This window comes from Mercenaria mercenaria, chromosome 8, assembly GCF_021730395.1.
Source record: "Mercenaria mercenaria strain notata chromosome 8, MADL_Memer_1, whole genome shotgun sequence".
NCBI classification, from domain to species: Eukaryota; Metazoa; Mollusca; class Bivalvia; order Venerida; family Veneridae; genus Mercenaria; species Mercenaria mercenaria.
This window is the reverse complement of record NC_069368.1, coordinates 16,788,894-16,844,009: the sequence shown is the minus strand read 5'-3', so window position 1 is coordinate 16,844,009 and position 55,116 is coordinate 16,788,894. Positions and strand designations below refer to the sequence as shown.

Genomic DNA, 55,116 nt, shown 5'->3' with positions numbered 1-55,116 from the left:
GGTCGACTTATGACGTCAATATGGCGGATTTTTTTATTTAGAATTTATAACCGTCTTTGAATGATTGGTCGGAACTGTTTTTTGTGTATAAGTGGATTTTTGTATTTCGAATTGTATTATATACATACTTTTCTGGTACTATGCTACTTGAATAAAAGGAAATTAATTTATCAAATGTTAAAGATATCCAAATATTAATACACGCCAAAATTGTCAAGTTGTGGTTAAATAAATGAGGCTAATGCATACAAATTTAATAAATAAGGAGGTCGTTTAACAACAAAATATAAACAGTTGGTGCACAAGCATCCCTGTGTTTTCAGGTAAAATTAACACAAACTAAGATCTGAATGAATATTCTGTAATTAACGCTACCGTGGCTAGCGCTTAACAGTTTCGTGTAAAAAGTTTGATAAAAATGAAGATGAAAATCTGAATTTGAAACATTAATGAGAAAGTTACTAAAATTAAATCTTAACGCAAGTGTAAAAATTTGTTTGCACACCAATAAACATTTAGCGTGAGTCACGCGATCTTCTAATGAGATTACATAGTACAACATACAGATATAAGTCAGAAAACATATTTGGTGAGGATTTTCTAGACCAATATGTGAGCCGCGTCATGAGAAAACCAACATAGTGGGTTTGCGACTAGCATGGATCCAGACCAACCTGCGCATCCGCGCAGTCTGGTCAGGATCCATGTTGTTCGCTTTCAAAGCCTAAAGCAATTAGAGAAACTGTTAGCGAACAGCATGGATCCTGACCAGACTGCGCGGATGTGCAGGCTGGTCAGGATCCATGCTGGTCGCAAAGCAGCTATGTTGGTTTTCTCATGGCGCGGCTCATGTTATGATCAAATCCTTAAGGGAAACATGAACATAGTACATCTTTAAAAGAAAATGGAAAATTGCTTTCGTCAAGTCATGTCTATGCTGCAAAATCAAATATAACCGTATACAGTATGAACAAATTTATTGAAATTAAAACAAGTGAATGGAGTATTGCTTCCCTACTGTACGCTGACTAATTATCTCAACTGCAGCATAACCTAATGGTCTGATATTGATCATTATTATACCTCACATTAATGCCTAATGCAAATTTCCCATTAGTTTAACTTGAATAATATATCATATTCCCCAGTGATTTTATATCTCATGCGCAAAATAGTTATTTTCAATTTCTGCGCATGTGATACGATCCATAATTTCATATCACATGCGCAATAGCATCCAGCAAAAAAAAAAATTCAAAAAATACTAACAAAATATAAAAAACAAAATGTAATAAATTATTGCCAATAATTGATGTCATAAATAAGAATTGATCGCACTTTAAGTCGAAAATATATATATGGCAGTAGATTTGTGTCTATGTTCGATTTTTATATTATGTTCAATAATCGGACACATACTGCGTTTAGTTGTTTATATTTCTGTTCGATTATCGCATACAAATAATTAGTTTCATGTTACGTTTGTTCGATGATAAAAACAAAATGTATTTGATTATCGCACATACTTTGTTTTTAACTGTATTTATATGTCCAATAATCGAAGAGATATTTGATACATTACTGTATATATGCGTTTCAATAATCGAATACGTATTTGGTACAAACTTCTAAATGTGTGTCCAATAATCTATTATTTAATGCATGCTACTATATGTGTTCGATAATCGAAGACATATTTAAAACATACTGCTACATGTGTTCGATAATCGAAGACATATTTAGTAACAAACTACTAAATATGTGTTCAATAATCGAATACTTATTTAATACATACTGCTATATGGGTTCGATAATCGAAGACATTTAATACATACCGCTATATCTGTTTGATAATCGAAGACATATTTGAAAGACACTAATAAACATAATATAAAAATGGAACATAGACACAAACCTACTGCCACAGCTACATGTATTCGATAATCGAAGACATAACCATCTTTCATAAAAATTGTTCTTTTGGTTTAGTCTATGCTTCCCACCAGGATTTCACGTAGTCAGCCATTTTAATTGTTTACGTAGGCATAACACGTGTTGTGGTTCAACCAATCATTATCGAACATAAATTATCGGACGCATATTTTATTAGTGTCTTTCAAATATGTCTTCGATTATCGAACACATATAGCGGTATGTATTGAATAAGTCTTCGATTATTGAAAACATATTTAATATTTCACTTTAAAATCAGTGTTTTAAGGCAGTCTTTATTCCCTGATCAACAGTGGTGTTTATCCTTATGGAAATATTATAGTTTGCCGCAAACACTTGTTGCGATCGTGCCGCGAATATCTGGCGAACATGCCGCGAACACTTTTGATACAATTGATATAATGTTCACGGGATGTTTGTTTGGTGTTCACTTTTCATATGCAAATTAGTTTTGCCGCGAACAAGTTGCTGCGAACTTCCCGCGAACAAAAGTAGCTGTGAGCTTCCCGCGAACAAATTGTCGCGATCATCCCGCGAACTAATTGCTGCGAACATCCCGTGAACTAGTTGCTGTGAACATGCCGCGAACTAGCTGAAAACCATGACTACGAAGCAAAACCTGGCCAGAAATTGTGCACAGAAAAAGTGCAAAAACAAATAAATTAATAGGAATCAGCGATATAAATTTATTGCATGAACTTGAGCACTGAGGCTGTAACAAATTCAAATTGTCTGTGTCTGAACATTTTCATATCCTTTTTGGTGCATTTTGAACTTTAATGAAATATACTTGAATTTTAACTGTTAATTGTATTTATTCAATAACAACTAGTGGCTCAGTGCATGTATTCATTTCATTCCAATGTTTTTTCTTCACACTGCTTATAAGTTGTTTGTATGACTACAAATCTGTCATAGTTTTACATGTTAATTATCAAACTTACGAAGCTTAGACATTGTCATAATTAGTTCTATATTATTTTTTAGATAATCTGTTTCAGCTCTGCAAAAGATTAAGCATTTATTTCATTTTCAAATATAGATATTACCATAAATAAGAATATATTCCTATAATCCTTTAAGAATCATCATTCACTTATAAATGAAAAAGGTCTGTAATGCAAACAGATCTCCCTCTAAACCTGTCCAAAATATACTGTAATTAACTTAACAGACTCATACTGTGACCTTACAGATATTGTTACAAATTAATTGATCTACAGTTACCTGCGCTTATCAAAGCCCTTCAATAACAGTTTACCAAAAGGTTATAATCTTCTAAGTTCTTGTCGCGAACATGCCGCGATCATTGGTCTTCCTGCGAATATCCCGCGAACTAGTATCAAATCAACTGCGGCGTGATCGCGGGCAGCAGCGAATATCCTACGAACACTTCATGCGAATAGGTATGTCCTTTTTAATTGCAATATGTTTATGCTCATTGATGAGCCATTAAAAAATAAATCAATATGCAGTCAGAACCATAAAGGGAGGTAATAAAAACAAAAGAAATGAATAACACATTTTATAATATTAATCAGTATTAAAACTTTGAAAAAAATATCGGGGATGGTATTTAGCAAACAAAAAGAAAACTGCGGGAGTCATATTATAGAAAAAGAACATCATCGCCCTTAAAAATTTATCTATATGTGGCAGACAAAACGTCTGAGTTTGAAAAAGGTGTACTGGCACAGCTAGATTATAGCTGCTTTTTAGTTTTAATTTATACTCTATTTACCGTCGTATACATGTACTTGAATGACAATATTGTCGGCGGCGTTTAGATCAAAGGTTTAAACAGTAGAAATGTAATTCTAATATGCTTGACTCTGTTAAAACACACTTACGTTAGAATGACGTCACGTTAACGTGCGGTGACTTCATGATTTTGTTGCGACCAAGACAGAGTGCTACTATACTTTATCTACTGTTTCATATTAAGGACATATTAGAATCGAAATAATTTATAGCAAACTCGTGTTTTAACACTATTTATACACTCGGGCGGTAATACGTCGTACAAATAATTTAACTCGGGCTGCGCCCTCGTAGAATTAAAACGTCCGACGTATGACCGCCCATCGTGCATAAATAGTGTTAAAGCACACTTTTGCTATAAATTATTTCTTAAATAAATTTCGTTACGTCAGCATGCAAAAACTTGCCTTGTCTGGCTGTTCAAGACTTTCTGTCATTGGTAACAGTTAACACCTGTATATAAGCGTTCAAGAAGTTCATTTTCTATTTTTCTTTTCTGCAAACCAGGAAACTCTAGATGACAAATTTAGTACAGCATTAATTGTGAAGTTTATTTAAGACATAAATGAAATGATCTTTTTATAAATAAAAAATCAGATTTTATTAGATGTAGAGAAACTTTAATTACAAAATTGACAGAAGCGTTTATATGTCGCTTTATTACCTTAAATGTTAAGAAATTTGTACCGACATTATTTCATATACCTATTTAAAATGCACCTTTCTTGCTATGGGATTTTATTGGCGAAATAAAATTATCTTCTGTGCGGTCATATATTGATACAACGCTAGAGCCAGCCAAGATCTATCGAAAGGTCTGCACCTAACCCTGCATGTTGCAGTGAAACAGAATGCCAAGATCTATCGGAAGGTCTGCACCTAACCCTGCATGCTGCAGTGAAACAGAATGCCAAGATCTATCGAAAGGTCTTTACACAGCTTGAGAATTACCCTGCTTGGTATAGAGATAGAACCTGCAAAAATCTTTCGAAATGTCTTCACCAAACCTGAGAATTACCCTGCTTGGTACAGAGATAGAACCTGCAAAGATCTTTCGAAATGTCTTCACCAAACCTGAGAATTGCCCTGCTTGGTACAGAGATAGAACCTGCAAAGATCTTTCGAAATGTCTCCACCAAACCTGAGAATTACCCTGCTTGGTACAGAGATAGAACCTGCAAAGATCTTTCGAAATGTCTTCACCAAACCTGAGAATTACCCTACTTGGTACAGAGATAGAACCTGCAAAGATCTTTCGAAATGTCTTCACCTAAACCGAAAATAACTCTGCTTGATACAGTAACAGAATCGAAAGATCTTCAGCCTACCTGAGAATAGCACTGCTCGCGATCTATCCCGTACTAAAACAATATAGTTTTATCAAATATGTTCAATACCCTCTAAAAATTTTGTCTTGTAAGAATTTTGTCTCTAACATAATTGTTTTATGGTGTATTCACCAACACACCAAATTATTTACTGACGAGTTATCTCGTATTCTAACTTCATTGTGTATACGTTATCAACATGCTCGCTGTAGGTTCGAGCCTTCTTTCATTTGAACAAGCCGTCTAGCTGTTTTGATGCAGGTTAGTACATCTATAAAATCAACGTGTGTCTGTAATCATGTTTGAAAGAGAAATCTGCCGATATTGTATATCCTGACAATACCATCTCTGCTTTACGTAAAGTAGATCTATAGCGCTTTATTGAAATTTTACCAAGACAGCGAAGCTGATTGGTGTGACACTATCGATTATAGCCTTGGAATTACCGATGTGCGTCACTCGCACAAAGCAGAAATCGATTTGTTTCCTTCCATTCACACACTCCTGAGATTTTATATCCATAATTGGAACCTGTTTACATATACAGACCGATATTTCGTATGGAACAACTGATAAGAAATCTTTGAAGAAATAGTGAGAGTTAGTAGACAAGGGGTCAGTGTATCGTAGCGTGTATCATGTGGAACTATGGTGGTTTGTTTTTGTTCTGTTGGTGGTTAGGATTAGTTTACAGTAAATCAGTGATAGATCCGGAACTGTACAACAACGAGTTTTGGGAGCAAGTGCCGCCAGGGTTTCTAGAAAGACTTCAGCAGGTAAACTGATCAATTCTCGCATGATTTTCATATACTTAACTGTGATATCATAGATTCATCATAACTGAGATGTGTCGCCTGCTCTTAAAGTGTTGTCTTCTCATATATGTCGTCTGCTCAATAATATTATCATAATATATAGTGTGTTGTCGGACAAACTTCCTCTGTGTTGCCTTGGTCACTACGTATACGTAACCTCATGAAGGATTCGGTGAAGCCAACATTTATGAAAATGGCTTAATGTTTTTCTGGTTGCTTTCTATCATTGCTTATGCTAGTGTTGTCATTTTTCTTCTCTTCTGGTTATAGTACAACTTTGAAGGCGTTCATCTGTCAGTTGTTTGACGCTGTTTCTTAACCCTTACCCTGCTAAATTTCTATAATGAACATGTCCATCTTTCATTTTGGACAGAACCATTAACTGTTAAAAGGGGGTGAAAACTAAAATATACTAACTGAATGGCGGACAGTGCAGATCATGATCAGACTGCACTGATGTGCAGGCTGATCATGATCTACACTGGTCGCAAAGGCAGACTCTCATGCCGCCAGCAGGCTAGGGGTTAAAATGTACGACTGGGAAGCACGACAAACAAACGATGTGTAGAACTGCTTAATAAACTTCTAAAAGCGTCCTTCATGTCGTATTTCTTGAATATTGTTTGACTATACTAAGATTACAAACATATGCACCGAAGATGTATGCAATGCACGTTGTGGCAACGTTAAATGTCGCAACGCCGCTAAATGTCGCAACCACCGTTAAATGTCGCAAGGTTGACGTTAAATGTCGCAACCACCGCTAAATGTCGCAAAATCGTCTGCCACTAAATGTCGCACCTTTAACATTAAATGTCGCAAAAATTTGCCCACCGTTATATGTCGCAACACCAACGCTAAATGTCGCACTTCCAATTTGACACTATGATTATCAATTCTTTGTGTATATTTACTTTTTTGAGGGAAGAAAAATTAACAGTTTCATGTAATACAAATATAGTGTTGTTTGTTTGTGGGGGTTAGGTATGGGTGGGGAACGGGGTGAATAACGACACAGCAATCGAAGATACAACATTATGGACAGAATGGCTAAAATGCAGTTTTAGCCGTTTTTAAATGCAAATGGAAGCAAGATGCCATTGAATTACTTTAAATATTTTTGTATAATCATTTGTTTTTTTGTTTGTTATAATTTCACGTCATAACAGTGATAAAATTTGTTTCAGAGGAGAAACAGTATTAAATGTCCTTTAAAGTTTAGCGAAAAACATGTTTTTGCTTGCATTTCATATACTAGGTTACATAGGGAAATACTATGGCTGATTTCAAATGAAATTGGAAGCAAGAAGAAATAGTGTTACATTAATAAAAATACACCAGTGGAAAGATAAGAAAATGAATTTTATGATGGGAACAGTGATAAAATTAGATATATAAACTGAAAATAAGAATGGTCGAAACAAAATTTAATCCTTCTATATTTCAATGTAAATCATAGGTCTGTCTCGACATTTAACGGTGGTTGCGACATTTAGCGGCGTTGCGACATTTAACGTTGCCACACATGTCTCCCGACTTATTTTCAGAAACACAACAATGATCCAAGTCAACTTAAATTAATTAGTTAAAAACTAAAAGCTGATAAGAAACGAAATGAGGAAATTAACAATTAAACAGTGGATGTTTTACGGCACATTATTCATTTTTGCATGTTGAAGTGAGTTATCAACCAGGTGGTATAAAGTTAAGAAACAAATAGATCTAAATTGAGTTGTTTTTTTTTGTTTTTACTTAAAATCAATTTTCTTTAAATTATGGGTTTTGTAGCCAAGTGCCTGATTTGGATCGCTGCTGTAGAAAATTTGAAATATATTTCCGTATACAGAACATATTTAATAATAACCTATATTACTCATGTAGCGGCAATGTTCTGTATTTTATCAGTTTAATTGTTACAATTGGTCTCTTTTTATGTAATTTTGGCAGTATTTGCATCATACATCAGTATTTATAACATTAAAAAGAGCATAAAATAAACAGCAACATGACATTGCATGACAGAAAACTATTGCAGTTGGTCGGATGAATAGTTTAATGTACCAAATTATCATAGCCGTTGCCTCCATAAAGCATTATTGATTCATGGCTGAGAAACAAGATATCTGTTGTTGCCATTCCACTATATCAATAATATAATCGATAAATAAATTCTCTGCCACCCACGCTTCAGCATATCGGCCTCGTTTCCTAGCATTATTCCAATGTTAATTAAAAAAAACTCAATTCATTGTATAGGAGGCTTATGGTCACAGAGTTATATTATGAAACTGGAGGGCGTGTCGCCTTCGCACAATGATGCAAATGTCCTTCAAGAATAAAATCTGGAAAGTAGATCCCTCGGAAGCACCGAGAACAAGGCAAACAGTAAAAACCACGATACTACGATTTATATAGACATTTAATTACACTCGTGCAGCATATTGCTATCTATATGCCATATTTATTTCACCACAGAAACTTGATTTAAACATATAATGTTTAAAAGACTAACGTATTCTTAAAGGTATACTAGACCATAATTTCAAATTTGACATGAAACTTTAGATAAACAATTTTAAGTGTATTAGGACTGAAAGTTTTTCTAACAAACGACCGTTACCTTTGACATTTGATTACGCATGTAGCTCTACATAATACAATCAATGTATAAGTTTAATAAAATTAAAAACTTTGATAAGGATTTTCTACACTGAATTAAAAATGTATTTCAGTGAAAGATTGCCACAGGATTGCCACAGAAAGGTTATTTTATTCATACATTTTCAATGTTAGGGGAGCGGTGGTCTAGTGTTCAAGGTGTCCGCCGCTCCGAACCCCACTAGGGTTACGAACACACCTCATATTATAACAGTTCAGTTCTTTTCCAGGAAGCGGATCAGACAATTTTCAAGCTATTATCACAGTTGAGATGAAATAAATTATTAAACACTAGAAATATATAATACATCAAATTGAAGTTTTATATCTGGACAGCATACTTAGGAAATCTTAGCGGATTGTTAAAACCAAAGTAAGATACCATATCTGGGTAAGGTGTCTACACAACTACACTAAACCATCCCCATACCACTGCGCGTGTCACCGTCAATATCTGGTAAACCATCCCCATACCACTGCGCGTGTCACTGTCAATATCTGGTAAACCATCCCCATAACACTGCACGTGTCACTATCAATATCTGGTAAACCATCCCCATACCACTGCACGTGTCACTATCAATATCTGGTAAAGTTAAAACTATCCCCATACCACTGCGCGTGTCACTATCAATATCTGGTAAACCATCCCCATACCACTGCACGTGTCACTATCAGTATCTGGTAAACCATCCCCATAACACTGCACGTGTCACTATCAATATCTGGTAAACCATCCCCATACCAGCTGCACGTGTCACTATTAATACCTGGTAAACCATCCCCATACCACTTCACGTGTCACTATCAATATCCGGTTAACCACAAACATTTACATTACAGACACTGTACGGTTCAAACTACGACGATTATCCGGAGTACAAAGATGAGGCTGATACAAGCGGAAAACTCCTAGAAGTTCCGAATTGGCCAACAAGTAAGACGAACGGTTTGATTGGTCAGGTGGGAGGTATTGCACTAGATTCCAAAGGAAATCTTGTTGTGTTTCATAGAGCAGACAGACGATGGGACGGATGGTGTGTAATTTTGTATTTGCATTTAATATTTCATAATAGTACTAGTAAATAGAAAACGGGGTTCTACGGGGCTCGTTGCCTAAAGTCATTTATTTCAACTAGTCCCGTCAACTGACTTAAATAAAAAGGTTATGCTCCAGGCTTGAGGAAGGTCAGCATGTTCAACAAGGTGTGCGCCCTTGTCTATGATAACGTCCATGGTTCCGTGCACGTTAAAGCTGAAAAACGCGTTATTACGACATTACTTGTCATGAAAGTAGTTCCTTTAAAACAACTCGCATATATTGGAAGGAAGTTATAAAGCTTTAAAAGTAATCAGAATTTTAAAATGAAGACATGTTAAGTTGACGAGCTCATTAGAAAAGTTTGTGTCAATAGCCGATTGTAAAAAAAGCGACCATTTTGCTTCTTTAAGCAAGACAACTTCCCGTATTAGTCAGTTACCAGGAGGGACAAGCCCTACCAGTATCATCAACTTTTAAAATGTAGAAATTTGTAATTCATATGATTGTATATTGTCCTTTTTTTACAAAAGGTCGTTCGGTCCGTTGAACAGACTAGACCCAGCTCTTGGTCCAATCCAGAGAGACGTCCTGATGAGGATAAGTAACAAGACAGGGGAGATAATTACACAGTCTGGAGCCGGAGAGTAAGTCTTCATTCACATGTCATTTGTCTTACATGTCAAACATTTTTGTCTTTTCTGGTATATTGTGCTGCCTTTCATCGCGTAGGACGTTATTGCGGCTTCGGACTGAAACTTTAAGCGGTATTGTTTTAGTTTACGCTTCCATATAACGTATTCAATACTAGTATTACATGACACAAATATCTTGCAGGTCCATAGTTTCCATAGCTTGTGCTGTTGACTGGTTTATAGTGCAGCACTAATTTTCCCGTCCTTAAGTGAAAAGAAAAGAAAAAAAACATGAATATCGATATCTGATGATCTGAAATGAAACACGTATGTTGGATGACTTAGTTGAAAGTAGACATACAGATGATATTTGTTTTTTAAGCGTAAGTTCTAATATTCACTAGATGGAATATTTTCACGAATTACGTAATACTACGTAAAATGTGGAGAAAGATATCATGTTCTTAAAATGTAGAACACATTTTTCTTTTTCATAGCTTAATACATGTTATTCTGATATAATAAATCAGTGGTTGGTTCTTGAGCCATTGGATATGTTGTGAAATTCACCAGAAGAGACTATGTCACCGGCTATCGACTCGGTCAATATTGCCTTCATCCGTGGAATAAAATCATATCCCATGGACCAAAAGTCAACTATAATTATGTTCCATGTCATGGTATTAACTGGATATGTTGTGAAATTCACCAGAAGAGACTAAAGTCTCACCGGCTATCGACTCGGTCAATATTGCCTTCATCTGTGGAATAAAATCATATCCCATGGACCAAACGTCAACTATAATTATGTTCCATATAATGGTATTAATTTATAGACAATCTGTAATATACACCGTATACTGTTACTTTACACTTCTTCAGATCGTGCTACATTCCGCATTGTTCAATTTTACAGATGTTAAATGTCACGTTGTTTTATTTTACAAGTATTTTATTCCACACGGCTTTATTTTACAGAGGTTATATGTCATATGGTATTAATTTAAAAGTATCATATGCCACATGGTTTTATTGTACATGCATTACATGCATTTTGCAGGTAATATATGTCGTACACGGTTTTATTTTGCAGGTATGATATGCCACGTGGTTTAATTTTACATGCATTATATGACATATTGTTTTATTTTACATGCATTATATACCACACGGTTTTATTTTGCAGGGATTATATGCTACGTGGTTTTATTTTACAGGTATTATATGCCACACGGTTTTATCGTAAAGGTATTAATTGCCATGTGGTTTTATTTTACAGGTACCATATACCACCCGATTTTATTTTGCAGGGATTATATGCCACGTGGTTTTATTTAACAGGTAGTATATGCCACGTGACTTTATTTTGCATTTATTTTATGCCACACGGTTTTAATTTTACGGTATTATATGCCACGTAGTTTTATTTTGCAGGTATTATATGCCACGTGGTTTTATTTTGCAGGTATTATACACCACATGGTTTTAATTTAAAGGTATTATATGCCACGCGGTTTTATTTTACAGGTATTATATGTCTTATGGTTTTAATTTAAATGTATCATATGTCACATTGTTTTATTTTACATGCATTATATGTCACATGGTTTTATTTTACAGGTATTATATGCCACATGGTTTGACCATAGACAAAGATGACAATCTCTGGCTGACAGATGTTGGGCTGCATCAGGTAATATAAAACTTGACCTCGCTCAAAACTAGTTTTTTGAAGAAACCTGGCAATTTTATCATATTTTTCAGCGGAAATTAGCAAATTACCTTTAATCAAATTTCCATTTCATTATGCGAGAAAAATGGGTTAACAGCATATAACTCATTTTTATCACCATCTTAGCATTTACAAACCAGATACTTAGACTTAAAAACAAATAAAACCTTCATGACAGAAACATGTCATAAATTAAATAAATGTTTTGCTAATTTAAACAATGGAGAATTTTAGAAATTTCTCTATTTTTTTTTTTTTTTTTTTTTTTTTGTAAATAGGCTACCAAGAGGCTGAATACGTGAAACGTCAGCTAACTGAGAAAAAAACGCAATGGAATTGTCTACTTAATTGTTTCTGAACGAAAACAAGACATATGCCCGCATTTATATTATTAAATATATTGCGAGTAAAAAAGTGATAATGCTCATATTTATCTTTTTCAATATATTTTGTGTAAAAAAGAGAAAGAGTAAAGAACACACTGTCCGGATTCAATCTAGAATTTACATACATACACACACATTTCTTTTTAAATTACAATTTCATTTCTTTTCAAATTCATTTCAAGGTTATTAAAATTCCACAAGATCCGAACGCACCAGGACTTACTCTTGGAGAAAAACTTGTTCCAGGAAGTGACGACACACATTTCTGTAAACCGACAGATGTCGCTGTGGCATCTAATGGCGACTTCTTTGTCGCTGACGGGTAAGTCAGCTTCAGCTTCCAACTTTGAGTTCAATACTTAATGAACAGCTAAGCGTCACAGTAAAGGAAACATTTCAAGTGATCTCAATGTTGGTACATGTACATATCTCAGACAATGGCATCATAATTTATAAATACTACATACTATTAGCATTTGTTAGTAATACATGGTTGATGAAATTAATGTATTGTATTGTCACAGCACTGATTTACTTGACGTGTATGATCAGCTTATGAAAAGGCACAGAAAATGAATACCATTTCATTTTGATAAAAAAATTATACCGGCAGGGGACTTCTGTATTGCCACTGCGATACACGGTCACTTGTTATAGATGTTTTATCATGAAAATGCATTTTACATGTTGTTCATTATACACAAGTAGTATACGTGTGTGTATCTTGACTTTATATTGTATATAAGCCGTGATGATGGGTGCCTTTTTAGCTCATCTGAATTTTTGAGAAAAAAAATGATGAGTTATTGTCATCACTTGATCGGTGTCGGCGTCGGCGTTGCCTGGTTAGGTTTTATGTTTAGGTCAGCTTTTTTCCTAAACTATTAAAGCTATTGCTTTAAAACTTGCAACACTTGTTCACCATCAGTAGCGGACTCTGTACAGCAAGAAACATAACTCCATCCTGCTATTTGCAAGAATTATGGCCACTTTTGGACTTAGAAAATATCAGTTTTCTTGGTTAAGTTTTGTGTTTAGGTCAGTTTTTCTCCTAAACTGTCAAAGCTATTGCTTTAAAACTTGCAACACTTGACACTGTACAGCAAGACACATAACTCCATCTAGCTTTTTGCAAGAATTATGGCCCCTTTTGGACTTAAAAAATATCAGCTATCTTAGTTAAGTTTTGCGATTAGGTTAACTTTTCTCCTTTACAGTCAAATTTTAATTAAGCTATTGCTTTGAAACTTGGAGCAGTTATTTGCCATTAAAAGCTGACTCTGCATAGCAAGTCCCATAACTCTACATTGCTTTTTGCAAGAGTTATGACCCCTTTTGGACTTAGAAAATCATGAGCAGGACAATAATTCTTTTATACAGAGACAAAAATATCAGATGAGCGTCTGCACCCGCAAGGCAGTGCTCCTGTTTATTCTGTTTAATAACTAGTTATTATAATAAATAAATCCCTCTAGCCCTTTAAGTTAAAACTATTTGTAATCGCATTTAGTAGCGATTGTCAATGACGTTTTCATGGGCATAAGATTCAACTGTAGTCATAAAAAGCGATACTCACCGGACCAATTACGACAAAATGCCTAGCAGTACAAACGGACGTGCATATTCCGCAGCAAATCCACGCACGCACACACACACGCACGCACGCACATATATATGTCCTTACAATATTTCAGGTACTGCAATGGAAGAATAATGAAGTTTTCACCAGACGGAAATTTGACAACTCAGTGGGGTCACGTTTCTACAGGTTAGTATACAACACTTACTGAATGCCTTGTCTGTCAGTAATGATAACTATTGTCCGAGGTCCAAATGACAGAGGGCAAATAGTTTTGACTATAGACCCGCAAGTCATTCAGTAAGTGATTTATTACATAACAGAAATATGCTTTCGCAAACTATGGACCGGAAATTTATATTAAGAGTCGTGTAATAACGTTTTTTTTTGTTTTTTTTTGAAACAGCTATATTTATAACATTTATAGAATATTAACTCAGTCTATTATACCTTTTAGCATAAAATTCTGCAGCGCTGCTTTTGTAAGAGTGAAGCTGCATCGTCTACCAGATTAATACTTATGCTAGCTTATTCTATTTTGGAAATCGAACAACAGGTTTAGCTTTAAAGCATGCCGTAGCTAACTTGATGTCTTCGTGTAAAAATGTAAGGTAAAGGGGTTTGATGGTGGGAGAAATAAAAAGAGGAAATAGAGAGAGTATACAATAATGAAAAATAACAGACTCGATGTCTTGTAGACGAGACAATGAAAATTACCGTTGATAAACACGGCCAATCAGATTCTTGAATTTTATTACGTGTCTTAGACACAATTTTAACCCTTAGCCTGCTGGCGGCAAGTGATTCTGCCTTTGCGACCAGTGCAGACCAAGATCAGCCTGCACATCCGTGCAGTCTGATCATGGTCTGCACTGTTCGCTATTCAGTCAGTAAATTTTCAGTGAACACCCCTTCGAATGATAAATGGTATTGCCCAAATTGAATGATGGACCAGTCCATTTTAGATATTTAGCAGGCTAAGGGTTAAAGTACATTGGCCAGTTGTAATACCTACCGCTGCAAAGGTTTTCGTCATTAATTTCAAGGTTTGTCAAGTGTATCTTCAAACGTCACATTGACATCTTACTACAGTTCTGTACAATTAAAATTTATGTGTCGCAATCAAACAGATATTTGATGAACTGACATTTGTCTTGATAACATTTTGATTCTCCAAAGCCGACAGTTTTATATGAAGTCTTGTTCACCCTACGACCTACTATGTGTAAAATTGACATCAAGACATCCGACTAAGATGGTATAAAATCAATTACGAAATGTTCACTTAAATAAATAGATACTTAAAATTGTTCTAAGATGGAAATATTTAATGCTTGAAATATGAAATACAACCTACAACATTTATGCTGACAATAAATTACCGCTGGGATGATCAACCTTGGCAGTTTAATTGAACCACATGCCAGTCATTCTTTTGTTTCATAATGACATAATTATGGTGGACTCGATTGTAAATCCCGATTTCTCCCGGTACACCGATTTCGCCAGATTTGCATTCATTTGCGATAATTCGGTACACTGACGGGACATGCCGAATAACCGCTAGGTGTTGTATGAAGCAAGCCCACCTTATAGATACATGTCACTGATACGGTCATGGCGACGTGGGGTATAGTTGTCCATTTTGGGGCACACAAAGTCTGACCTTTTGAATAAAATATTGACAGGTGTTGTTTAACACTCGGTTGATAAACACAATCCCCAGTACATTAGAACATTTCTAGCTTACTTTTTGCTGAATCCCGTTCAAGTAGTATTTAACTGTACGAGGGTTGTCCTGAAAATTAGGATACTACCCTCATAACTCTGTTATAACTGATAATCTTTAAATCAACATCAAATGCAGGTATGCATCTCCATGTTGTACATGTTTTGTAGAAGTACAGAATAGACTGGCTTTTGCCACAGTACAGCTGTGAATACCACATATGTGGCTTTGCAATACTGGTATACTCGCGGCAGTTTTAATTTTTTGTCAATTTCCTCTGAAAATTTACATGCACTGCAATAAGATTATGCTTTTATTGAAAATAATAATTAGAATATTAAAATTTTAATTCTAGCCAATGAAAATTTATTCAAATGATGCACAACTTACAAGTAAAACACCTCGAACATATGTCAGAGATCCAAAGTATAGTAGTCCTCGCCGGTACTAAGTAATGTGATATTTTTCTTGCACCTTAATCTGTCATTGCACCTGCGCTGATAATCATCTTAATTACATTACAAAGTATGTATTATCATTATTTTTAAAAGCTTTGTTGTTAAATGGAAGATTATCGAACCCGTTTTTGTCGAGCCTCCGTACGTGCGTGCGTGCGTGCGTGCGTCCGGACCATAACTTTGACATGCATGGAGAAATCTTGTTTATATTTGGCATGAATGTTAACCTCAGTGAGACGGAGTGTCGTGCGCAAACCTCAGGTTTCTATCTCAAAGGTCAAGGTCACAGTTGGAGGTCAAATGTCATGTCAGATCTTGTCCGGCCCATAAAATTGACATGCATTGAGGAATCTTGTTTATAATTGGCAGGAATGTTTAACTCAATGAGACCGACTATCTCAAAGGTCAAGGTCACAGTTATATGCCAAAGGGCGGGCTCGACATGTTGCCCGTGGACATCTAGTTTATATTAGCAGTGTATTCGATTTATACAACATAGAGATATACCCCAAAATACGGTTCTTGAATTTCTATTGGCGTATCTTACACATCACTCTGGTCTGTTTAAATAATCGAAAGCCAACAACTGACCAAACATAGCTAGTTTCAGAAACTAAACGTTGTGAAAATTCTCTTTTGAATGTCGAATAAGCAACTGGTTACCTATTCTCTATTTGCTAGAAAAAGGCTGACGACCTGGCCCCGTGTTCATAAAACATTTTTCGGTCTCAGCTGAGTTTGATTTAAATATCAATTACATCCGAGAAACTTAAACCAACTTCGTCATGGTTTTATTATCGTAAATATGCACTTTCATTTGAGCCGCATCATGAGAAAACCAACATAGTGCGTTTGCGACCAGCATGGATCCAGACCAGCCTGCGCATCCGCGCAGTCTGGTCAGGGTCCATGCTGTTCGCTAACGGTTTCTCTAATTGAGACAGCGCGGATGCGCAGGCTGGTCTGGATCCACGCTGGTCGCAAAACACTATGTTGGTTTTCTCATGGTGCGGCTCAATTTTTATTCTTGAGCTGACGAATGCATACTAAGAGTAATATTTTACCAAAGCCGAAGCGAACTTCTTAATTTAAAAAGTTTTAACATTCTTATTCGATTTTTCAGAAAACAAAGCACCATTATGCTAATTCTTTATATTAAGAACAACCTCTCGTCAAGAGAATTTTTACTTGAATCGAGGTTATCAATCATCATACATGCAATTTAGAACAATACGTCCTAGAGTTTTACCTATCTAAGAAAAACGTTATTGGTCTCATAAAAACAATAAAACTACATATATTTTCATAAAACGGGCTGCCTGTCAAGTTTCTTACGCTCCGTGGTCATATCTATGGTCATATATATATGTGACAAGAGCGGCCCGCCTAGCTTGTTATACATCCTTGCGTAATTTATGAGGTATCGAACTGGAAAAAAAGCATGATTTCTTCTTGGCACATGGTAGTCTGAGTAACTGATTAGTTTAATATTTCATTTGAATTCACATATGATTTAAAATTCCAAACTGCACTTTGATGTGAAAAATCAACCTTTATATTGTAAGAATAGCTGCAAAACCTCCTGCACTACAGGTCAATATCTACATGGACGCAATGTACTAGTTGAAAGTACCATTTAAAATAGTGTTATAGGTGGCACTGAAATATCAAAACCAAGTTACTGTCAACCTCCTGGTAATATAGGACATTTACTGTAAATATGGGATCTTTATGGAATATTACTGGTTATTTTACAAATATTTTTGTGAGGTAAGCATGCCATAACTTTTCTTTCATAAGAAAAATGATATTTAAATGGAAAAATAGAAAAGTTAGACAAATTACCATCTTTAATGCCGAAAGTAAATCAACCCCTCTATTCACATATTGCAAATGCAATGAATAAGGAACCGCTATGTAGGAACTGGCAGTACAAAAATGATACAGATATACATTCAGCCGCCCGATTTTCTTTGACGTCATTGTCCGTATTGGGAGGGATTTGACTTCTTGTGGGTGGTGGAAGTGAAAAGCAAATGCTAAAAATATCATGTTAATGTTTAAATTAATTTATTGAAAAAGTATGCATCATCTTGATCATAATCCTCATCATCAGATAGTAGTGATGGGCCTGATATACGCAGTGCCAATACAGGTATTAACAGAAAAATCTACGAGTAAGTTTCCAAGACGTATCTATAGGCTGCCAAAATAATTTTGGAATATGGAATAAGTAACTGAGTTGACGTAGATTATAGCTGCATTTATGAAAAGAAATTTCATTGTGAAAAGATGTTTTGTGACTGTTTTGTTTTATTAACATTTTGGATTTTTATAAAAACAATAATTAGTGAAGCCCATAAAAATCGTACTGCAAGTTTAGTGTAATTCATTTAACATTATGACAACTTGCTTCTTTGAAGTTTACAAAAGCCAATATTAAAACAAAAGATGAAAAGAAAGTATTAAAACGCTTTTCTATTGAAAGTAAACACAAAAAATTGCTACCTTTCAATCATTATTTTATGGTTGTTTTAATTTTTATATTGTTGATTTATGTTTCAGTGTTTTACATATTTGAATCCTAATGATGCAAGTTGTATTAAAAAATTTACATATACAATTAAGATTGATTACCTCTTTAATGATTTAATATGGCAACTAATGAAATATTGCTGTTGTCATTTATTTAATTTATGAAGACCTTAGTTCAGTTCTTTATTATACGAGTGTTCATATAAGTTTTAAAATGTGCCACACGCACGTGACCTTAAATTGAATGAACTTGATACACGAACATTTGTCAAAACTTCCTGTAGAATATCAGACCATGGTGTTTATAAAAAGGGCATTTCGATTCTTGATATTTTATGTTTGGATTTATAAATTTAAGCATGGTAAATGAACATTAAGTTGCTTGAACTCGAAGGCTTAATATTCCTTATTCTCCAGTTCAGTTTTCAACTTTTTTTATTCATTTTAGGGTCCGTTTTACTGTTGAAATATCACTAGTCGCCATTTAAACCCAAATCTGGTTCTACAGACGACCTGGGTCATTTTGCACGCAGTATAAACAAATTCACTTATTCTTGCCTACATGTACATGGCTATTCGTGAATTATGAAATTGTTACTTACTGGCTTTTCAACTCGTCAGACAAGTTGTTAGTTATGCAAATTATACAAACTGATACATTAAAAGGAACAAACAGCGTAACGTATTTTCATTGACCTTCCAGTAGTCTTACTGAATAAATCTTGATGTTTTTGTTTTTTCTTATCAAGTCTTTGAAAATTTAGTTATAGTGGAATTTCTCTTAAATAAAAAATTGCCCATTATTTGATAAACCAGTGATGTATACTTATTATACTAGACCTTTTATTTTCGAGATGAATTTGTGACCAACAACTGTTTTAGAAATTAGGTAATCAATGAAGAAAAAAAACCCGAAAATCTCTTAGTTATTGTTTTAAAATATGCAAACGTGCATATGTACTGTTACACAGTAATGCTTTTTAGATTTTTTTTTTCTAATACAATTTTCTTCTTTTATAGGCATGATTCCTGGAAACTACGATTTTCACATACCTCATAGCCTCGCTTTGGATGAATCACGTGATCTCCTCTGCGTTGCCGACAGAGAAAATGGAAGGTAGGTCCTAAAGAGCCTTTCCTGGCATACAGACACTAAATAGGAAAATGGCGCGAAAAAATGGTGGATTTAAATAGTCCTCAGTTTTTCGCTCTGTAGAGCTAATTTTTTTTTTTATTTTGCTGAAATCACATGACAGATCAATGCTTGACATGTTGATAGCATTTTCATAATGCAATAATAACATGACAGAATGTGTCATGGATACTCATACACCACCACTACAGTTTGGGGTCTCAGTTTTTAGCTGAGCTTGCAGTTTGTATGTTTGACTGAAAATATTTTTCTTGCATCAAACATGATCCCCACTTTTCTTTTTATTCTTATTCAGCACTGACAATATTCTTCAAGAAAATGTAAGTTACAGACATTTAAAATTGGTTCTGATGTATGCTGCAGCCATAAGAAATATGTCAATTTGATATAGAATAGAGATAAACAGCTATTTAGTGTGTTGTAACCTCAAGCAGCACGCGCTTTATACAGCAGGACATGTCTTCCGGTGTTATTGCTAGTATTGCAAGCATCTAGATTGTTTTCTTCCCGGAGTGTGGCTGTCTGTAGTTGCTTTCTTGTCCGAACGTCCGCCTGTCCGATCTAGAGTCTTTATCCGGATAACTTATCCTACAATTTTCAAGGTTTTTGGTCCAAATTTACATTAAAGAGCACATTTTAAAGGACATGAATGTACCATGCCGGTGTAGGAGTTATGGCCCTTCGAAAATTTACAGAACGCTGTGTATTTCGCAATACTAAAATAAGCCGCGTCCTAATTACTTCTTCAACAGTTTTCAAATGATCTTGCCAAAACGTACAGCAAAACGTTTGACAAATATATAAGCAAACAGTTGTTGAAAATTAGACTGAACTAAAACTGAGTTTATGTTACATTCTTAACAAAAATGTGGCAGCCACAATTTAAGTACTTTGAAAGCTGTGTCAGTTTGTGTGGACTATGTCTCTTTGAGGTTTATTTGCATGACTATCGCAAAACCATCATAAAACAGATAAATCATAGATAATGTGATATTTCTGAATATGCATTACATGGTTGCTTAAGGATATAAATACAGTAATAAATATAAACAAAGAAAAAACCACATTTGTCACAAGTAGTGTTAAATGCTTTAAGCTATGTTTAGAAATATGAGGAAAGTGCGAAAAAATATGCCGCTTTATTAAGCACTGTAGGTGAAATGGACAGAAAATGTAGGTCAGTGTTACAACAAGGCAATTCATCTAGAGTAAAGACATTTTTTAACATTATAGCAATTATAAAGCAATATATCTAAAGACATTTTTTAAATAGTTATTATACAAGAATGAGTTAACTTAAGGACTATCTACATTCAAAACAATAAAATGAATAGGTTTTGAGCTAATGCAACTTCGTCATTTCGTAACTGCCTAGTGATTTTATGGCCAGAACTGTCATTATAACCAAATACAGGTGTGAACACCATGATTATCTCTGTAATATTGCTTGCCTTTGGGGGATACGGGCGGGAAGGGTGTATTGAACACCATGTTTCCTGTCATATTTCCCCACTTTGGAGGGGGGGGGGGGGGTACGGGCGGGAAGGGGGTTTTTGAACACCATGCTTATCCTTTTCAATTGCCCTGCTTTGGACGGGATACGGGGGGGAATGGTATGTGAACACCGCTTTTCTCTGTATATTGCCTGCCTTTGGGCGGGGGATGGGGGAAGGGGTATGTGAACACCCTGCTTATCTCTGTCATATGTCTGCCTTTGGACGGGGTACGGCGGGGAAGGGGGTAGGAACCCAGATTACTTGTCATATTTCCCTGACTTTGGACGGGGTCTGGGGGGGAAGGGATGTGAACACCATGATTACTCTGTCATATTGCTTGCCTTTGGGCGGGGGACGCGGGAAGGGGTATTTAAACCATTTACTTGTCATATTGCCCTGCCTTTGGACGGTACGGGGGGAAGGGGGTTGTGAACCCAGCTTAAACTTGCATATGCTCTGCCTTTGGACGGGATACGGGGGTGAAGTGTGTATTGGGAACACCCTGCTTATCCTGTCATATTCCCCGCCTTTTTACGGGATGGGGGGAAGGGGTAGTGAACACCATGCTTATCTCTGTCTATGCCCCGCCTTTTACGGGGGATGGGGGGAAGGGTGTATGTGAACACCATGTTACTTGTCAATTGCCCTGACTTTGGACGGATACGGGGGGGAAGGGGGTTTGAACACCCTGATTATCCTGTCATATTGCCCCCGCCCTTTTGGAGGGAAAAAGGGGGGGAAGGGGTATGTGAACAAACCCTGATTATCTCTGTCATATTGCCCCGCCTTTTGGCGGGATACGGGCGGGAAGGGGGTATGTGAACCCATGCTATCTCTGTCATATTCTTGCCTTTTGGACGGGGGACTGGCGGGGAAGGGGGTTTTGTGAACCCATGATTATCTCTTCTATTGCCCCACTTTGGACGGGATACGGGCGGGAAATGTGTATGTGAAAACCGCTTTTTCTCTGCAAATTTCTTGCCTTTGGCGGGGTACGGGGGGGAAGGGGGATTGGGAAACCTGCTTTTCCTGTCTATTTCTCGCCCTTTGGACGGGATAGGGCGGGAAGGGTGTTTTGTGAACACCATGCTTATCTCTGCATATTGCTCTGCCTTTGGGCGGGATACGGGGGGAATGTGTATGTGAACACCCTGCTTTTTCTCTGTCCTATTCCTCCCTTTGGGCGGGGGACGGGCGGGAAGGGTTTGAACCCATATTATCTCTGTATATTCAACTTCGCATTTGTACTGCTAGTGATTTATGGCCAGGACTGTCATTAGACCAAATACAGGTGTGAACACCATGCTTATCTCTGTCATATTGCCCTGCCTTTGGACGGGATACGGGCGGGAAGGGTGTATGTGAACACCATGCTTATCTCTGTCATATTGCCCTGCCTTTGGACGGGGTACTGGCGGGAAGGGTGTATGTGAACACCATGCTTATCTCTGTCATATTGCTCTGCCTTTGGACGGGATACGGGCGGGAAGGGTGTATGTGAACACCATGCTTATCTCTGTCATATTGCCCTGCCTTTGGACGGGATACGGGCGGGAAGTGTGTATGTGAACACCATGCTTATCTCTGTCATATTGCTCTGCCTTTAGACGGGGTACGGGCGGGAAGTGTGTATGTGAACACCATGCTTATCTCTGTCATCTTGTTCTGCCTTTGGACGGGGTAAGGGCGGAGATGTGTGTGTGCGTGTGTGTGTGTGTGTGTGTGTGTGTGTGTGTGAACACCACACTTATCTGTGTCATCTTGCTCTCCCTTTGGACGGGGTACGGGCGGGGATGTTTGTGTGTGAAACCACTCTTATCTATGGAATATTGCGCTGCTTTTGAACAGGGTATTTGTTGGATTGTGTCGGCTGCGAAAAACGATGCCGCTTCCCCAACCTAGGTCCAATTTCCGGCGCTGTGATGATTAATGGGAAATCTGGTTTAAGTGTTGGTACATTAAGGTTGTGTGTACCGGTTTGTTTAAGACATGCATTTTTTTATCAATAACACATACGGAAAGCGTGAAATATTGCATATAAAGACCAAAACACAATACAGCAGATCCAGTTTTGGAATGTAAATGCGGATTACATATCCTTTACTAGGTTTGAATAATCTATGAATAGTTGCATTTAAACTGTGAACTGTTAATAAGTTGACTTACAAGCCAGTGTGGCCGGGTGTTCTCGTTGTACATATCATTATACAAGTACATGAGTCACTATAATGAAAGATTATCTTATTAACAAAATGGCCAGTTATTGTTTACAATATTAACAGGAAAACAAACATGATTTATTTATTAAATTAAACATACCATATGTAAGTAAGATATACCGCGTAAAGAGGGAAAATGCTTTTAATTAATAGTTGGTACAAAGGTCATGTAGACAAATTGCTATTTAACAACCTGCCCATAGTAAGTGGACATATATTCATCATTAGACAGACAGTTACGACATATTCGCTCGTTATGGTGTCAAATTTGTGTGACAATATCGCTACATGTACATTTTAGTACGGGGTCACCACTTGTCGAATGTTAGGGTCGTGAACTTTTATTTTCCTTTCTGGGAGTCCGGTGCAGTTTCCTTGAAGTTTGTTTAATTAAGTAAATGTCAACATGTACAGATGCATGAGCAAAATTATTATATGAGCCGTGCCATGACAAAACCAACATAGTGGGTGTGCGACCAGCATGGATCCAGACCAGCCTGCGCATCCGCGCAGTCTGGTCAGGCTCCATGCTGTTCGCTTTTAAAACCTATTGGAATTGGAGAAACTGTTAGCGAACAGCATGGATCCTGACCAGACTGCGCGGATGCGCAGGCTGGTCTGGATCCATGCTGGTCGCAAAGCCACTATGTTGGTTTTCCCATGGCACGGCTCATATTATTGCTATACTTGACGAGAGCTATAGCATATTGATGTTGACCGCTTGAATGGATGCGGCTTCATGGGTTGTGATCAGACAATAACAACAGCTTTCACAATTTGCCAAGCTTAGAAAATAGTTAACTTTTCAAAAACAGTTTACTGGGGTCCTTAAACTAACAAAGCAAAAAATGAAAATAAAATAAATAAAGGGACGCATCTGATTTTGTTGCTTAGTTTAATGATAAATCATTACCAATAAAAAAAAATGTTACCGCCAAAACACTGACACTGTCCTTGTAGATATTGATCAAACGCATGTTTTTGCTCTAGAGAAAAAGAAAAAATATAATACGTGTTCGTTTATTAAAGAATCTTAAATAAAAAGCTACACCGTATATCATTGTTCATTGTTACCGATTTTACATCGTTAATTACAGGATACAGTGTTATTCTGCGGGCCTGAATGGAACAAAGGCTGGTGCCTTCAGAGATCGTTTTGAACCAGGCAGGGGGAGAATATACGCTATAGAATTTGATTCTACAGGTATGGTGTAATACTTTCAAAATCATCGATTGCTATATAGAACTCTTATTATTATTAATTTTTTTCCTGTGTTGTATAAGGTAAAATGGCACTGGTATATTTCAAATTTTCTTTCTTTACACTTAGACGATAACTTTGACAGGTGTCAGAGGTTGAAGATAAACGGTACATCATTTCGTTCATGTAAAATGCATGTCTCAGTTGAACAAGCGACTGATAATCTTATGCTTTTCCCGCAACGCAATGAAAATGAGAAAGGATGGTCTCGCCACATGCGTTAATATATAAGGCTATTTGTTTCAGGTGAACGCCTGTTTGCCGTCAATGGGCCTGGTATAGGTATTATAGAGGGATTCACCCTTGATAGATCAGGGAACATCTTAGAGACTTGGGGACCAGACGACCAGGTAAGAACACACTTTTTGTTCCTGGTTTCCCATTAAAGGCTTTAGCCGTTGAAAGATGTACTCAAAGCTCGGTTTCTAGCCAGAGCATCAGTGAAAAAAAGAAAGAACAAGTTTTGTTTTGCAAAATACATGCCGTTACATGTACGGCGTTTATATAAAGATTTGCCGTACGCATTTTCACGAATAACACTTCACTGAAATTTGTAAAAAGTAAAATTTAAGGTTAAAATACGTATACTGACGATACTGAAATACAAATAAATACAAGAAATAACGTAATAAACATCCCAAAATCAACAATTTCAAAAGAAGAAAAAATGTTTTAATGGGAACTAGATTAGAAAAGTATTAAATCATACAACACCTTAATTTTTAACAAAACATTTTTGTCCCTTTCAAAATGTCTAGTTACATTTATCGGGGCGGCCAACCCACGTGACTTTTGGATACCGTACACACGAAAAAAAAAATGTCCCGATTTAGGTAGCGTTCAGTCTGTATTTTCCTTGTTACTTGGCAGATTTTCATAAAAGAAAGAGCAAAATGAGTGCTTTCCTCCGCACAAAACTGCACTCAGTTCTCAGTACTTTTCTCAAACACTGTTCGCAACTGGGCTAAGTGTTTTAGAAAAGTACTGAGATCTGACTGCAGACGTTCTGAGCAGAGGAAAGCGCTCATTTTGCTGTCACATTTTCTCTGTGTGTACGGTATCCAAAAGTCACCTGGGTTGGCCACCATGTTTATATGTAACCGAAACTAGAGTTTACAAGAAATATCTTTAAAAATGATGGTCGGCGAATTGTAATAAGGAAAGAAGTTTATGAATTTTTCATCTAACATTCATCTTTCATCTAACATTTTTCAAATTGCAAAACTAAACACCGCACTTTAACAATTTAAATGGTTCTCTTTTAATTTTTCGCAAAGGTTTCTAAGGTTACAATTTTGTTTCGTTTATCCTTAGACGAATAATTACAGCAGTAGTTTGATGAAGATTCATGAAGCGGTTCATGAGAAGAGGTCATTAAACGTGTTTATATTTTTAGCTAAATTGGTCCCTATCCCCATTTGTAACATAACAGCAGAAGACCTTACGATATTGTTACACATCGAGTTTGATAAAAATCCATTACATTTTAGTGGTTAATGCTAAGAAAAGCATTTCTACTTTCAGCTATAGTGGTCCCTAATAGGGCCCAAGTTCCTATATAAATAAATTTGGAAGAGGAGATGCTCCAGACCAAGTATGACAAAGATCCACCAAGCTGTTCATGAGACGCTGTATAAAGGCATTTCTAGTTTTAGCTCTAGCAGCCCCTAAATTGGGTCAAATGTCCCAGCTGAACAAAGTTTGCTGCGGGCCTAATAAAGATGCTACAAATCAAGTTTGATTAGAATACATGAGAAAAAATCAATTAAAGGATTTTTTTATTTATTATTTTTGTTTATTTCTAAAATAGGCCAACTGATCCCGCTTTAACAAATGCATATTCGCTATTCATGAATCTTTGGACAATGACGTCACACCTATAAAAAAGTGAAGGTCAAGCAAAACACACAATTGTAATTCGATTTCAATATTTCTGTTTCATAAGCAAAGTTTGACCGTAGTCATATCACATAGATAAACTGTATGCAGCGTACCTTCATTTCAGTGTAATGAGATTCAGTCATTATATAGCATATATATAATGAAACAGATTTCAACTGAGTTCAATATTTGCATACCATACTAAAGGAAAATATTCATATATAATAAATCAGTTAAATAATTTATAACAAATATATCAAAGCAAACACGTACTCATTTTAATATGCAATCTGAATAAGTCACAAAAGCAAGAAACCTTTTCATATACAGACGACAACTGTAACAAGGAAAATCTTTTAAAAAGCACCTCTACATAAAAGACTCTTATCACAACCTTATTCATGTGATACGCACACCGTACTCAGCTCTTTCTTTAATTTGATATATGTTGGTATTTGAACAGGTTTTTATCTTATTTATTAAACTTACTTATCACTTTGAGATATATCAATATTCTTGCTAAATATACTGAGCCAAAGTTAGCTTTAAAACTGTGAACAGCGTCGTTTTGGATAAACGCCTTGTCTACATTTCACTCAGCGTAGCACAATCAACAGAGTGGAAGAAATTGACACTCTCGTCCAATCAGACAGAGTGTTGCATAAATCTTCCATTTTGATAAATTATCTATAATGCGTTATCAAGTAGTTTGATTTGCAAACTGAAGTCACGTGGCATAAGTAACGAAAACGAATTTAGACGGCGTCGCCGAAAAATGCTCCGTTTTTAGCGGAAGCACTGGGTAGTTGCTACGAGGAGACGAGAATTCATTTAGTTAAAATAAACAGGGTTTTACCCAGTTGCATTACATTTCGAACACACCTCGTATAAAGGTTTTGAATTATATTACCATATATTTAAATACTCTATAAAAACAATACAGACTAAATGTTAATCTATACTATTAAATGTATTTGATATGCTGTATTAGTTCACAACTCTGCAAATTTCAGGATTTCCCGAGCCAACCTCATGACGTCACAGTATCACGAGATGGCAGGGATGTTTTTGTAGGAGATATCGGACGTCCACCAAAAGTCTGGCGATTTTCGAGACGTGGAGTCCCAGGAGTAACAATTGGAAAATAAACCAAACAAAAATATTTACAGAAAGCTATGCTGTAAAGATATATCAAATTAGAAATTTACTAGAAGGAATCTTATATTTTTGTATATTCTACGCAGGGTTGCCATAATCAGAGAACAGTACGTCTGTAGGCTATTATAATATCATATATACCTATACCTAAGACTGTCTTATGAAGAAATGAAGTTTCATGGGCTTTTCTTGTTAAAGACAGAAAAGTTCTATCAAAGCAGTTATACCTCGACTTTTTGCCATAAGATTTATGCTTGTGAATTATACGCTTGTACAAGGTTTGTAATTAATTTTCATATCACTAAATTAATGAATAAGACGTTACCTGGTCATTCATTTCATATAATTATATTCTAATATAGAAAAATGCACATTTATAAAACACGGCAATATTGAAACACGTCTGTCGTCGTTTGACGCAATACAAGCGCCGAGAAAAAATGATACTAAATTTTATTTACTGTTTTGTATAAAAGACTTTTCAGAATCGAAATGATATAACATAATGGTGTTTCACTTAATTCAAACACACTCTGAATAGATCATTAGGCGCGTGTTTAAACATTCTTAAAACCCCGTCGCGTTGACATTACATTGACCAAGTATTTGGTGCCATACGTGCGCCTAGAAAGAGTGCTTCCCCTTTTCCTCCACTTTTTGGCATAAAAAGCATATTTTCATCTAAGTAATGTATAGAAGAACCATGCTTTAACATATTTAAGCACGACGAAGAGAGCATACGTCTGTGGAATAATTTAACGAGGCCGTAGTCTGGGTGAATCATTCTACGTGGCGGACAACCGATTCGTTTCAATATAATTATTAAAAGATTGTTCTTCTGTGTATTATTTCTTAAAGGAGGCATTAGCAAATGTTACTACGGCTAACCTAATATTTGACACTCTTTAATGCCTTGTTTTGCAAAAAGGACATAAATATAGGCCTATGGGGCTACCAAATATAAAGTTTAATATACAGTACAACCTCTCCAGAGCGGCCGTCTCTTAAACAAAAACCTCTCTACAACAACATCATCAAAATTTCCCTAAGCTGAAATATACTATCAAATTTACCTCTCCAGAACGACAACCCCTACATAACAGTCAGTTGTATCTCCCAAAGGGTGTTGCTTTACAGAGACTTCACTGTATAAAAAAACTTATTATGAAAATTAGTAAAGCCTTCATGCAGCTGTCTCTTGATATAAATTTATTAAACAATAATAAAAGTTGAATAATCTATGTATTCATTATTCTCTGTAGTTTTAAGCACGTCTTACAAAAAAATTCTAATTGTTAACTTTCATTTATAAACGTTAAGTTGATTTTCATTTGTTTAATGCTAATTAAAGTTTTGTTCATCCTCTCATTACCACTTTGTTGATAAATATCTCCATTTTGTCCAGATTGATAGAAGTAAGCTGTTGAAATATGCAGGTAATATCAAACTCCCAGCAGGGGTTACCTCCCCTAGCGATACATTTTTGCAAGTGAATTGGTGACATAAATTTTGCAGATACAGCAGAGTATTTACTTAAATACAGATGTGCAGACGATCAGTCATGCAATTATATAAACGAAATCATAGCACCTAAGGGAAAATAAGCCACAATATAGAGTGAAAACGAGAGTCAATGGAATGTAGCACTTGTGTTGACTCTAATGAGTATACATTGAGCTAGTGCCAGTGTCTTGAAAGAAGCAGTGGTACCAGTGTCTTGACGGAAGATAGTACACCTGTAGGCAGCAGTGGTACCAGTGTCTTGACGGAACACAGTAAACCGGAAGGCAGCAGTGATCCCAGCGTCTTGACTGTAGGAAGCAGTGGTACCAGTGTCTTGACGGAAGATAGTAGAAGATAGTTCACCTGTAGGCAGCAGTGGTACTAGCGTCTTGACGGAAGACAGTTCACCTGTAGGTAGCAGTGGCACCAGCGTCTTGACGGAAGATAGTTCACCTGTAGGCAGCAGTGGTACCAGCGTCTTGTGACTGTGTTGATCGACACTTTTAGACAAAATAGAGATATATGTAAACAAGGGAAGATGGTACACTAATGTTAAACTATGAAAAGTTTATTTATTTATCTCCCTTCGACTTGAACAGGTCAAATTGGGAAGCAGTGAGTCTACGGTTAGTCATTGAAAATGTTTATGAAAATTGAAATGGAAGAAAAACATAAACTTTGAAAACATCTTTATTGTGGTTTCAACTTTGTAGATTAAAGAAATGACCACGTTTGAACTTTACACATTCTGGTGTTAAATGACTAACTGGAATTAAGAAGTTTATTTTATCGTCTGTCCTGACCATTTAAAACCATCTCGTCGGGTAAACAACAAACCATTTTTATAATTTAAACTTGTAAATTTTACCATGGAACTAAATTTCACGATCGCTCCTTTGGAACAACTTATAAACAAAAATATAATGCGATATTTTGTCGATAAAATGTGGATTGCAAGTATTTTGCACGTGCATTAAAGTAGAGAAGTTACCAAAATCAAGTTGGGAAACTGGACCATGGAATAAAAAAAAATACTCATATAAACCAATATTTTATTACTTTTGAACGGGATATATTCGAAAGGGCTTTTCAAATAGGTCGGGCTTTATAGTGAAGGCATATTCAATAAGTAGGAGGCTAGTAATCTAGTGGTAACACGATCTAAGATAACATTGAGTGTCTCCCACCTAACTAACTTGGAGGCCAGTACTGGTTCTTCCCGGGAAAGGCGGCTTTGCGTGTATCGGTGCTATACACCTGGCACGTTAAAGGACCAGACTGTCTTTTGCAAAGCGCTAGGCTAGGTAAATTAATGTCTAAAGGATTTCTCTCTCTCTAACTCCCTGTTCTGGGGGCTTTCTCCCGCCCTGTCTCTCTTGTCAGATCGTTCAAGCAAAGGATGAATTTGAAGCCCTGAGCGGCTGCCTTTGTACTATGTAAATATCCTTTGAACGTTCTTGCCATGAAGAGGGCGCTATATAAATCTGGTTTACTTCTAATAATCAAGAGTAAGAAGTAAGAATGACCATTTGCTGCCACACTCTCGGGATGACAGTACACATGACCTAAAGTTACCAGTGTCAAAATATTCGCGTTTATTCGTGATTGTTTTGAAGTTTTCGAAGAATCGGTCACTTTTCATGCATTCTAGTTAACTTTAATTTTATTTCTGTGTATAGTTTTTGTTTAAGAGACATTTTCAATGGTACGAAACTCATGATGAAAAATATTGATTATGAAACTCAAAATAAAACCAGCAAGATCATTTTCTATAAATATTTATTAGAAAAAAAACATGTTGTGATTACAAATATAATGGAATTATGTACATACATGTATATATCAAAATGCACTTTGTTACTATTCGGGCCTACGTGTCCCCTGCTCGCAGGCAATGTACATGACTGTTCTTTCAGTAAGTTTAATGCAAGTCAGTAAGATAAGAAAGAAACCGTGAAACTTTGTCCTTGTTCTTTTAAGAGGTATAAACAAACATTCTAAACCATATATATATATATAAAGATGAGATAGAATTGAAATATGTTCCATATAATCTATATCGTTGCTTTTAATTATTGAATTAATAATTGATAATTAATAATTGAATTTGAATTCGTATGAATTCGCCTTGTACAGTGTCTGTACAATATACGTTTTAGTATGTGCAAGCAGGTAAAGTTTACATTTACAATTGTTAATTCTTTATTCCATGACAAGCTTAAGTCTAATGAAAGTTCGATCAGATTATGCACGTTGAAATTTAGCACATGTTAGAAATATATGCGCTGTCCGAATAAATCTCGCACTAAAAGGCCCGCTTATAAAGCGGCCACCCAGATCTCGTTATGTCTATCAATGGCGTATGGTCCATCATATCCCGCCGTGAAGAAACGGTCGTCCCGGTATTTCTTTTTGGCTGCGTTCAAGTCGTTGATGAGCTGTTCTAAGTTTACTCTCTTTGAATCATCTGTGCTAAAACCACCGTATTGTCTGAAATAAAATAACATGCAAGAACTGGAGAGTTTAAACCGGTTGATGGTGTATTAAACCAGATATTTAATCTCCGCCTTATGAGGACTGATTTCTGCCATTTCGTTCTAAATAATAACTTTCTAACAACGTTTAAGTGCAGAGCGAGGCGATTTCAAATATGCATGGAAATCAACACGGTGTGTGCACTTTTTTCTGATCCAGACTTATGACGGCTTTTGACAATGCGATATACCTTTGGTTTGAAATATAAAATTCAAGGATGACAATTTAGAGTAAACCAGAACTTGTAAAAACTGCACAATGAATAAGTTTAAAATATCTTACAAAGAACATTTGTAAGTACAAAAAGTGTGACTTAAACATACTTAACAAGAACGGTCATTTCCGGTAAATTTCTGATGAAAACACCTGATTCTGTGGGTTGTGGTGGATTTGCCTGCAGAGCGTACGGCATCATAAAGTGCATTGTAAAGTTGCTTTCACAGTCCGGACCTGGTCCGTGAAGTACTTCTGTTATCACTGGAGTGGTCATAGCAATCTTCATATCTATAATTATCAAAACAATCATTTGATAAATATCTAAAACAAGCATATGGAACCGCCTCGGTATCCTAGCGATAGAGCGCCCACTTCGAATGCGGGAGGTCGTGGGCTCTTTCCCTGGCGGCGTCATGTCAAAGACGCTATAAAATTGTACTAGTAGCTTCCTCGTTTGGCGTTATGCATTGATTGGTTCGGTATCACGTCCTGTGTCTGCAGCGTGATATTCCAGTGAGGCAGCACAATAAAATTTGTCATTGCGCTCACTGCTACAAGTAGGAACCGTCGTTTTTATGACTGAAAAAAATGACGCTAAACCCGAGCACACATAGACACGCACGCACTCGCGTGCTGAAAAGTCATATAAATGCATTTTATTCCGGACACAGCTATACTGATGATGCATCGAGTTGTCGAATTATGTTCTAAGCTAAGCTAAAGCCTGTCCTAAGTAGACGACACATTGCTATGATGCATGTCAATGCGATGTGCCGTTTACATAAAATGGTACACTAACTTCAAAAACAATATGGATCAGTTCTAAGCATGCCAAAATTACATAATATTTTCATTGTTAATGTGTCAGAAAACACAAATTCCTTTATAGTGTCAAGCATACAGAGTCGCATGCTAATAACGTCATCGGAACTGTTAATCACGTGAGCGGCCATGTAACAATTATATTTCATGAAATATAAAAACTCAAAAAATGTCACTCTAAAGTGACGGTTTATAAAATGTATTGTTATACTCACTCATGGAGTTGTTTCCTGATATATAGTGGAACAGCTTAAAGAACATAGCGTCACTCTCACGCTTTGTGTAGTAAAACGCCACCGTTTCCGATGCTACCCACATGCTTGCTTCGTACTTGCGAACCTCGAATTTCTACAAGGTTGAAAGTATCAAACGATTTATGAAATAAATTACATCAGAAGTTCTATCTAAGTTGTCTTTTCAAAATATATAGTTTAAAGGATTTTGGTGAAAGATATTACATATGATGATGAAATTTTTGCTGCTGAAGTTATAAGAATAATGTACTATGGTAAAAAAACATAACCCCAACTGCAAAGGTACCATCCAGACCAATTACCTTGACCCCCTGGTAAATCATACGGAACCATTCGTCATATTAGATTATATCTAAATATTTTGTTTGGTTGTTACCTCCTCCAACATTTACAGAATAAAAGCATTGCCTTAAGTTTTGGTCATTCTGTCATTTTAACAATCTCGCAATCAAAGTATAACGTAGTACAAAATTTACAGATATAATAGATGCCTAAGATGTGTTTAATGTATTTACATTGGTTACTCACGTCGTTAGTCTCTAGAACAGTGTATCTTGGACAGTCCAAATCATGACAGAAAAATGGTTTGCGGAAGGCTGCTTCAGACTGCACAGCTCCTGGCATATTGAAAGAATTCAACAAAAATCCAACCTGCTGAGAACATCCCACCAGCGCCAGTAACACTGCAATGCGCAACATTCTGAAATGCCAGACACAGACTGAAAATTATATGACATAGATACTGCAATCCTTTAATCATTCATTTATAACCCGGGAGAATACGAGCTGTTGTTTATTAAACATTCATAAAGAAACACTTGGGCATCAATGAACATTTGTCTTTAGATAAATGCATGTCATTTAGACTGTAAAACGCAAAAAATAAACGAATAAAATAGAAAAAAAGACATGAAATAAAAAAAATGTGTTTATATTACATGTAAGATCAAAATATCTTTCACTCGTGAACATCATATATTACATTATGCCACTCGTGACAATATTGCATCTGGTGTTCACTAGTGAACGATATTTTAATCTTACACTGAAGCTCGATCTGAAAGGTCTCTTATACAGTCTACTGTCTAGTAGATCAAATATGGAAGCATTCTTTCTCGGCATAAACATTGTCGAATTTCAATGTTTCAATGAAAATCAGTGCACATGTTGTTTTTTTTTTTTTCAAATTAGAATTAACAATAAATTACTTCTACAAACGTATAACTATTCAAAACAGAAGATACCACGACAAACTCATACATTTGTAACACTTCACATACTGACTGTCTTACCTTAATTGTAACAAAACCACCGCTAGTACCGCAGAAATTTGAATGAGAAAACATTGTGTTCCATTTCAATTTATAAGCTTGAGAATTCAGAACACGTTATGAAACTTTTTATGACCTATTTGTTTGCTATCTCTGTGAACCTTAATGTATATGTATAGACGCCACGTGTAGGGACTGGGCTCTTGAGTGTGTTATCTCACGTGTTTCCTACAGGTGGATTCTCCTTATTTGGTTGAATCTTAAAATCTTCGTGTAAGGCCCACTTTCCTTGTACTCCCAAAGTTATATAAGTATAAAACTTATAAGTCAATTTCAATAGTCCCATGCCTTAAGGCGCACAAAAGATACGACATTTTTATAGAAAACGTGTACTAATACGGTAATTAATCCGCGCCATGGGAAAACCAACATAGTGGGTTTGCGACCAGCATGGATCCAGACCAGCCTGCGCATTCGCGCAGTCTGGTCAGGATCCATGCTGTTCGCTTTCAAAGCCTATTGCTATTAGAGAAACTGTTAGCGAACAGCATGGATCCTGACCAGACTGCGCGAATGCGCAGGCTGGTCTGGATCCATGCTGGTCGCAAACCCACTATGTTGGTTTTCCCATGGCACGGCTCAATTAATCTTTGGAAGCAAAGAACGAAACCAAGTGACATCATGTAGCGCAATTAGACAGGCTATAATTATGATTAATGTGATTTTATATGGTGAATTTATTTAACTTAAGTTGTCTGTAAATCTCTTTTCCTAGTTTGACACGAGGAAAATTCGTCAAGTGTTCTGTATAACTTATGATGATATACTTTAAAGTTAAATATCGTGTCATAAAATATACACTTATTATTAAAAGGCTTGTCGGTAAATAGTCAAAACTATAACCCGAGGATTGGACCGTGGGCAAATGTTCTGATTATTGACCGTCAAGCCGTTCGAAAGTGTATCATTACATTATTACATGGCGTCAGAAATAAGTCAGTAGCACAAACTATAGACCTGCGATTTATATAAGGTGTCATGTAATAAATAAATAAATAAATGAGTGTCTTTTCATATTGATTTTATTAAATAAAAGAATGCAAGGCTCTGCCGAGCATTTTGAAGAAAAAAAAGTTCAAGGAGTTGAAAAAAATTCAGTTTTGAAAGACACAAAATGTAATATTCTTTTTTATCATATGTAAGCTTTAATAAATAGATATTTGCAATTCAAATAACATAACACTTAAAGTTAAACATTTTTTGTATTGCATTCGTTATTTATCAAAAGTGTTAAGTGAAACTGTTGGTGTTGAAAGGAAATAATGCAAAGCTCCACCTAAATTGCCAAAACCCTGATGAGGATGTGAATCTAGCGTGCTATCAGTTGTATTTCAGCCCGAACAATGATTCAATACCCAGAGAATGCAGCCTTCTAAAACCTCACAGCAGCGCGCACTGACGTGTGTGTGTGTGTGCGCGCGCGTGTACGTGTGCGTGTGCGTGTGCGTTTGTGTATCAGTGCGTGTTTTTCAAGGGCGTTGCCCCACAGTGTTGTTTTTTTCTTGCTTGTCTGTTCATCTGTGTATGTTAGTTGTGTGTGTGTGGGGGGGGGGGGGGTGTCTTTTGTACGTGCGTGTCTGCGATGTTGTAGGAATACTGCGTTTAAGGAACGTGGCTTTCCCTGATGAATATTCATCCTTGCTTTACCTTCCCCCAACATACGACCCTTTTACTACCCCTTACGCCCCCACCCCTCCCCCCACACCCACTCTGTATTTTGCATATATTTATAATGTGTATTGTTGTTAGACTTTTGAAGCAACCCGTCTACAATATTTTTCCGTTACAGCTTCTTTTGTTGTGGGCCTACTTTGCGATTCATGACTCTATGGCTGTGTTTGGGGTGCTCTGTGCTTCCGGGAAATCTACCCTTTTATGTTTACCTATAATACAGCAAGGCTGGTAGATTAGACCTCCACTTTTTATGCATTTTAAAAATCAAATGAATTTACAGTTAAAGTATAGTTCTGGATTGAAAATGAATTTTATTGACGTTACAATTCAGATAATAAACTACAACTGAAGCATTCGCCATTTTGCCTGTATAAACGTCATGATGTCATTAAGTCATTGTACAGAAGAAAGTAAATCATTGCAACCTTTTTGAAAAAATGCAGAAAGTTTACTTTATTCTTGCATTTTTACCAGTACCTAACTTTTCTTTTCACACACCTGATCATTTTTTGATGTCATATACATACGTTATGTGCCAAGTTAGGTGGAAATGAACATGTTGAAACATTTCACCCAAATGGGCGGGTAGTTTTAAGGGCGATGACTCCAGAACCTCTGGGAAATCCAGCTGTTTATCGAACTTAGTGGAGACATTAAGTTCAATATAATTGTGGCCAAGTTTTGTCAACATCGGATCAGAATTACTCAAATAAGAAAACGTACAATTTAAGTGGACACCTCCCGCCGTCCGCCGACGGTGATCACATTATTCGTGCACACGAAAACGACAATAACAGCTACATATGATGTCTTCTAACCATGTGCAGGAAAAGTTAATGATATACATTCAAGGTACCAAAACAAATGGCGTGAAATCTGCAACACTTTATTTATATTGTGGCCACAACTTAGTAAATTGTGGCCACAACTTAGTAAACCGTGGCCTCAATTTAGTAACTTGTGGCCACAACTTAGTAAATTGTGGCCACAACTTAGTAAATCGTGGCCTCAATTTAGTAAATTGTGGCCACAATTTGATAAGTTGTGGCCACAATATAATAACTCGTGACCGCGACTTATATCAGCCAGTCGAAACTATAAATAGATGGATAGACGGACGGACAGATTAATAGATTGGATGATATCAGGGGTGGGGAGCGAAAACACGACAATTAGCGCTGCCTAAACATAGTACTAGTATTTCCAAACCGCGCCCCGACATCCAGTTACCAAATTTCACCCCGCGATCTGGTTAAACATCATGTTTCCGCTCCTTGCCCCCACTAAATAGCGAGTTATCACCCCGAGCACTCACCATTTTAACATATCAATTTCACGTGTTTTCGCTGGGCACGGTCACCAGGCGAAAACTCGTTATTAAACGTTTACGCAGTGCTAATAATCGTATTTTTGCGCCCCAGACATACCAGTTACTAAATCGCCCTTGTGGGGTTTCGGCCTGCATTCTCGACATTTTAACTTGCTAATTCTCGCGGGCTGAAAATATAATTTAATTGGGCTAAAACGCGAATTGGCAGAACTTAGCATCCTTACAAAATGGACGTGCATAAAAGTGTCTACGTCCCTGCAACGGGTTAGACAGGAATGGAATATAGGCAGTAGGACAGAAAGACAAATAAATAGGTAGATAGGTAGGTACCATCCAATACATCCGTCCGTCAATCCATCCGTCTATCGGTCCGTCCCTCCGTCGATCTATCCATATATCTACCTTTTATTCCTGTTTAACATTTGCTGGTACGTAGACACATTTGTGCGCTCCTATTTTGCACTCCTATACAGCAGCGAAGAAAAAACATTCGTTTCGATTGGCTAATTCTGTCATTCCGCGTTTTAGCCCTATTAAATTATATTTTCGTCTCGCGGCCACGTCGAGAGAAAACACGAGAATAAACAAATTCAAATGTCGAGAAAGCAGGCCGAAACCCCGCCAGGGAGATTTAGTAACTGGTATGTCTGGGGCGCGGGGCGAAAACACGATAATTAACGCTGCTTAAACTTTTAATAGCGATTTATCGCCTGGTGACCCCGCCGGGCGAAAACACTTGAAATTTACAACTAATAATGGCAGGGGTTCGGGGTGATAACTCGCTATATAGCGGGGGCGAGGAGCGAAAACATGATAATTATTAAGATCGCGGGTGAGATTTAGTAACTGGAATGTCGGGGCGCGGTTCGAGAGCACTACGTTTAAGCAGCGCTAATCACCGTGTTTTCGCTCCCCATCCCCGACATACCAATTACTTATTCTCACCCAGGGACCCCTGTAATTATCGTGTTTTCGCTCCGCGTCCCTGCTTAAATAGAGTTTTAAACCTGCGTCCCCGTTAAATCTCGTGTTTTCGCTCGTCAGGGTTGTGGGGAGATGACGCAAAATGGCAGAAATCAGAAACCATACGAAATGAACGCACAAAAATGTCTACGTCACTGCAAGGTGTGATACAGGAAGGGAAGATAGACGGACGAAAGTACAAACAAATAAATTAGTAGGTAGGTACGTAGGTACCGTCCAATCTATTCATCCGTCCGTCCGTCTATCCATTTATCGTTGATTTAATAAGTTTCAGTTGTGCCAATTTAATAAGTTGAGGCCACATTTAAAGTTGTGGCCACAATTTACTAATTGTGGCCACAAGTTACTAAATTCTGGCCACAATTTAAATACGGTGTTGCGGATGTCATCTCTGTGCCACCGTACTTACCAGGAAGAGAATTATACTTTGTTAGAAATAGGAATAAATCAAATGCTGAGTAAATAAGTAAGAACTTGAACTGCCGCTTTTTATATTCTAAGGTACACTGTATATAATTCATTGCAAAGAATAGGCTGCAGCAATGTCAAGAAAAATTATGAGAATACTTTGTTCGCCGTTAATCAACTTGAAAATCATTTGTGAGATCTTAGAAGAGAGGTGTGGTTTTTTGGGGGGCGTGGGGTGGGGGGGGGGGGGGGGGGGGTTAATCGTTCACCTGTTTCAGAACGTCTTACTGGAATAAGAATATTCGATGACGTTTAAACATATGTACTACAGTTAACTCATCCTAGACAAGTCCAAAGTATATGTTATATACCAGTGTATTAAGTGTTTTTCATATATCAGGAATATTGAAAGTTTCAAAATAATCGGCTGATCCCGGCTCTTACATTATATTACATTATTGTGACATTTTCTTTCAGCGAGAAGTATTTTTTTAGGAATCTTTGTAGCCGGGCTCTGGCTTCTCAGGTGGCAGTCCAAAGTATTAATCTTGTAATATCTGCAATAAATATTTTAATCAAGATAAAAATCATGTCATGTGGATATTAAATTTTATTGGTTTGTTGTAAAAGGGGCTTTTGTGTTACTAGTTACCCTTTCAATGCAAAAAAGACGCTAAGAAAATGGCTCTCCACAGCTCTTTAACTGAAACACCGATATCAATATACTGTTATATTTATGTCTGATTTTACTAATATTGTGAGCTTGTAATAATTGTTGAACATTAACTTGGTTTTCCAAATGTTAATACTACACAGAGGGAAGGTTGGAAACTGTTACACGTCTTCGTCTTGGTGTATTTGTAATTACATCCGAGTAATATAATCAATTATTGCACTTTACGAAAGTTTTCATAGTTTTTAGCCACTTTGTCTTCGACTTTGTCTTTTGGAGTCGCTGCCTGAAAAGTAGCCCCAATCCGTGACTCTGGCTACCTCTCTTGACGGTCCGTCCAAAGCGTCACATCTGAAATGAAATGAAAGTGACAATTACGTGACGAGTTGGACTACCTGAAAAGTTGTTCCCGTTACCTGGGTATTTTTCCTCAGACACTCAAAATATAACTTTAAAACCAAGATCCCCTACTTAAGAAGTCCCCCCATTACCTAATTCAATAAACTCATTGCTACCCCAACATAATCTGCTGCTTATACGAGTGATTACGTTATAATTGTTATTTAGAGGGCAATTAGCACAGCAGGAGTCACCATTACACCATGAAGATGGATGTGTGTGCAATGGAGTTAATATTCCTTCATTTTTTTACATAACTTGAATAACTACATGTATTAAGAGAAATCTTTCAAAATTAGAAAATTAATAACTAGATGGAACTTATTTTTCAGCAACGGCTTGTTTTTATTTCTTTACAAATGGCATTCATTTTTAAAGAGTTTTTTTTTGAGAATATTTCAAGTATCCAGTCGTAAATGTATTGGGCAGGTAGATCGTTGATAAATATGTTGTTTGTTTACCAAATAGTTATGTGTTTTCATGATATACTCCTAAACCTAAATGTATTTTACTGGGAGTGAAAAGCGAGTCTGTTCTGGAGATGTTTTAAACACACATTCCATATAGTGATCGATGCCATGACTATACCCAAACTGGATGGAATTACCGCCTGTACATGTTACTATTGCCTGCAAACTGTAAGCCGATTATAAGTTGAATACAGCATTTTTAAGACATTATTTTCTCGCTTTGCTACCGCTCGCTTGAAATAAATATCTTAAAACTGCTGTATTCAACTTATAACCTATACATACAGCAAATTTTGGAGCATATAGTGCGCGTGTTTACTTTTTAGCTCACCTGAGCCAAAGGCTCATGGTGAGCTTTTGTGGCCGCTTAATGTCTGTCATGCGTCGTGCATCGTGCGTCGTGCGTCCGTCAACGTTTTCTACAAAAATCTTCTCCTAAGAATTAACAGAAATTAATTACAGAATTACACCAAACTTCACAGGAATGATCCTTGGGTGCCCCCCCCCCCCCTTCAAAATTGTTCAAAGAATTAAATTCCATGTAAAATTCTGTTTGCCATGGCAACCGAAAGGAAAAACTTTAAAAATCTTCTTGTCCAAAACCTCAAGGCGTAGAGCCTTGATATTTGGCAGGTGACATCATCTTATGGTCCTCTATCAAGATTGTTCAAATTGTGCCCCTGGGGCGAAAAGAGGCCCCGCCCCGGGGGTCATAAGTTTTACATAAACTTATATAAAACTTTAAAAATCTTCTTGCCTAAAACCACAAGACCTAGGCCTTTGATATTTTGTATGTAACATTGCCTTGTTCAAATTATGCCCCTTGGGTGAAAAGAGGCCCTGTCGCGGGGATCTCAAGTTTTGCATAGACTTTTATAGGAAAAAACTTTTTAAATCTTCTTGTCTGAAACTGCAAGGCCTTTGCGCTTTTGATATTTGGTATTTTGCATTGCCTTGTGGTCCTCTACCAAAATTGTTCAAATTATGCCCCTGGTGTGAAAAGAGGCCCTGCCCCGGGGGATCTCAAGTTTTACATAGACTTATATAGGAATTTCTTTTTTAATCTTCTTGCCTGAAACTGCAAGGCCTAGGCTTTTGATATTTGGTATGTTGCCTTTCCTAGTGTTTCTCTACCAAAATTGTTCAAATTATGTCCCTGGGGTGAAAAAAGGCCCCGCCCTGGGGATACTAAGTTTAACATAGACTTATATTGGAAAATTAAAGATCTGCCTGTCTGAAAGTTAAAGCCCCAAGCCTTTGATATTTGGTATGTAGCATTGTCTAGTGGATCTCTAACAAGATTGTTCAAATTATGCCCCTGGGGTGAAAAGAGGCCCAAATACTTCAAAAATTATCTGATCATACTTCCTAGACTGTTTAATTATAATTACCTGATGACTCCCAAGCGATTAGGGATCACTTGACTGTGACCTTGACCTACTGACCTACTTTCTTGTTTTTTTAAGATACAGCCTTGAAAATTGGATGACATGTACAGTTTAGCACACCGACCTTAAAACTGACTTTCAGTGACAATGAATGTGACCTACTGACCTACTTTCTTGTTTTTTTTTAATATACAGCCTTGAAATTTTTCTGACATGTACAGTTTAGCACTGACTTTCAGCGACCATGAATGTGAACTACTGACCTACTTTCTTGTGTTCTAAGATACAGCCTTGAACTTTGGATGACATGTACAGTTTTGCACGCCGATCTTAAAGGCCGACTTGGGTTGTCCAGGGAAACTTTTGGATAATTGGCACATATCATTAACACATTGTGGGTTCAGGCCATAAAGTTAACACCATTTCTTGGTGTGAATTCCAGGGATTGATAACATCTGTAGAAATTTCTGGGGTTAGCTCAGGTCATCTCAGGACATTGAAGTAATCTGGATTTTGCAAATAAAAATGTGAGAAAGAAAGAATCAAATTAAAGGAACCATATATCAGCACTGTACTTTTAACATAACATAACATATTACAAAATGTTTAATGGTACAATAATACTACAATTCCTATAAATATCAATTTCATTCAATTTAATTTCTTTATATATATATATATATATATATATATATATATATGAATACCCATTACATAAAACATTGAAATACAATGATCAAATAAAAAGATAAATATATATCTTATATGACAAAAAGAATCAGTATTACTAAATTATGGTCTTCATTTTACATGTGCATGCAAGTGACAAACTCCAACAAGAAATTCAGTGAGTACAATTTTAGTTAGGTGCTTGAAAAGAATGCCAACTTTATACCGTAATTACATTCATAAGGTCTAGTTTATGAATAACATTTCATGTTTATATGATTAGTAGTTTTTTAGTTTATAGTACTGACTTTTCCAATTGGCTTATTTTACTTAAATTATACAGTTATTTCTTTAAATATAAAAACACTTTCTTCTCATTATTCTACATACAAATAAATCATGTACCCCTCTATTCATTATCACTTTATTCATCATAATTGGCTATGCCATTAACATTGCCATAAACATCAAGTCCATCCTTTTCTTTTCTTTTTTTTTTGTGGGGGGTGGGGGGGGGGGGGGGGGGGGGGGGGGGAATGGGGGTACATCCGTCCGTCCATCCATCCTTCTGTCAGGAACCCTCTGAATACAATCCTCTGAACCAGAAAAGTATTTATAAACTGGTTTGGAGAGTTATAGGTAGTTTAGGAGGAAAGAATTTGGTACCTTACCAGGACAAGGATAAAAGAGAATGTAAGAGAGCGTAAGAATAATGTGTACTGATGATGCCTGAATGTATGCTGTCATTCACACCAGGATTGTATCAAAACCCTTATGTACAACCATACTGGTATATGGGCCATAAATTGGAGTAGTCTGTATGCCTGTATCTGTGTCTCTATGTGTGTCTGTTTGTATGTCAATCCTTATGTATGTCTGTCAACAATAATAAAAACAATAGGTCAAATCTGATTACAATATGTATGTGCCTTACAGTAGATGATTTTCACTGCATGGCAAATGTCTTTTATTTTAGCTAAAATGTGCCATATAATATATCATCAGTATTGCTTGAAAACATCATGAAGCCCAAATGCATTATGTACACAAAACTATTATTTTATTATTGATTTATTCTAGTATTCTAGTTTTTCCATAAAGATTTCCAAACATAACACTTTTGCTTTGCTATTGCTGCAATAAAAATGTTTATAAAAAAAACATGGAGAAAATCAGGTGCAACATATATTCCTTGTTTTGATTAAAAGATTTTCAACAAATCTGCAATGTGTTTTATGTTTATCAAACATTCTGAGGAATCATTTAGAATTCCATGAAACATAGACATTTCACACCCTACTGGAGATAATACTTGTGGTCAGATTGCTGGGTCAGTGAGTCATTAGTTATTCAGTCTCTCTCTCTCTCTCTCTCTCTCTCTCTCTCTATATATATATATATATATATATATATATATATATATATGTTTTTGCTATAAACATATAATTGTATGTTTAATGCAATAAAATATTTGAGTTGAGCTGAGTTGAGTTAGCAATAAATGTCAGTTATCCGAAAGTTCCCCTGGACTACCAAAGTCGGCCTTTAAAACCCACTTTCAGTGACCATAAATGTCACCTACTGGCCTACTTTCTTAATATTTTAGCATCAGTTTGACATTTGAAACATGTAGCTCATATTACTCAGGTGAGCGATCCAGGGTCATCATGGCCCTCTTGTTCTTTATTGTGGCAACATTATGATATATTTGTTTCTGTCTTTTCCTGCATCTGTATTGTTTGATCTTTATTATTGGTTTGAAGTTATCTTAAAATGTCGTAGTCAAACGATAGAATAATGAAATGTGCACTTGGAATTTTATTTTATGTATTCCAGTAATAGCATTGGCTTGATTGACGCCGGATTTTCAGTTTTGGAGTTTAAGCCTTACCATGCTGAACACGATTGATTCTGCCTTTGTGACCAGTGAAGACCATGATCAGCCTGCACATCCGTGAAGTCTGATCATGATCTTCACTGTTCGCCCTTCAGTCAGTAACTTTTTGGTATGCACCCATTTTAACAGTTAATGGTACTGTCCAAACTGAAAGATGGACAATTTCATTATAGAAATTTAGCAGGGTAAGGGTTAAAGAGGATACGATTTATGCTGGCTTACTCCTGTAAATGGTCCTTGACTATTTGAAGAAGTCAATTTTTTGTCCCGCTTCCTACAGAGTCTATATGAACTGAGGTGGGTCTAGTTAAAGACAAAAAGGACCAACCAAATATTAAAATATTTTTCTGAAAAAATATTCATAAGATCCAGAAAAAAAAACACTTTATTTTGTAGGGTACCGATTTTTAATGCCCTTTTCTGTTTAATTTTAAATAATTTTATCCTTCTTTGTTTAGATAGACAAATTTATCGATTTTCCGTTAAGTCGATGTTACTAAAAGTTCGTAATGGTATTTATTTGCAAAATTGTAAAAAACATTCTCTAGTTTACTTACTCCTACTCAAGTCGTTATTTACATTTGATCATACTTTCAGGAGAAATTTCGAATAGTGGTAGCCATTCGGTGTGCTGATTTGCCATTAAAGATATTGAAAAATGTACAAAAAAAAATAGAAGGTATAGAATATGAACTCTGAGAAGCGTGAATGCCCTTCGTTGTAAAGATTTAAATTGAAGTTTCCGTTACACTGTAGTTAGAACAACAAACTATACCTGTTTATAACAGAGCAAACATGCATATATTTCTAACGTGGAACCAGATTTTCAAACACTGTATAACTTAAAAGCAAGACGGAAATGTGTGAGCTTAATGTCAAAGCCTCCTTGAATATTTCACGCATATGTAACATGTATCTTTATTCATATATATCATCATACGCCTCTCAATGATTTGTCTATATCAATTTGCGTTCGTGTTATTCTGGGTTTGAACTAATTGGAACTGCATAGTAGAGGCATAGTTAGATATAACTGGGTACATGTCACTTAAATACAACAAGATTGCTTTTAAGCGCTTTATTAAACAATAAAAACGTAATAAAACAAAGCATTATATATCTTGTGTCATAATACAGCAAATACTCAGTACAAAAAATAATAAATACTACATATAAACAACACAGTCACTCATATAATCATACAATGGAATTTTCAACTAAATAGATTATTTGAGCAATAGCGAGGTAGTTAGACGGACAATAATGGTCGTTTCTACATATTACTACATACATACATTAAATATCAATAAGTTTTGGTTTATAAATGCGGCTGAAAACTGGCTGAATCAGACATTTTCCGTACCTATTTACAATTGCTAACACCGGAAGTGACTTCTCATTTTTAACAAGATCGATGTAAAGCTGTCTAAGAGTGATGCTAAACTATTGAAATGTAAAAAATAATGTTTTTAAATGGCGGCAAGCCAAACTTCATTATGTCTGATAAAAGCATAGGGTCCGTCATATCCGGCGGTATAATAGTGGTCTTGATTGAATTGCTTGTTTGCAGCTTGCAAGTCTTGAACCAGAGCTTTTCGGTTTTGTTGGGTCAGTTCTTCTGAACCATAGCCGCCGTATGATCTGCAAAACAGATACAGCAATCAAGAGGTTATTTTGGTTTTGCTTTCGATTTTAACATTCAAGTTTTATTTTGACATAAATACACATTTACTATAAAAACGGGAATCTATTATGGTTAATAAAACAGTCGTAGGCTTTCTATAAATGCATACCTGGGGCCGTATTCATAAAGCATCTTAAGTATAAGTTTTCATAAAACAGCTTAAACTTAAGATACGTAAGAAATGACGTCGTGAGTACGATTAAAGTGTTGTTTTTCAGATAAAAGCACTTTAAACATGATTGTGCATGTTGTATCTGTCTGAAATTAATGTTGTTTTTTTAATGTTTTCGTCCACAATAAAAGCCAATAATTACTTATTAAGTTGTTTTATGAATAACAAATATACTTAAGTAAAATAAATTTCTTACCTAAGTAATACTTAAGTAAATAATCAATTTCTTATACTTATACTTAAGATGCTTTATGAATACGGCCCCTGATGTATACAGTCAATGCGGTCAGTTTTAACAACAATATTTTATACTTATATAAATTGCTTATAGTAAAGAAGAATTGGAGAATGATAATAAGTAACGACAACTAGTAAATAAGACAAAAAATGCCTACTGAATTGTTTTACTTAAGTGGTATGTACTGGACTAATGACAATACCAAAATGTATGTAATACCTGACATATACGGTCATTGCGGGCAGACTCCTTATAAAAACTCCAGCTTCTGTTGGCACTGGAGGATTGGATTGTAGGTTAAACGGCATCATGAAATGTTCTGTATAGTTGGACATGCAATTTGATCCCTGGCATGGATCTATTTGTCTCACCACTGGAGCTGTCATCGGAATTTTTAAGTCTGAAAAAAAAAATCATCATATTTATTTAAGAGGACAAGACCAAGACCATTCTAAAAGCCTTTCACGAACAATATATATACTAGCATAAAACTGCTATTTACATATGAAACGATTCTAAATGAGTTGGGGTATAATTAGTGCAACTAAAGCAACGTTTAGAATTATTGATACTGTGTGATGCGGCGGAAGAAGAGCAGTTTTCAATTGACGCCATAATGGGACACAAAAACTGTTCCTGCATCAGTCAAATATTCTGGAGAGCATGTTTGTGCCATTTGATATGCTTGATACCCTAACCTAAATTTGCTTGTGATACATATCTTACTATTTAGAAGCTAAAACTAGCTATTACGGTCATTAAAGAAATAATATAGCAAAAACATAAACACCTCTACAGGTGAAACAGTGTTATTGATACAACTTTTCAGAGAAAAGTAAATGTAAAGAGGAGACTATTTGGAAGCATTGAGCACGGCGCCGCAAATCACAAAGCAGGCCAACCACAGATTAAAATTGTAGTGGAGAGATATAGAAGACGGGTTGCTTTAAATATCAGCCAAGAAATACATTTTATTAACATGAAATGTAGAGAGCCTAGATCGGTTTAGTCGGCCACGGCCAATATTCATCAAAACTTTAAGTCTGAAACTAAAACTTCAATAATATGTGCTAATTTTTCTTTCTTTTTCTGGTCGTTGTTAAATTAGAACAGAGTGCAATAAACAGAGTTATGACAATACGGGCTCAGAAAGTTTAGGCCTTTGCACGAAGGCATTTTCTATTAAAAGCTGTCACATGTATAAACACTTGAACAGCACATTAGACATGCCTAGGTGATGCGTTAATAATAATATCAAGAATACGTATATCTATATACTCACGCCGAGAATTATTTCCCGAAATGTAGTGAAACAATGTGTAAAACATTTTTCTGTTAGCGTCTCTTGTGTAATTAACAACTGACACACGAGTTGCTACCCATACAGAAGGTGCATATTGTCGTGTCTCAAAGTTCTAGAAAAAATGAACATAATTATCAACAGATGTACTCACATGGCTGTATAAAGAGTCAAAAACGTTTTTGAAGTACATACTCAGAGATTTTTATGAAGTTATATAAACATGTGACTTGCAGTATGCTAACATGTGATGATGATAACACCACGAAATGATGAATAAACTTCTTTTTTTGTAAAATTGCATGTAAGTGACTTATGTTTGTATGCAGCTGAATTAACAATAAGAATGAGTGTCTTTTTCACCTTTAGCCTGCTGGCGGCAGGTGATTCTGCCTTTGCGACCAGTGCAGACCAAGATCAGCCTGTACGGACTGTTCACTATTCAGTAAGTAAATTTTCAGTGAACACCCCTTGTGTGCGTGTGCGTGTGCGTGTGCGTGTGCGTGTGTGTATGTAACGTCTTTTTCAACAATATTTTTCAGTCATGTAAACGACGGTATCTACTTGTAGCAGTCAGCACAATGAACACCCCTTCGAATAATAAATGGTATTGCCCAAATTGAATGATGGACCATTCCATTTTAGAAATTTAGCAGACTAAGGATTAATAAATTCACGCTATCTGAACATCTAAAGTTAGCACTTGGAGGAGTCTGGAACATTGGTATTTGCCCATCATGCGAGAAACTAAAATAGGGCTTTACGGTCCCGGCTGCCATCTTCCACAAAGCACCCGTATTTGGTTTTAAGAAACTGGGCTCGAAATTGATGAATATGCATCCTGCTGTCACAGAAAAAGAGTAAACGATATTGCTTAAAATAGTATACTCACGGCATTCGTTTCATTCACAGTGTAGACCGGGCATTCAAGGTCGTGACAAAACCATGGCGTCTTCACTCCAGCAGGCCATCCAGCTGCCATCACAGTCTGGAGGCAAGCAAGGATTGAACACGCGACCACACACGTTATCATCATGGAATCCATTCTGTGAATAGATAAATAGGTAAATAAAAGGTATAACGTATATTTGACAGTAAGTATTAGTTATTTAGCCCTCTTAATAGTTTTCCTATTGAGAAAAAGTAAGTCCCGAACTAACATGATTGCATTTCGATTAACTTCTTACATAATTATAGTTTCGCAACTTCGGAAAAATTTGCGTATGTATACAATGTATGCATATTTATCTATAGGAAACACAAAACAAGAAGTTTGTTTACAAAGTCCTAAGTCTTAAAATGATCTCTGAAAACAAATGACAATAACATATTTACACAAGCTAAATTAAGTAGTCCTGTTGGCACTTGCTGTTAACTATATATATAAACTCTAAGCAATAATTTCAGCCTACCATTCTACCTTATATATAGAATATCCACATGTTCTGATAAAATGGTGATATAACGGAACAAAATGTCTGAACACGTGCTTCTCACCAACAATGAATTTACATTACGTTCAATTTTTATTTCTGACCCAGTTTTAAAAAAAGAGTTGCGTAAAGATCACATTTTTCGGTATATAGGTGCTAGGATATGAGCAACAGAAATATGTTTGCCAAGTGTGTATTATTCCCATGTGTTGCAGATATAGCAAAAAGGGGCACAAAGAACGGTTTAGATTTTCTTTGGTTTATCTTTCATTAAACAGTTTTACTCTTCTCTGTTAAATCATATGAGTATACGAAAACATCATTATGTTTCTATGCTACAGACAGGTGCTGCCTTTTCCATTGCCTCTCAAACAGACTCGATCAAACCGAGTTTGCCATTATTTTGTTTTGTTGTGTTCAATGCTTCCAAAGAATCTAACTAGTTTTAACTAGCAGGAATTTAACTCAATATTATAAATATGCATGTCTGGTCCTTTAACCTTTAGCCTGCTGGCAGCAAGTGATTCTGCCTTTGCGACCACTGCAGATCAAGATCAGTCTACACATCCGTGCAGGCTGATCATGATGTGCACTGTTCGCTATTCAGACAGTAAAGATTCAGTGAACACCCCTTCGAATAATAAATGGTATTCAACGCCCAAACTGAATGATGGACCAGTCCATTTTAGAAATATAGCAGGCTATGGGTAAAAGAGTTCTGCATAACTGAGTTTTTGCTGAAGGTTGCGTTCTATGATACGTAATGACAAGATGTAATATATAGTAATAGGGTGCCGCTTGGCGGCAATAACAGGTATCATCATCATACAAAGACTAGGTGATTTCATCATATTTTGTTCTTCAGGATCATGTAGTTCATTCAACACGTTTCAATTATAGATATCAGTTAAAGAGGAACTAGAGGTCTTACATATTTCATTAGACACTATCAAACCGTCTCTGCTTCCAAACTTTGACTGTGTTACTTTATGGACTACGTATATAACAGGAGTCCTAGTTTAACATGACTTTTATCATTTTTGTTTTTTTGTCCTAAAATGACCGTATAATACTTAAAACTAGCCGATGCGTATGGAATTTTGCTCTTTAATGAGTTGATAGCAAATTCATAGTCTCGTGTTTAAACACGGTTAATACATTAACTTTATATAAGCTAAGATAAAAAGTTCTGACTTGTATAAACTAATCGTTTGAGAAGTTTTCTTTTGACATAGATGTATTATTGTCTAAAAACACAGTTTTAGTAAAAAAAATGAAATTACATCGACAAATTAAAAAGAAGAAAATAATTGAACTTTGATTAATCACATTTGTTCTTGTCTTATTTTTTAAGTGCGCGCGTGTCTCTTGTAAATGTATATCAATGTGGTGCTGTTTTTCTCTCTTTTTTTCACTTTTTCGTGATATCCCAATTCATTTATTTTACTGACATCACAAATTCATTATATGGCAGTATTAAATCTTTTATTGGTGTAACTGTCATTAAATGCATTTTAAGATGTATTTTCTAAGTTTGAAGTCGGACATTAGCACGTGTCGAACCCGTGTAGGGAAAATAAGCGTTACTAAGCATATGCTTTGCACCCCCCCCCCCCCCCCCCCCAACCCTACCAGCTTTTGGTCCAAAAACTATTTTTTCACTTAGATAACAGTAAATACAGAAGTTCTAAAGAAATTTGCGAGAGCATTGAGATGCACATATGGCCCAAAATGCACATTTTGTGCCATATCTGTATCTGTATCTTCTATCCTTCCCGCCAACAATGGCGAAACCCAGTTGTAAACCGGGTAATGATTGAATTATCGACGATAAGAAAGTATCCAACACCACAAACGAGTTTATATACACTTATAAACACTGTCTATTCACTGAAATTTTCTAGGAACCACACATTACATAACAGGTGGTCAACCAAGAGGGCCATTAGTGCAAGTTACTATACAGTCTATATCTCATGGTATGCAAGTGAAAGATAAGTCTTCTAATATGAAACTCCAATCTTGTGACAAACTCGTCACTCCATACCTTCTCTGGCAATACACAAGAATAGTCTAGCAATAACTGGATTTGTTGGTCGTAAGTCTGGAACAGATGAGTATAACTTGTCTCCTCTAGAATGCTGATTATTTCATTCATGCCAGGCAACCTAACACTCTCTAAAGACGGACACAATAACAAAAAGTGTTCAACAGTTTCTGCACCGGATACACAAAGACGACACACTGGTGAAACCTCATTCTGATTGAATTTATGGCGATTAGACTGCAGCATGTAGTTACCAGTAAGAAGGCGTAGTCTTGCTGGAATGCGTGTAGCCTCTAGTACGGATGAACAGCCAACACGTAACACTGGATGGAACTTGCCAGGAGTGTACACTGGGTTCATAAACTTTAAAGATGAGTATGTAACGGTTCGTGACTCGATATTTTTCTTCCACCACTGAACGACCTTGACATTAACAGTACTTTTCCATTGATTCTTAGTCATTGGTGAATTCAAATAAGTTTCGACCTCAGACAGTTCGTACTTGCTAAGAATTGGTTTAATTATACATGCCCATGAATTTGACTTGTTAGATTTCACCATGATCTGCCTTTCAAAGATTTCCCTTTCTGTACTGTCAGATTTCTGATTGCATATATTATTGAAAAAATTCAACACTTTCAGATGATATAAAGCTTCCATCGGCAATAAACCAGATAAAATATAGACACTTGGGTCAGCGGTATTCATGGGAAGAGATAGAATCTGTTTTAACGACTTTTTGTGGAAACGTTCCAATACTTCAATCTGTTTTTGGCTAGGAGTAAAAAGTTCAATGCCATAGGTTAACACGGGTAGAACATATACCCTATACAAAGTAATTGACGTTTCATGATCCAGCCCATTGTGTCCATGCAGACCCGCACCCATAAGGCTATACATAGCGCGTCTTGCTTTGACAATATTACCCATCGTATTATTTTCAGCGGTTTCTTGTACAGATGTAGTTCTAGTTATACCCAGGTGCACAGCCGAATTGACATTTGCTAAGTTACCGTCATTCATAGAGAAACACTGATCACTCAGAGAGTCTTTTATTTTTCGTTTAGAACCACTTAACTTCAACGCAACAGTTTTAGTTGGCTGTAATAAGTACCTTTCCTCCTTTGCAAAGGACGCAGCTATGTTGATCAGTAGTTGAGTGTCATCCCTAGTATCACTCATTAAACACACATCGTCAGCACACGTGGAGTTATTGACTGTTATTGTACCTATTTTACCCCCTTTGCCAGTATTTTCAAGCTGGTCCAACAGCGGATTGATGTATATTTTATATAGGTCAGTGGACAGAATCCCTCCCTGACGTACACCTTGAAAAACGTCAAAGAGTTCACTGACTTGGTAACCATACTTTACTACACTTGCTGACTGCGAATGTAAGGATTTCAAAAGTTCCCAGTGTCCATCAGTGATACCGGCATGATACACTCTCCTGAGAAGATGTTTATGATTGACCACATCAAAAGCAGATTTGGCATCCAATAGAATAACATGGGATTCGGACTTCTTGTCTGCGTTTTCTCTGTAGAACTCTTCTAGTATATAAGCTGCGTTTAGCGGTGAAGATCCTGGCGTGAAGCCCCTCTGCATACGATTCTGCACGTCCATAAGAACTGGTTGAATTCTCTTTTTAACGATACATTCAATTATTTTACAGATGGTAGGTAAAACAGTTATACCCCTATAGTTAGTAACAACTGAGGGATGCCCTTTGTTTTTAAAAACAGGAGTTAAAATTCCAAGTTTTAAACATTCTGGTATACATTTTTGTTCAAACTCACAGTTTATTACTTTCAGGAGTTCAGTATGCAGTTCATGTGGACCGTATAAAATATGTTCTACGTTTAAACCATACAATCAGCTGCTTTCCCTCTATGAATAGATTTTAGGGCACTTTCAAATTCACTATAGGATACTGCTTTTACGTGTCTATCTTTTACCATTTCACTGATCACATCAACCTCAAGTTCCACCTTCTTGTGAAAGGCTTCATCAAAATCAGGATTAGTAGAGTCCCTAGCCAGATTTGCAAAATGATACCTGAAACCCTCAAGAATATTTTCTGATCCCGTGTAGCATTCATCATTCACATATAAGTCATCGATCATAGTTTTTAACTTTCCACGTTGTTTATTTATAAGTTTATAAAATAGTTTCTTGTCATTAGATCTAGCATTTAAAAGATTTTGTTTTTCAGCCGATGCATATCTAGCAGCATGAACTCTACACAGCCGCCTAAACTCTTTCTTACAGTCTTTTCTATGTTGAAAAAAAGGGTCATGTATACTATGAACACTACCGGATTGCCTCCATTTCTTATTAGCTAAGCGAAGTCTTCCCATCGAGAGTGAAATATCAGCATTCCAAACAGACAATTTAGGTTTTGGTCTAGATTTAAACTTTTTCTTCTTTTTCTTACAAGATTTTTCTCCCGCATTCTTCATAACATCACAAATAGACATAATTGTTTCGGTTACTGAGTTATTTTTAGAAATATTACATTTCAAAGTATCTTGAACAATTGCAGAATATTGCTCTTTATCAACTTTATCCCAGTTAACGCGACTTGGAGTGACTGAGTCTGTTCTAACGTAAAGCATTCGACAAGGTTGATCACAATAAATTGATATTTAAACTTAATGAGCTGGGTGTCCACCCTCTGGTATCACAGTGGATAAAGTCATTTCTGAAGGGTCGAACCCAAAGAGTAGTTGTAGACGGCTGCACTTCTGACACCCTGCCTGTCCTGTCCGGTGTCCCTCAGGGATCCGTCCTAGGGCCCTGTCTCTTTCTGGCTTACATTAATGACCTACCAGATTCTATTAGAAGTAAGGCAAGACTGTTTGCAGATGATACCATAGTATACCTTACAGTCAAGTCCTCATCTGATGCCCAAACACTACAAAAAGATTTGTACGCCCTTGAAAAGTGGGAACAGGACTGGTCAATGGAATTCAATCCAGACAAGTGTGAGGTGCTGAGAATTACTCGCAAACGAAACCCTGTCATGTTTCCTTACACCCTGCATGACAAGGAACTGAAATCTACCGATACCACTAAATACTTAGGTGTTACACTAACTAAAGACTTAAACTGGTCTGAACATATTAATACTATTTCCTCTAAAGCAAACAACTCTCTTAAATTCATCAAAAGAAATGTTCAGACAACAAACAAAAAGGTCAAAGAGAAAGCCTATAACACCTATGTCCGTCCACAACTCGAGTATTGCTCATCCATCTGGCACCCCTGGCAAAAGTCCCTCTCATACAAAGTCGAAAAAGTGCAAAGATCAGCTGCACGGTTTATCTTTAACGACTATAACTATACAAGCAGTGTAACCCAGATGATTAACACCCTAAACTGGCAAACTTTAGAACAACGGCGCATACAATCTTCTCTCATCTATTTTTACAAAATCCGAACAAATCATGTATGCGTCGACCATAACCATCTAACTCCGACCAGAAATCTGAACTACCTAATTCCACAGTCCCGTACTCAATACCACATGAATTCCTTCTTCCCCCGTACAATCAGACTATGGAATGGCCTTCCCCAATATGTACAGTCCAGCCCCAGCCTCAACATATTTGCTGAGCGGCTGGCCACTGTACATCTGCAGTAACTTCCTTCACTATATTTTTTAACTTAGCACCTGTAGTAATTTTTATTCTTTGCACCTAATGAGTTTTCTCATTTTTAACACTGCCCAGACAAGCGCCTTCCAGTCATAATCGTTAATGATTGTTGGAAGTATCATGTAGATGTAGATGTAGAAATTCTTCACCTTGCCACCAATCCCCATACCAAACGTAGTCAGAATAGGGAGATGATCAGACACATTTGCATCAATGTCTAAAATCTGCTTCGGGCGACTTTAAAATTGCTACTC

At 36.3% G+C, this 55,116-nt stretch overlaps 4 protein-coding genes across 4 annotated transcripts; 1 reads left to right on the top strand and 3 right to left on the bottom strand.

Annotated features, from left to right (window-relative positions):
• Positions 1 to 5,503: 5,503 nt before the first annotated feature.
• LOC123522968 (probable peptidyl-alpha-hydroxyglycine alpha-amidating lyase pgal-1) lies at positions 5,504 to 29,144 on the top strand. The gene is made up of 10 exons (XM_045300517.2): positions 5,504 to 5,818; positions 9,359 to 9,552; positions 10,088 to 10,201; positions 11,810 to 11,882; positions 12,490 to 12,629; positions 14,002 to 14,075; positions 19,629 to 19,725; positions 24,574 to 24,680; positions 24,984 to 25,087; positions 27,632 to 29,144. Exons 1-10 carry the CDS (start codon positions 5,681 to 5,683, stop codon positions 27,764 to 27,766), a joined length of 1,176 nt encoding a protein of 391 aa, XP_045156452.2. The 5' UTR covers positions 5,504 to 5,680; the 3' UTR covers positions 27,767 to 29,144.
• Positions 29,145 to 31,073: 1,929 nt separating this feature from the next.
• Positions 31,074 to 34,515, bottom strand: LOC123565841 (heme-binding protein 2-like). The gene is made up of 5 exons (XM_053550368.1): positions 34,399 to 34,515; positions 33,635 to 33,806; positions 33,068 to 33,200; positions 32,138 to 32,318; positions 31,074 to 31,769 (listed from the first exon to the last, which is right to left on the bottom strand). Exons 2-5 carry the CDS (start codon positions 33,803 to 33,805, stop codon positions 31,598 to 31,600), a joined length of 657 nt encoding a protein of 218 aa, XP_053406343.1. The 5' UTR covers position 33,806; positions 34,399 to 34,515; the 3' UTR covers positions 31,074 to 31,597.
• Positions 34,516 to 45,455: 10,940 nt separating this feature from the next.
• LOC123565842 (heme-binding protein 2-like) lies at positions 45,456 to 51,597 on the bottom strand. Its single transcript, XM_045359617.2, has 5 exons — positions 51,458 to 51,597; positions 48,616 to 48,769; positions 47,706 to 47,838; positions 46,643 to 46,823; positions 45,456 to 45,970 (listed from the first exon to the last, which is right to left on the bottom strand). The coding sequence occupies exons 2-5, from the start codon at positions 48,766 to 48,768 to the stop codon at positions 45,799 to 45,801; spliced, it is 639 nt and encodes a 212-aa protein (XP_045215552.1). The 5' UTR covers position 48,769; positions 51,458 to 51,597; the 3' UTR covers positions 45,456 to 45,798.
• On the bottom strand, positions 51,102 to 52,829 carry LOC123565485 (uncharacterized). Its single transcript, XM_045359353.2, has one exon. It carries the CDS (start codon positions 52,827 to 52,829, stop codon positions 51,102 to 51,104), a length of 1,728 nt encoding a protein of 575 aa, XP_045215288.2.
• Positions 52,830 to 55,116: the final 2,287 nt, after the last annotated feature.

Excerpts from the sequence above, each read along its gene's own strand:
- LOC123522968 (XM_045300517.2), top strand. The coding sequence starts at position 5,681 with ATGTGGAACTATGGTGGTTTGTTTTTGTTCTGTTGGTGGTTAGGATTA. Across the intron at positions 5,819-9,358 it reads TTCTAGAAAGACTTCAGCAG|ACACTGTACGGTTCAAACTA; the intron begins GTAAACTGATCA and ends TTTACATTACAG. Across the intron at positions 11,883-12,489 it reads CAGATGTTGGGCTGCATCAG|GTTATTAAAATTCCACAAGA; the intron begins GTAATATAAAAC and ends ATTCATTTCAAG.
- LOC123565841 (XM_053550368.1), bottom strand. The coding sequence starts at position 33,805 with ATGTTGCGCATTGCAGTGTTACTGGCGCTGGTGGGATGTTCTCAGCAG. Across the intron at positions 33,201-33,634 it reads CTGTTCTAGAGACTAACGAC|AAATTCGAGGTTCGCAAGTA; the intron begins GTGAGTAACCAA and ends TCAACCTTGTAG. Across the intron at positions 31,770-32,137 it reads GAAATGACCGTTCTTGTTAA|ACAATACGGTGGTTTTAGCA; the intron begins GTATGTTTAAGT and ends ATTTTATTTCAG.
- LOC123565842 (XM_045359617.2), bottom strand. The coding sequence starts at position 48,768 with ATGGATTCCATGATGATAACGTGTGTGGTCGCGTGTTCAATCCTTGCT. Across the intron at positions 46,824-47,705 it reads TTCGGGAAATAATTCTCGGC|ACTTAAAAATTCCGATGACA; the intron begins GTGAGTATATAG and ends TTTTTTTTTCAG. Across the intron at positions 45,971-46,642 it reads GCAATGACCGTATATGTCAG|ATCATACGGCGGCTATGGTT; the intron begins GTATTACATACA and ends TCTGTTTTGCAG.
- LOC123565485 (XM_045359353.2), bottom strand. The coding sequence starts at position 52,829 with ATGGACGTGCAGAATCGTATGCAGAGGGGCTTCACGCCAGGATCTTCA.